This window comes from Poecilia reticulata, chromosome 14, assembly GCF_904066995.2.
Source record: "Poecilia reticulata chromosome 14, P_reticulata-male-v2, whole genome shotgun sequence".
NCBI classification, from domain to species: domain Eukaryota; kingdom Metazoa; phylum Chordata; class Actinopteri; order Cyprinodontiformes; family Poeciliidae; genus Poecilia; species Poecilia reticulata.
This window is the reverse complement of record NC_088843.1, coordinates 25,265,969-25,338,057: the sequence shown is the minus strand read 5'-3', so window position 1 is coordinate 25,338,057 and position 72,089 is coordinate 25,265,969. Positions and strand designations below refer to the sequence as shown.

Genomic DNA, 72,089 nt, shown 5'->3' with positions numbered 1-72,089 from the left:
GCAGTTGTCATTTTGGGTTATGAATGGGACAGTGATCTGTGTGATGAATCCTGCTGTAAACGTCTCCAGATCTTCTAAGCTGTCTTCCTTTATCTTTGTAATGCAATTTCTTCTCTAACGTTTTTTTTAGAGACATTAGTGAACCTTGGAGCCCTTCACTGCCTCAGCAGTGCTGCTGTGGGTATTTAGCTTATGCCACAAATCACAATAGTAGCAGAAATGTATTTATTTATTGTTGGAATGTGCTCAACGTCTGGCTAGCTTAGTGGTGAAAGTACCATTATTATTCAACAGGCTCCTTCACTGTCCAGTTTTACAACCCAGCTGAGACTTGATTTTACTTAACTTTTATTGATATTGATTTGATGTGTTTAACTGTGTCGTTGTATTGCATTTTGAATTGAGCTTCTTTCATTCATTATTATATGCTTAACTTTGTGGCTTTATTTTTATGCTTTCTTTTATCTTATTTATCACATATGTGCAGAACTTTGTTTCAGCTGTGGCTGGTGTTAAAACAAGTTATAAATACATTTTTGTTTTTCAGACCAACCAGATGTGGCAGCACATTCTGGATGATCGGAGTTTTTACTGCACAGTCTAGAAACCCAGTTAGGAGGGAATTGCACTAATAAACAAGAGCAGTAAAAGCAAAGGAGGTGGATTAGCTGTACTTCCCAGTAACTAATGGTGTCATCCAGAAAATGAAATATTGTCTTTTCTGTCTGGAAACAGAGCTGCATAACAGTCATAAGACTGTCAAACATCAACACTGTGTCAAGAATCCAGAAGCTTCTTGAGATTTGGTGCAAGACTGACTGCTACCAGAGGCCCATCCAGCCCACAGCATTATCATCCATAATGACGCTTCGAACAATATGACATTTAGTTTCCCTTTGGGTTAAAACTTTGTTTTGGATTGAACCGATTCAATAGTAATAGGTAAATAAAACTATAGTTGCTCAGAAAATGACCAGCGATGTTTGATTTCTTCTTTGCATTTAGAGATATTATTATTGTCACCCCCTTCTGGCCTGACATGGTTATTTCAGCTATTTAAAAATAAAATCAATCCTCTAATCAGTTCTTAAAAAAAACCGCAACAAAATAAAAAAAAATCATTTTGGTAAGCAAAAAGTGTAAATCAAAATTGCAGAAGTGTAGCCCTTGCTTAGTCTAATATCCACAGTGAAAAATAATATTGGAGCAGAAAGTCCTTCCCTCCAATTAGTAGAGCTTGAAAAGAATTAGGCTCTGCCGTGTTCAACCATCTCTCATGACTTCCAGGATCAGTGCCATGTTCAGGGTGGCATCAGTTGTAAGTAAATATGAGGTCATGAAAATGAATGACAGGCCTCTTCCCTTATAACAATTAGATGGTCTGATAGGCGAGCAGAGTAGGAGTGAGCTGCAGCCACCGCTCTGTCTGATGAGATTAGTCACCAGGACCTCTCCTCTCAAACTAATTTGAAAAATGCATCTTCATCTGACCAGCCCCATCCTTTCTTATCTGCTGCTTTATGGCTGGACCTGCAGAAGGAGGAAACCAAGTGGCTGACTGGTCACTCTAAGTCAAAAAGAAACTGTAATGCCACAATTTGTTCTGTATATTTTTTAAAACATAGGGGTAAATGGGGCTTTTTCAGTATTTTTTGTTACCTAGAAAGTGCTAATTAATCAGTGTACTTCTCTTTCCAGTGATGAACTGCTGCTCTTGGGTTTTATCCACCTACATTAGGTCCAAAAAACAATAGAAAAAATAAATAAGTCAGTTTGGATAAAAGCATCAACATAATTCTGTCACTTTTGCACAACTTTTTCCAAAGTCTTTCTGTTTCTTCTTGACTATGCGCCTTTAGCTTCTGGTGCCACATATATTTGCAGTCAAACATCATCTCCCTTCATGCCGATAACTTATAAAATATTTTTCCGACCTCAAAAACAATACAAGGTTATCTTTACAATCTTCTGTTCAATTTCCATTTATCTTTTGTAGGGTGAGGCAGTGACCTCTTGACCTTGGAGATTTGCATGGACAGATATTTTAGAGTGTGTTTATGCCTTGCTGCGTGATTGTTGCAGATGGTGTGTCTTTTGCACTTTTGCAGCCACATATTGCCATTTTGTTCAAACCTATTTTCATTTTGATAAATGATAGCAACATATGACTATATTTACTTTCAAATATAATCATCAAATCATTTGATTTAATTGCATATAATTTTCTGATTATTTTATAGCTATGTTTCCTCAAAAATGATACTTGAGTATTTCTTTAAACAAATGGTAGTTACTAATCGACCAGCTGGTCTCCATCCACCTCTTATTACCGTTATGAGACAACCAAACCTTCAAAAGTATAAACTAGCTTGTCTTAAACATATTTCGTCCTCTTTGTGCCTTTACAATTGCTGTTTTTTGTCCAGTTTGATGTCCAAATCAAGTGAAACTTCTTAAGAGATTAACTCAACAAGTTGAGGAGGAATTTGTCATTTCTTTCTCTTTTTGTAACAGAAAGGTGTAAAACTGCCAGGAAACCAGACCCACCAAACCGTTTTTACATATTCAAACCACAGAAACCCACATATCTTCAGTTCCATGGACATTTATTGATGCCAAATGTTTGGGCTCTATTACCTGTAGTTTTCAGAGTTGCATCATTAAAAATAATCTTTGGTCGTCAAAATACTAAAATTAATTGCATTAGGTTTTGACTTGCGCTTTTCCCCAAGTGATATTAAACTATTCCTATGAAGGTAGAAACTTTAAAAATACTTATATTTTTTATTTTTACTGAAAACACACTAACACACAGCAGCAGCAGCAGCAGGAGTGTTTAACAGATGCTGAATTAGCGGGTTGCGTCTCTCTGCTTCTGGCAGGCTAATAACTGTTAGTTTGAGAAGCAGAGATCCTCCATGATCAGGGTGACAGGGTGGATGATTTTTTTGTAGCCTCTGCTGCCAAAATTAATTATTAACCAAACAGACAGACAGACAGACAGACAGACAGACAGACAGACAGACAGACAGACAGACAGACAGACAGACAGACAGACAGACAGGTAGATAGAATGACTTTGTGCCACAGCAGCAAATAACCATCCATTCATCCATTTTTTGTACACCCTCTTCCCTCAATGGGGTCAGGAGGGTTGCTGGTGCCTATCTCCAGCTAACGTTCCTGGCGAGAAGCGGGGTCACCCTGGACAGGTTCCCAGTCTGTCGCAACAAAATTGCAAATAGCAAACAACTCACAACAATAAACAAAAGATTTGGGTGAAACAGAAACAAAACTGAAGTTACTATCTTTGGACCCAAAGAGGAACAGTCCAGAGTCAGCATGCAGTTTCAGTTATTACAGTTAGAAACTAGAGATCAGGCCTAAAATCTTTGTGTAGTCATGGACTCTGAACATTCAGAAACACATATAGGCAATTACAAAGTCAGCCTTCTAACTCACGAGGAACAGTTATATGTTTAAAAGACAAATGTGACAAGATCTGGAGAAATTCATCCATTTGTTTATCTTTAGTCGCACTGATTACTGCAGCAGTGTCTTCACAGGTCTGCCTAAAATGTCAGGCGGCTGCAGCTGATCCAGGCAGCTGCTTGCATTCTCACTAACAAAGTAGAGCACATAATCCCAGCTCCAGAGCTGTTCCACTGGCTCCTGTAGCTCAAAGAATATACTTAAAATATTTTTGCTCCACAAATCAGTAACAAACTTCCAGAAAGTACCAGAACAGCTGAAACACTGAGTTCCTCTAAATCAAGGCTAAAAACCTGCCTGTTTGGAGTTGTCTTTGGTTAGTTCTAAATGGAACTAACCAAAGACAACTTTGGTTGTATCGACAATATACATCTTGTTGAGTATCTTGTCGATACTCAACAAGATGAGTATCGATGATTTTGACGATGACATGGACAAAATGTAAGGCTTATTGCTTGTTTCATAACTGGTGACTGCATAACGTTTTTATGATGAAAAGCACTTTGAACTGCCTTCATGCTGAAATGTGCTACACAAATAAACTTGGACTTGAAATGTTTTGATAACTTTTGATCGTCTCAGATAACTCAAGCACCAACAACTGAAGCAGCTTTCTCTCTTCTTATGTGTATTTGCAGATATGTCTGATGTCCCTTGAGATTTGGGAGCCCCTTGCCCTGGCATCCGGCCCCAGTGCCACACTGCTGGCTCCCCAGGATGGAACACACTCATTCCCTGAGAAATGAGCAGGACTCAGTACTCTCACTTGATCAGATACGGGCCATCCGGGCCAACAATGACTATGTGGACAGACCAGTGGCATTGGAACCGGCATCCCAATCTGGATTCTACTACGCCCATGAGGACCGTATAGTATACAGCCATCACCCCCAGCCTTCTTCTTTCTCCTCTGCTCTGTCCCGCAGTCAAAGTCAGCAGCAGCATGCTCATCTGGCACACCTGAGCCGCTCCAGCACCATAAGCTCCTCAATTTCTCGGACCAGTGCCACATCCGATCAGCGGCTTCTGGCAGGTTTGACGCCATCTCACTCTGGATTCAGTTCAGTCATCCACTCTCAGCCTAAAGGGGAGCTTAAGTCCGACACTTCCTTCGGTAAAGGCCTGACAGACGAGGAAGCTGAACATTTGTTCATCTGTGAACGATGTGGCCGCTGCAAGTGTCAAGAATGCTGCAGCCCCCGCCGCCTGCCTTCATGCTGGGCCTGCGAGCAACGTTGTCTTTGCTCTGCCGAGAGCGCTGTGGAGTATGGTACATGCTTGTGTTGTGTGAAAGGCCTGTTCTATCACTGTTCTGCCCAAGATGACGAGGATAACTGCGCTGATCAACCATGCTCCTGCTCTGCAGCCCACGCCTGTGCTCGCTGGAGCACCATGGCGCTGCTGGCGCTCTGTCTGCCCTGCCTCTGCTGCTACCCCCCTGCCAGGATGTGTCTTGCACTATGCCAGTGCATGCATGACCGAGCAACACGGCCTGGCTGCAGGTGCAGCAACACCAACACAGTGTGCCGCAAAATTTCTGCCTCCAACCCTAACGCCGGTCACCCACCGCTACGAAGCAAAGACCTGGAAAAGTCGCTATGACACGTCTAGAGTTGGGGGAGAATATCAAACCAAAAAAATGGTGACATTGTGGTCCACCTGTCTATAAATACCAACCTAACAAACCCAACGTCAAGTGTTGTTCTCCTAAAATACTTTGAATTTAGATCTCCAACTCAGGGGGGACCAAAGACCTACTGTGCCTGTTCATGTTGGAGACTTAATGCCTGAAAACAAGAGCTCTACCTTTAACCCAGACTCTCAGACAAGAACAACTTCTCTTTGCCTTCTGTCTTGTTATCTCAGCGTGATAAAATCTATTTATTTATTGTTAAACCTCCTTCCTCCCCACCCTTTGCAGAAGGTTTGAGTGGAGCACAGAGAGGAGTGACTGACCCGTGGCGGTGTGTACAATCCTCGCCAACAGGAGTTCCGTTCTCCAGAAACAGAATTTCAGAGCAAGTACTGAAACTAATCCTGAAGTGATGTTCTGAGCACTTATTGCAATCTAAGGACAAAAAGGGAACAAATTAAATCTTTTTGCTACATTGATTGCTTGAGTAGGGCTAAGCAAAGCATAAAGGCCATAAAGTGACTGTCTTCACAATCTGAAACCAAAAAATGGGACCATCCACTGTACTGACAAAGTGAATTTAAATGCTATTAAGCTCATTTGTAAAAGAAAAGCACTGTGAGGTGGATGGACAATGTTTTCCACCCAGAACTGAACTGGGAATTATTAAACCAGAGAGGATGCATCCATTGTGTCAAGGCAGCGTGCGAATGTGTTTGTGTGTCTCCTCCTACTGTACAACCTGTGTGTGTGCATGTGTGTGTGTGTGTGTGTATGTGTGTGTTGTTTTGTCAGCAGAAGAAGCCTCCCTTGTCTTTATTTTTAGCTGTGCTGCTTTAGTCAAGCTCCATGAGTCTGGTCAGGTTTCCTCTTGAAGTCAGTCTGTCGCCAGCCTCACCCCACTGACCGACCTCCATCTTCCTTCTCCACTCCTCCTTTTCTTATCTATTCACTCATCCACCAATCAGGTAATACCTTGGTTTAGGAGGGTTAGATTTGCTAATAAGCAAAATTACCACGAGAAGAGCTTGCTTTTTGATCGTTTGAAGTTTTCGGTCATAATGACATCTGACGAAGGCTCAACCCAGACAGATGGAAGAGAACTAAGACAATCCAACTAGAAAGTAGACATGAGGCATTTATATTGTATCTCCCTCCTGCCTCATCTGTCTTCCCTCTAAAGCTCAGACGGCTAAAAGCCTCCAGTTCCAGGCCCACAGAGAGTTGATCAAACAGGCAATTAGCTTCCTGTTAGCTCTTAATGGGCCATAGAAGACCGGAGTGTGGGAGGGAGGGAGGAGAGCGGACAGGATGCAGGAGGAGTTGTGGTGTTTGGCAGATGGAGAGAGGGATGCTAAGAGGGGGAAAAAGAGGTGGTTGATGTTGCAATGAGGTCATCCTTTTTTTTATTTCAGCACTTCAGGCTTCAATGCAAGAGAAGTGCAACAGACATTCTCAAAAAGGGAGCATCTAAGGTGAATGAATACAACAGTCACACAAGTATGGGTGTGTATTTGTGTGAAGGGTGGGGCATATGTTTTCCAGTGTGTGTGTGTGTGTGCATGTGTATGTAGGTTTAAGAATGAATATGTTTTAGCTTGTCTGTGCAAGAATAAGCACAGACGTACACACTGACCTGATATGTTAAATATTACTTTGCTATATTTTTATATGTAACTGTGGACCTTCAGCTGTATGATTATTTTTACTCAGTGTTATTTTCAGACAGCGATATTGTTTTCCATTAAAGTGAGAAATTTCCTGTATTCCTACACAATTTTCTGAAACTTTTAGGGCAACTCTCACAAGCATGATGGGTTTTAGAAACAATACTAACACCCAGCTGACATGTGCAGTTAGCAACAAATGGGTTTTGCCTTGTGCACTTGGTCCCACAGTGAGCCACATCAGAAAAACCTTATGAAGGTCTGTGTCTTGAACAACTATTTTCATTGTGCACTGAGGTGTTTCATTATTTTTTTTTGCTCATTTTGTAAATTTGTCTTAGGACAAAGGATGAAAATGAGCTATTATGCCAAGAATTATGGTAATGTTGACTAAGGTGCACTGTCCGAAATGTCATGCAGCCCTGTTACCTGAGCAGATAGACTGACCAGCTAGCATAGGACTGTTGTGTTAGTTAATAAAGACAAAAATGGTCAAAAGAGATATTATTCTGCACGATAAGCACTTGAAAACTTCTGAGTATAATAAAAATAACAAGAAACACATATTCCAGCACTGTAATGTTATTTTAGCAGCATTTGTTATTATCTCTGTTATGAAGTGTTACTGTCCAGGGTTTGCCTGAGAGTTGCCCTAGATTTTTCCATACATCACTGATCCTACACTGAAAGTTGAGTTTTGACTTATAAATGTTTTCCTCCTTTTTTTTAAGTCACAATGTTGCAACTTTTTCTGCATTTACTATTGTCTGCGCCATAATTACTGCAAATAGTCCAAATAACATAATCAGATGCTCAGTAATCAAATCCCTAAGTGTTACGTCCACATCAATGAAGATACATATGAGGACCCATTTTTATATTATAGACACATAAAACCATGCTTTCTGAAAACATAAAAGAAGTTCCTCATTGGAGCCATTTTTGATACTTTGCTGGTATATGCATGCAACTGTGAATGACTATGCTTCAAAAGCAGCAGAACAGCTTTGGTGCCTGATTTAAAAACACTGGCGTGTTGGGGTTAACATTTTTAAAGTAATGTTTTTCAATTGCATCTTCATTGTTGTGGACTCAGGTGGATTCTGCACAAAATCTCTGCTTCAGTGGCTGAATGCCTGCAGTCAAACCTTGGTGCTTGTGAAGACCATGTGAGGAACAACTGTTTCATTCTGGATTCGCTTTAGCTTGAACTCTTTAGCTGTTTGGTTTGTTGTGTACAGAAACACACAGAGAGGGGATCTGTGGAGAAGAAGCCAAACTCAGTTCCAGACAAACTTAGTTTAAATTAATAGTTTTTAAGTGTTCATATTTTACTGACACATCCTGTCAAACTAATGTTAATGTTCTGAATCATGAACTGAGTTTATGACTCTCCTAAATTTATTCCTGTTGCTTTCCTGCATCTTTCCATCTTTTTCCCCATTTTCTTTTTTCACTTCTACCCTTTTCCTTCTTCTCCCTCTATTCTTCTTTTTTTGACCATTTTCCTTCTTCATCCTCCATTTCCTTCCTTCCTTTCTCTCTTTACTCCCTCTTTTCAGTTTGCTTTTTCTTCCTCATCCTTCTGTCCCTCTTTCTGTCCCGTTTACATTGTAAAAAAAACAAAATCATCTCCAAATTTACCATATAAATACAGTAAAATTCTGGCAACCACAGCTGCTGATATTTTGCCATAAATTAGATATGTTTCTTTTTTACAGTGCACTCTTTTATTCTTGCTCCTCTTTTCATTACTTCCAATTCCTTGCTTCCTCACGCCTTAAATGCCTTCCTGTTTTTGCTTCTTGCAAGTATTAAATTTAAATCCTGACCTCATTAGATATATTTTCTGTTAAATCATAAGAAACACTTTCAATTTGCAATAAAGAAAAAAAAGACAAAACATTGACTAAGGACTAATTTCAGTTGAAAGAATTTTGATTAGCATGCATTGATGCTCTTCATCCTCCACAAATCCCCTGACCAGATGATTCTGTATGAATTCAATCCTATGCATCGTCAGGAATCTGTCTGCTGCTAAATGTTTGAAGGCTCCCACAGTAACCACTCCACCACTTCTCCTTAGGTCGTAGCAAGCATCGTTCCTGGTGTTAATTGGCATCTTGTAAGTTGTTAAAGAATCTAGGGAGAGTATATAGAACAAATATATATATAGAAATCTATCTAAAATAAATTTATATATACATATATATATATATATATATATATATATATATATATACAATATGCATTTCACAGTTGGTTTCACTGCTGTTTTTGCTTCATCTATATATTTATTTGAATGGTTGCAACGATTGTGCTAACATTAACCATGTTGTATTTATTTTACAGCACTCAGTGAAAGCAAAGAGCACCAATGTTGTTGTTTGAGTTTCTTTGTTCCTCTCAGTGTGGTGTGGCTGCTGCTGCCCTCCTGGCAAAAGATGAACCAATAAAACAACAGTTTTCAAACAAAAGCTGAGTTCATATGGTCTGATTTTATCATGCAGCTGTTCCATGTTACCAGTAATCAAGACGACAGTTTTACTCTAACAATGAGGCCAGACTTACTTCCATTCATCCTGTCTCATCTACTGTTGAGATCAACCATCTCCTGAACTTTCTGCAGGATTGCACTTGCAGGCAAGGCAAGGTTGACTGAGAACTGCAAGGAAAGACCCTAGCACACTGCAAAAACACAAAAAGTATTTTTCGTCTAGTTTCTATTGAAATAAAGCAAAACTAACTTACAAGTAACTTTTCAGGAAAATTTAGGAGTTTAACCCTTGCATGTTGAAATGGGGTCCAACCGACCCCACACACGTAAAACCTGTATCATTTTCCATAGACCTCTACGCTTGCCTCAGTCCTCGCACGCACAAGGGTAATTCATTAATATTGATAAAAAAGTACTGGCTCCACTGGCAGATGATTTCACTTATAACATGAGAATGTGTCTTGTTACAAGGGAAATCATTTGCCAGTGGAACTGTTACCTTTTATTAAGGAATTATTCACATAACACAAACTCCTGTATGTTGTGTTTGTTTTACCTAAATTAAGCCACTATAATTGTCATTAGCTGCTTCTCAAACGTCAGTCGGTGGCGGCAGACAGACGCTCACAATGAGCCAGCTTCTGCTGAAGGTTTCTTCCTCTTTAAATGACAGTTTCTTTTCTCACTGTTTCTATGTTCTTGCTCAGTGTGAGGGATTGCTTCAGAGTTAGTGGCTGCTGTTTCCATATTCGTATTTGGAGAAGTGCTGCAAGTAAATGAATCGGTGGAATCGACGGGGGATGTCATCATTTTGGAGTTAAATGTTAATCTGTGTTCTTTCAAATTTTAAAAAACTTTGAGATCAGGTTATTTTGAAATGTCGCTCTCTTAATTTGATAGGAAGTGTTCCAGTATCTGCCTGCTATCCGATAAGTCTCAAACCTACTAATAAAAATAAAGCTGAAAACAGATTTGAGTGCATTGAACCAATAAAAGTGTATTGTAATTGCCAAGTAATTACATAAAATATGAATTCCAAACATAATAACCTCTTATGAACTTCTTAATCACATAAGATCTGTCATTTCCAGTAGGCCTTTCTGTTCACCTTTAGAGCTCCACCCCTAAAAGTCCAAAGACAGGGGCATTTTTATTAAAATCAGAAAAATATAATTAAACACAATTACGTTGCAAAATCAGTTTTAAAGTTAGGTGGGTCATTAATACAATTTTCATTATTAATGTATCAGTTTTACAATTTAAAGAGAAATGTTTGATGAGGTGTCATATTACACAAAGTAACAAGACAAAAAATGACAGCAACCACGGCGTCAACAAGACAGTCCAATTTACTTTTTTGTTGCCTTGTTGCATACAAAACAAAATGCGGAGCAGGGGAAAGGATGAGGAGTACCAAATCAAAAATAGAGTACCAAAATTTTAATTGACGTATTTTGACACTTTAAATGCCTACAGTAAGTGTTGCGTTGCGTTCCAGCATCCATGTTGGCCTCCGATAACCCTTCATTCACAATCTGCGTTCCGACATCATTTGATTTACAAATGGATCACTACTGGTGTCCATTAGTGGGTCTGATTTCCCTAAAGCTTCATTTGCTATGAAGATCCTGAACATGACCCATTCTGACCTCATGTCCCTAACCTGCAATCAAGTTAAACATCTCCTGAAACAGGGTGTGGATTCAGTGTGCTTGTGTTTTTGCTGGTGTTGTTGTGAACGTTAATATCATCTGCAGTTAAAATCCAAGGGAGGAGTCAAACAACAGTTTGCTCCCCCATCCTGGTGCTCCACTCCCCTCAATGTACTCTGATTGGCCCATAAATAAGTAATCACGGCTGGCTCAGACTAATGGCTTCCTAAAGAAGTGAATATAAATGGATGGGAGTTACAGAAACACAAAAAGAGTCCTAGAAGAAATATAATTGAATGGGAGCACACCAGAGTGTGTTGTGTTTTTTATGCAAATTTGTTCCCTTTTTATTACCTAAAATCAAAATGCTTCTCAGCAGACTAAACGCATCTTTTCCTCTGCACCCGTCCCCAGCAACCTCAAAGAAACCTTGACGACACTCGACATATGGCCCTGCACATGCACCTATACGTGAAATAGAAGTTAACACACACACTCTGCCGACCATCTCTGTGTGTGAGCAATGAAAGTGTCATAAAGAACATCAATAATGCACGCTCGCCACAAGCTTTTACCAATAAACCCCATTTACCAGCTCACAATTCTGTGGTGCCATGTCTGGGGTGACATTCGGTCACAAACACAGAGATGAAGATCATGGCCTGTCGGGACTTGATCTGCACTTTGTCCTCAAATCAAATGGTGAAACAATATTTACAATTTTCCCTCCATCCCAATATTTTTCAGCACATATTCAAAGACAAGTTTAGGAAGATGTATAAAGCCTGTTGATCCGTCTCCATTACTTTCAAAGTTTCTATTACAGAATAGAAAAAATAGCATAAAAATCCACAGCTGCATAATCATTTCTAAACCTACGCCATAAATCACTTTTCTCATCCTCTGAGTATTATGGCTAAGAAAGTAAATATAAAGAGAACCTTTGAGGTCATTTCTGAAGACAGAAGACATCAGACTCTTCTGTAAATTACCAGATTTCCACGCCCTGCCATACCCACACACACTTGTGGTTATTAGTTATGGGCTTTTATTTTTATTTTGCTGGAGGTTAATGGGAGTCAAAGAAACCTGAAACAAAAATCACCTGCCCATCAAGAGTCCATGCAGTTGTTAATCACTGAGTCTCACAGGCAAGTGAAAGGATCGAGTAAAAGACGGATAAAGGAAGGACAGGGAGCCGCTGCATAAGGAATCCGGCTTTGTTCAAAGACACTTTAAAAATTATAACTTTTAATCTGACAATGATGACATGACTCCAGGAATGTCACGCTCACATCTGTTACCCAAGAAGAAGAAAATATGAACTCTGAAGAAGCTGCAGGAAATGCACTAAAGTTGTTTCAGACTTAAGTACAAAACTTGTGTGATGAAAGTGTTTGCCCATATTTTCTCCAGCTATTGCTTAGTGTCTTTATTGCATCTTAGTATATTAGCAGAAAGAGTAAGAAAATTTGCATTTGTGCATGAATTTGTTTTATTGTAATGATTCTTGACAATAAATGTCATACTATTTGAAAGTCTCTTTATTTCCCTTGAAATGGACGCACATTTATAAGATAAACATTTCTGTGTTCAGCTGTAGTGAGCAGCACAAATGAGAAACTTACCAAGCTCTTTTCCAATTCCAAACATTTTATTCTATTGACTCTTGCTTGACATTATTTTTTTTTAGAATTAATCTGAAGCAAAATCTGTACAGCTACTGCACATATTTTATTATCACTAATTGTACATAGTCTGTCTTTTTAATGCTCAAATACACATGCACATTATGTACATGTTTTTATTTAATCAACTCAGTTGCACATTCCTCCCTCAGAAATTACAACTGAGATGCCGTGGATAATTTAGAATCAGTTTTAGAAGCGGACAGTGGGATGACTGGAGCTCAAAAAGAAAAACCCTTGGAATAAGGCAGGGTGCCCAGATGGAGGAGGGTGGGAACTGTCAGGTCAACAGGTCAGGAGAGAGGTTTAACTCTCTTCCTGTTTCTTCTTCTGGGATGACAAACATCTCTCTAGCCTTGGAAATCACATCCATCATCACACTCATTCCTCCCAAATTGTTTTTCCAGCAACTCAAATTTCAGATATTTCAAAATTCAAGGCAGAGAGGAAGCACAAAGATTTGATTTAAATGCTTTGACCTTATCAGATCTGTTTTCAAATTTGATTTTCTAATGACTGATTCTAGGTACTTTTATGAAACATGAAATAATACAAACAGGCTTTACTCTCGGGTCTCTTGGCTTCATAGATTATGGTCTAAGGCAAAAACTTTAGTGCCAAGTGAATCAAGTCTGTTCTATTTATCAAAGGGGCAGTATTATGTATTATGTATTTTCCAGTCAAATAGTATCATTTTATAGCAAAATCATGCTACTATTTTACTTTCAGTCCGTATAAAAATGTTGTATAAATCAAATATAACTTAGAAGAAATGTTACTTCATTTGTTGACGCCTTGAAATTGGGTCGCCGTCTCTCTAAAATCTCCTGCTGTTTCTGAAACTCTGCAGTGATGAAGTCATCACAACAGCACTCTTATTAACCCTTAAATACAGTTTTTCCCAGAAATTTACTGAGAAGTAGCTCATACAATGAGCTCACCAGGTCCACCAGGTGTTTGCTAATTGCTGATGGCTAGTCTGAAGGAGTTTTGTGGGGGAGTCATGTGGGAGGGCTGCTTTGTGAGACGGAAGCTCAGAAGCTTGGAAACCACAGCTCCAAGAAACAGCATGCTGATCATATCAGTGTAACAACAAACCAAAAGCATTTGGATGCGACTGTGTCATGTCATCAACTTGACATTTACTGCAGCCTGTCTGTGACGGTCCGACCAGTAAAACAAAACGACAAAGGCATATATAAAAATATATTTTCTATTTATTTTTTCCAAAGGACATCTTAAAAAGATTCAACAAGAAATCTAAAAAAATATAACAAAATGGGCCCAAAAGAAATCAACTAAGGCAACATAACTCAAGATAACAAACCAAAGACTGACCTACAAACGAGGAGGGGTACGGAATGAGACAAAGACAAATAATGTATAAACATAAATGACTAATTTAAACCAAAACATTTTAACTTTATCACAACTATAAAAACCAAAATAACCTAATACCAAAAAGGTTTTAGCAATTATGCTGTTAGTGGAGAGAGGCAGATTGTTTCACATCAAGTCCCCTGCTTCCATCAGCCTGATGGATTGTTCCACTTCCTGGTTTTCTTTTCAGCCAACCCCCTTCTGCCAGCCAGTCCTTAAACTCAGCAAAACAAAATATTAATGATCTTAAATAAACATAAGGTGTTTACTAAATGTGTGCACCCAAATTAGTAAACAACCTAATGCAATAACCACCACCAAAGAAAAAGTGAAATTCTACATATATTATACGAAAACATTTAAATAAATACTTACACTGAGGAAAAGATGGAGGAACCTCCACACTGTCCCAAACAATAAACAACATAAGACATGGGTAAACAAGTGCCTGAAGTCACAGTCATGGTTGGTGCCGCTCTGTCATTATGTGCACTTCTGTATATAATGAAGGCGCTACAAAAACACACTTTTCAAAGTTTCACTGCCTCCTACAGACCTGGCATGTGCACTACATTGTTTCTAGTGCCTTTAGCGTTTCCATTCCACTGTTGTGTAAATGCTTTTTTTTCTTTTTCTATACATGACGGAAAACATTTTTGGAAACATTGTTGTTTAAACGGAACCAAAGTGGACACAACTGTACAATATTTTATGTTGACTAGTCACATAAAATTCTAACTGAAATACAATTTGTGATTGAAATGAGACAAAATGCTGCGACAGACTGGCGACCTGTCCAGGGTGACCCCGCCTCTCGCCCAGAATGTTAGCTGGAGATGGGCACCAGCAGCCCCCCGCCCTCCCCAACCCACTAGGGACAAGGGTGTATAGAAAATGGATGGATGGATGTTTGAAACAAAATGTGAGAAAGTTCAAAGGTGCAAAAATACTTTTACAAAGCATCCTTGTTTAGGCTAAAATATAATAATAGAAATTATTACAAAATAAAATTTCTTTATTTGCATTTAGGTATAAAAAGTAAAATATATATATATGCATATATTTTTCTTGAAGTGTATAACCTCTTTGACTCTAATGCAGGCTGTGACCAGCACCAATCTGAGCATCGCTGCTGTGAAGGTTTGCATCCTGTGGACAACGCAGAGAGGAAGTGATTGAATAATTCAACATATTTCCTGGACAGTAATGGCCCATGGTGCTGATGATGGTGTGGTATTGAGCAATGGGGTTAAGTGCTCTGAGCGCTCAGCCAACCATGCAACAAGCCAACCAATCATCTGTCTGTCCACCCGTCATGGTTGGGTTTGTTGCTGGATTATTTAAATACACGGACATCAAATTATCCTGGAAAATGCAGCAGCTGAAGCTGCAGAAACTCTGCCACAACAGTTGAGAGAAGAAATAGAAAATCTCCACAGTGAAAATCTTTTCCGGGACAAAGCGGGGAATTCACAGCCCTATCAGAGTTATATTCAGACGTCAAGCTCAGGAAGCAGGAGGAAAAAAAGGGGGTGGTTGTTAAGATATTAGAGAGACTTGTGGGACAAACCAGAGCTGCAACTTTCCCACAGTCTGAGCTGGACAACGCTGGACGAGGGCCCTGACAGCTGGCCCCGCAGGGGACTCTGGGTAGACAACCCACTGACTCCACAGGAAGGAGAGGTCACAGTGCAAACACACACACAAGCACCATATCAGCTCAACACACACAGGCCTGTCTAAAAATACCAAGACCTTCTTGTCTACATCTATTCTGCTGGTCAGTTTTAAACAAAGTACTGTGCAGAAGTCTTGGGTCCAATCAGGCAGATCCTTCAGAAGATGTTATAAAGGGGTCTTGATCAATACTTCCTCCATCTTTCTGAAGGTTTTTGGAAGTTTTTTCTTCTTTTTTTTTGAAGTTAGTTTTTCTTTAGCTCAGATGTCCAGCTGGTGACCTCAGTTTACAGACAAAGACAGCTCCTGTTGAACTCATCTACATGCACATAAAAATCTGCTCTGAGCACCTATACGTCCCAGCTGGGAGCGACTAGAGGTCAGCTTCTTTCAGTGTACCAAACACATCTCTGCTTGATCAGAATTGATACATAACTGATATTTTGGATCGATCCACCAACCACTAACACAAACACAGTGGATGCAATTATCTACAAACCACAGAAGATGCTGTAGCAGCTAAATGTGCCATTTACAATCACTGTAAACTCACAAAACATACATAGTTCCAGCTCCTCAACATGAGTTCACTTCGGTTTTGGATGTAAAATAAGATCCAAAATCCAAAAACCTGCTACAAAACACAAAGTAATCTTAAGATACAGATATTTACCATAAACAAACTAATGAAGCTCAAATTCAGTTGATCAAGTAGAAATATGAAAGGAAAATGTCTAAATCCATCCATCCATAGCACTACGAATCTGAGCTTGAAAAAGTTCAGATTCATGTGTCTATGATTAAAATATATATGACATAACACCAGTAAAATACACTTTATGTAGCCATTATATCTGTTCAATTGTACGTCATGTTTTCTCTCCGGTCCAGGTTGGCAGGAAGCCTGTAAGTTAGCCATGAGGCTGAGGGAAGTGACGCCACGTCTGCTTTCATCATCCTCTATCTCCCTCTACTGGACTCAATTATAAACGCATTCTTGGAGTCCGGTACAAGTAATTTTGCTGACAGATTTCAGAAAGAAACACATTTAGCACAATGTTAACTGAAATAACAATTTGTGTCAGTGAAGATCTATTGAGTAAAAATACAGGAATTCCACTGACAGATAAAACACTGCTAGTCAAATTTAATATAGATTCTTTTGTTTAAATAGTTACCAAAATGCAGCATGACCCTTCTGTACATAATGACTAATAACATTAATGACACGATATTAGAGTTACTAGCTGGATGCACAGAAACATCTTTCATTCACCTCAGTCATTCACTTTTTTTCTGTTCCCCCCAAAAATTGTCATCAGTTTGGAATAAAAAGCATAAATATAAAAAAATTAACTTGAACATTCCGGTTATAGGATCATAGCTATTTTCAGCCTCTTCAGAAACAAAATGTCCTTAAAATTATAAACATCGGACACATATTTTTCTAAATGTAACTTTAAAAATCCCTTTAGAAATTTGGCCAAACTTTATGAAAAAAAAAAAGAAACTGCAGCCTTGTGTGAAAAAGTAGATTCCAAAATAACAAATAAATTAAGCTTAGAGTGAATCAATGACTATTTATTGAAATTGTGTGATTTTTTTTAACATACTAGGTTAAAATATGGACATTTTTCCATTTAATTGTCAAATATTATTTCAAAAATATTTGATTAGATATTCTACTACATATAGTGAGTAGTAGAGAAAAACTTCTCCCTATATGAGTAGTTTTTCCACCAAATACTGTTTTACTCTTCAGCACCTTTTGTGATGATCACCTCGGGGAGCCGAGGAACAAACTAAATAGACATAAACATGATCATAAATTAGTAAAGCTGCCATATTCTTTGTGACCACATAGTGGCAGTATTGAGCCACCATAGAAACTTTGCAGAAGCGGCTCAACACGCTCCCAATGATGCAAAAAGAGTGAGGGGCGTCCTGGACGCAACATAAACAAGGTGCTTAACAAATGTTACTTACTGTTCGCCACATTGTTGATCACATTGTCCACATTGTCCATCTATGATATAAATCTGTCATAATTTATTTGTCATGCTTAGTTCAAATGATGCATCATTTACACAGAAATGCCATGTTATACACCATCTGTCCGTTCCTGATGGAGCTCTAAAATATGAAGCATGCAGCTCACTGAATAAAAAGGAGCCAAGAAAGAAGATTGTTAAAAAAATAAAATAAAATAAAAAATCAATAGCCATTACAGAGAACTTAATAAAGGAAACTTAATGGAAAATTTAATGCAAGGAAAAACTGTTAATAGAAAGGTGCAGAGCAGCAAATATAATTACAGACTTTAGATAATTGTGAGACATTTTTTTGGGTTGATGAGACATAAACGGTGCCTTTTGTCCTGCCATATTTAGCTCTATGTTGACAGAATGAAAATTGGTACAACCATGGCCACTGTGACACATGAAGGGGAATCAGTTTTGTTTTGAACTTCTGGAGTGCAACATGCCGGTCCGCATTAGAAGGCACAACCTCAGCTGCAGCGCATTACTCCTGTGAAAAGAAAATTATTTAGAAAAATGAGCTATGGCACTCAAAAGTTGCTAAATATTCCTATTGTCAGAGATCTGACAATAAACTTGTTGAACATCTATGGAAATATCTGACACTCCATCTTTTCAACCTGAAACAGATTTAGCAACTTGCTCAGGAAGAGAGGGCCAGGCTGTTCCTAAACACATCCTCCAGTGATTGCTTGTTGCCACGGTTTGCTGCAGTAGGAGCTAGCACTAGGGAGGCCCTGATATGAAAATTTAGGTCAATATCCATCCATTTTCTAACACCCTTGCCCCTTAGTGGGGTTGGGAGGGTTGCTGCTGCCTATCTCCAGCTAACATTCTGGGCAAGATGCGGGGTCACCCTGAACAGGTCACCAGTCTGTCGCAGGGCAACACAGAGACAGACAGGACAAACAACCATGCACACACACTCTCACACCTAGGGACAATTTAGACCAATTAACCTGACAGTCGTGTTTTTGGACTGTGAGGAAGCCAGAGTACCCAGAGAGAACCCACACATGCACAGGGACAACATGCAAACTCCATACAGAAACTGGGAATCAAACCCAGAACCTTCTTGCTGCAAGGCAACAGCTCTACCAACTGCACCACTGTGCAGTCCTTAGGTCAATATCAATATCCAATATTAAAATTGCTATTAGCTTGAAAAGAGGTTTTAAATCTGAATGGAATTTTATCTTGGTAAAAATAAAGGTTAAATTAAAAAACACAAAATATCCGATAACCGATATTTAACAATATTCTTTTGACAACTTTGACTTCACCACGCTGTTGACTTCATCACTGCTTCATTTAAGTTACCCACAATCCTGTGCTACATGACTGTCACTGTGACATGACCAAACAAATATCAAATAACCAATCCTCTCCAGTCTCACTTTACAAACAAACGGCAAGAAGATGTAAAAAATATTGGTTGTTAAAAATCAGACCAGTGTAATTTATCAGACCAAAACAATAAGTAAAAAAAAAGACTAATATCAGTCAATACTGAAGTTAGTGCCATTATATTGAGAATCCCTTGCGAGCACAGAAAAATATTAAGATAATGGTACAATATTTTTTCTATCCATGTATTTTGATTAATGATATAAAATATTCAGCAGAATCACAGCCTGTTAGCTTGTTGTCAGTTTTCAGTTACTTCAGTGTTTTATTTTATTTTCAGGAACAATGCTGATAATCTCATCTGTTTTTGAACATCTTTTCATAATTTTTGACATATTTGAGGCTTTTTTTTTTCTAGGATTCAAAATATGATTTAAAATACACTTCAACAAAAAATTGTTGGACCTTCTGGTATTTCCTGCTGTGTTATTTCCACTTAAGCACCAAAACCCACCCTTGAGGTTTGGATCACCGCTTCATCTAAACAAGTGATACTAAATTGCATGAAATTATGAATATATGTGTGTTTTACTCTACATCTGTGCAGCCAGAACCCAACTTTCACTGAGGTCAAAGTGTTATTCCTGACTGTGAAGAAGCACTTTTTAAACTTCTGTAGGAAAACAACACAGAGACAGCTCTCAGCACCTTAAAGAAAAATAAATCGCTTTCAGCTCTGCTGCAGACACTTCCCCGCTGTCTGGACCTGTTGAGCTGACTACGGTGTTCAAATACGGGTAAACAAACTACAACCCTTGAACCCAAAGTGAGGCATGTCATTGAGAAGCTTTCACACTCACACTTAAGTGAAGCGTGAACGCACCGCAGCAGCAGCATGGAGCTGATCAATAAGTAGCACTGAGGGAGGTTAGTTGTCACTCCTGCAGTGTCTGACTGCTGCAGAGCGCCTGCAGGACCAGAACTGACTGACTGACTGACTGACTGACTGACTGATTGTGTTCGGAGCTGGTTTTCTGATGATCTGGTAGTTCACTTTCAGCTGCGATACACTAAATGATTCTCCAGCTTTTTTTTTTTTTTTGGAACATTATTTCCTGGAGATACAGGACAAAAGTGGAGGTCACCTTCTTCCAGTGACTGATCTAAGAAAGGGCAATTGTTGAGTCGGTGCAGAGATTATAATGTTTGAAATAAGAAATAAAGTGGAAAATCAAGAGCTGTTTCAGTCTCTGAGACTTTATTTAAGTGAGATAACTCCTCCCACATTGCCCACATTCTCCAATCCTTCGTTACTTTTTAACGTGTCAAAAGAGGCGTCAGCTTGTAGAATCAGCTTAAACTAAAAGCGAAATACCCACAGATGCATCACTGCTGACTTGTTTTTCTTCTCCTAACAAGTGAATTTTGTGCAGATTTGAGTGTAATTTCTTATTTATGTGACTTTTATGTTGTTTAGTTCTTTGTTGTTGTTTTTCACGAATGTTTCTGGTCACTTGTTGAATTTTGCATTACAGTGAACCCCCAGTATTGACAAGGGTTAGGGCCGACACAGAACATAAACATGACACCTTCTTTGTGTTTGTGTTAATTTGTTTGTCTAAATTATTTTGCTGCACAAACGTTTGACGCCAATTTCGTTTAATCTGAAGTAGGTGAAAGTGGCAACTTCCCTCAGGTCCTCTAAATACACTTTTAACTGTTTATTTTAAAAAGTCAAACACAAAATATATCATAACATAAATTAATACGCAGAATGGAAGCCATTTTAGCCCTACTGCAACACTTATCTAGTATTCGTTATATCTGCTGTTTGGGGTTCAGCCAATCAACACCAAGGAAAATCAACCGATCCCCTGGACTGGCTACTTTGCAAACGCCAGACGTTAGCATGTCATGTAGCATTGTGCCAAAGTGTTTCAACTAAAATAAACTTCGAACAACCTGAAATAGGAGAAATCATTCCAGCTTTTTAGCTTAATGTTTATTTAACCAATTAATCTCTATAAAATCAATTACATCAAAAGACAATCATATATAGAGTTCCACCTGGTAGTAAAGAAATTGAAATGTATTCATCATGTTTTTCAATGTTGTAAAATATTTGTAAATTAGAATATTTGGGGATTTCTTTGTATATTATGTCACCAATGTGTAAAGTTGGAACCAAACACCTTATCTCTGCCTTAAGCCTCATGTTTATTCCAGCAGCTAAAGACCATTCTAACATAAATGTTATGCTTTAATTCTTAAAAAGCAGCTTGTAACTGTTTTTACATTTTTTTTCAAAGATTAAAAAAAAGTGTCCTTTCGAAAACTTAAGACTTATTGCTGCTTAACTATAGTCCTGTAAGCCACTCAGTGATACTTACTTTTCACACACACTGCCATTTCATTTTGGCTCAAACTTTATTTAATAAATCACCACAGCATGAAAGCCGTGCGCTCTCTGTATGAATTAACTGATTCTCTGCTTTTGCAACAGAAAAGGAGCTTCTACTGTCAAGCTGAAGGGAAAACAACAGGAAATCGGAACGAGAAGCAAAATGCAACTCTAGTGGGTTGAGATGTCACACCAAGCTGACAACCGAGACATGAAGCTGGAGTACACACAGTTCTCAGCCAAACTAGAGAACCAATGAGATGGAGAAAGAAGTCAAAGTGATAAGCCGAGCCAGCAGACTGTCAGGAGTTGATGCAGGAGAAGCAGCTCAAAGAAAAACACTCACAGGAGGAATGACTGGAACAGAGAGCAGCAGCCGGATCCTGATGGAAGGAGAGAGGGCCGCCACGCGCTCCCAGGGAGGCGAGAAGCGCCTCTGATGGTGCGGAGTTGAGGTGAGGCGTCTCCCTGCAGGAAGCTTCTGATCCGCCGTGGAGGTGGAGTGTTAACGCAAACTTCAGTTCAGCCGGAGAGGGTCTGCAGCCAGATCTGAGCCCCCTGGTGCAGCTTCAAAGGCTGCTCCAGCAGCCAGATTCCACTGAAATCCTTCCAAAATGGCTCCATTTGAAAGAACGTTACATTCAGCTGAAGAATGCAAGGAAAAATATCGCTCATGTTTTTCACAGCGTACATTTTATATACTTCTTGTACTGTGCTGCTCAGAGGAAGTAATTTTTGTTATTAATTACACAACCACACTGCAAAAACACAAAATCTCATTGAGTATTTTGATCTAGTTTTGAAACAAATATCTTAGTAATTTTGGAATAAGACAAAACTAACTTAGAAGTAACTCTTCAACTAGATATAAGGGTTTGTTTTGAGCCAATAATCCCTTAATACTGATGAAAAAGTCTTAGTTCTTCTCAGATTATTTCACAAAAATATGGCAAAAAAAATGTGTTGTTATAAGTGAAATAATCAGCCAGTGGAACTAGCAAAGTTTTTACAGTGTTGAGGACCAAGTTATATTTTGTTGATCAGGGTCATTTGGGTAGTTTCTGTCATTTAGATTTAAAAATGGAATACCAATGAGTTAGAGAAAACATTTTGTCGTGTTCATGTTCCATAGGAAAAATCTCTCAGGGTATGTAAACTTATGAGCCCAGCTGTGTAAAGGTCCAAATGAGGATGAACAGAATCCAGAAGCCATAAAATGGTTGCACAGAAAGGACATGATCTGCTTGGCTTCTTTAAAAACTTCCTGGCATTTTTCCAGTAAAAACGAAAGGAAACTGATGACATTTGGAGACGTGATAAATCCGACTGACTACGACGGACCCTGCAAGCGTTACATCAGAGCTGCAAGGCTGCAGAGACCCTTCTGAGACCCTTCTGAGCTGCTTAGCTTTCCACATTTCACAGACACTCATCCTGCGGGACATCCTGACCAACTTAGACTCCAGAACTGAGAAAAGAGCCAAGACATTGTTTATTAGTTCATCTGAAATGTACAAACTTATGAACTATTTAGTCAGTTTTTGTTAGGATTTCTCTTTTCTTTTTGTGATAGCTTGTAGTTCTTGAAAACATATTTTTATTTGTCCAGGAGTAAGTAGCTGCATGACTATTTGCCATATAGTTGCACAATTTGACGTTTCATATGTAAATTCTCTTAAAGGGAACAAATCAATAAAAAAAAAACCTCTCATTTTTCAATAAAAACTTTCGGTGCTAGGATGAGGTTGTTTTTATAGACAAATCAAAATTGGTTTATTTTGTAAAACTGCAGTGAAAACACTTTTTACATCACAAGAGTCACACGATTAACCATCAGATGTTGTCAGTGACGCAAACCACGAAGAAGAAGATGACAGGAAGTGGTAGGAGAATGATGGCGTGGCATGATTTTTTATAACTTACCACATGAACACACTTATTTAAATAATTTTAATTGCATTTAATTGCTAATGGAAACACTGCAAATGCAAAACAGTTTTTTAGCGTAACACTGACAAAGTTTAGTTAATGAGTGACATTTCTGAAGCTTGAAATTGAGCAAAAATGAGAACGTGTGGATAAATCTTTTCCACGGAGATGGGAAAAATACCATACAACATCATTAAAGCCCAAAATGAGAGGTTTGTGTGATAAAGAGGTGCCTGAAACTCAATTACTGAAGGATTTATTCATTCAGCAACAGGGGGAGGCGAGAAGAGGGCTTGAAGGAAACGTGTGGGGAGATTTCAGCATCGAGCGATTCCAAGGCCTGAGAAAAATTTGAGAAAACAAAAGTCAAATTTGAAAAAGAGAAGCTTTTCATTTAGTTTTTTTCATCACCAGTCCTTAAAACAAATGTTTTTTTTTCTACAGAGAGATGAAGAGATGAAGGGGAGGATGGGAGGGAGGATGGGGGGTGGGGGAGTGGTTGATTTTTCTCTCTTCTCTGCTATTTTCCTTTTCTCTTTTTTCAACAGATGTAAAAATGATTGAAATCCCAGCAGGCCTCATTACCACGGCTCTCCGGAGAACCGGCGCCGGGGCTTAAGGTCTTCAAGTAACGATTGAAACATGATTTGTATTAAAGCCAACAATCTTCCTCGCCAGAGCATCAAATTAGCGAGATCCTCTGGTGAAGAAAGGAAGAGATATCACCAATGTGTAATTGTCTCTGATGCCTTGGGCCCTGGATAACGCTGCAAGCTGAGACGCTCTCATGGAAAACCTACAGACAGCCCTGTTGTAGTTTACAACTGACATTCCTGTATCCATACCACTGAATTACACCATTAAAGAACAGCTTGAGAGACCAGATGGTTTCCTCTGCATTGTTTTCATCTTTTCAGGGTCTGTCATAGTTTAAGACACCCACTGAAGCTGATGAAGAAAGGTTGTTTTCTGCGGAACAGCTCAGCGAACACGCTGGAAGTCTTTGATGCCCGGGATCAGAATTCCCTCAGGAGGCCGCAGAGTGGCGTCTGTGTTTGAATAATCAAGGCTTTGTTTTTCCTGTTTGTTAATGGGCAGGATTTAGCCTTACAAATCCCAGCCCTTTGCCTCTGAGTGTGTTGGTTCAGATACAACCTTGCGCCTTCGGTTGTTGGAAGCCTCCAATTCAGACGTTCAGGTGAGCCTTGAAGAGTTACTCATCCAGCTATAATGGCGGGTTTTATTTTCTGACATCCTCTCAGTACTGGTTTCCTACAGAACTGGAAACACACCTGCACTCCGTTAGTCTGCACCATTAGAAAATAGGTCAAACCAAGCAACAGAAAAAACATTGAAATGTGTCTACTGGCTCAGTAATGTTAGCTTTAAACTGTAATATAATATACCACAAAAATACTCTGGCTAGAATGTAAGTTACAACAGGAAGTTTAAATCATTATGGACAGCTGTAAGGAGATAAAATAAATTAGAAATATGTTGTTAATAAATACAGTCTTTACCACTTTGTCACACGAATGTAGAATCTGTTTCGAGACAAAACATTAATGTCTTTTTATTCACAAAATCAAACTGTTAATAAAGTCAGGTAATATGTGCTGTTTATGACTTTTTTTTTCTCTGTTTTGATCGTTTTCTGCCTGATTTGCAGAATATTTTCTCAAATTTAAGATGGAAAAACATTTGTTTACTTTCACTTGCAAATCTGTGTATTTTGAAATCCCCCAATTAGCTCAAGTTTCTATGAAAATGGAGTACATGTCATTGTATACACCAACACAGAAATTTATATTCAGATACTCAAGGATCTTCTAATCGATACACATCAATACTATAGCAGCTTTGCCCTCAAAGATATCAATCAAACTTCTGAAACTTGAAGGTGTAAACTTGTCAAGCTCGGTTTTGGGTTTATAGATATTTATCTACAGAGGGAAATTTATAACTCAGGAGATTCTCTATTCCAATACGGCAGCGGTGGTGCCTGCCGAGCTTGGAAGCAATCCAATGTTTATGAAAAATAGGAGCAACAGGGGAACAGGTGGAAGAAAAAAAGTTTTGTGCAGAAGGGTGCAGAAGGTGGGAAAGCATTGAAAGGTGATAGAACGATAAAGGAAGAAGAAAGCTGATGCAATAACCTTGAGGTAGAATCTACTGAGAAAAGCCTATAGAAGTCTGACCCTCGCTGAGGGAAAACTTTCTCACACTCCCTGCTTCAGATCCTCAGCGTCCTCGGGATTCCTCTTCGTTACGTAAAAAAAATCTCTAACGCTTCATCTCCTCTGGTCGTCCCAATCTGTCACCGTTTTACTGGTCATTTATAAACTGGTTTCCGCTTCACTTCCAGCTCTACCCTCTACCTAACTTTTTCATGTCCTCCCTTAAAAACAGCTCACTTTTCCCCTTTGCTTTTCCTCCTCATTTCCCCCCTGGGTCTGACCTGAGGTCAGCCGACGATTCCGTCGAGAAACAATGAGTAAGGAAAGAAAAGAAAAGCAGCCCTCTTCGTCACTCGTTCCTCGTGCGTCCTCAACTTCCTCCTCCCTCTTCTGTGTTTGTCTGTATGAATGAAAACCTTTGAAGGGGGAGAAAAGGAGCCGTTATCGATTGGGCCCTGTGAAAGATTCAGCCTGAGCAGCCGGACCCCCGCTGCATTGTGAGCACACCTCCCACCTCTATCACTCCGGCAAATCGATAGCTCCCAGCTCAGAGTGGGAATCCGACTGAATTTGGTGTAAAGGGCTCGAGGAGGAAGAGGTGAAGAAGGGAAGAGGAAGCAGAGGAGGAGGAGAGGGTGAGGATGGTTTCAGTGATGAGCAGAATGATAAGAGGCTGACTGACAGACTCAAGTTTTCTAAGGTTTAATGATGGCAAGATGATTTTTCATGAAAACTTTTTAGACACATTTGATCTAATCTTCCTATCAAACAGAATGAGCGGTACAGCAGAGGAAATAACAAATATCTTACAGTTAGATACCTGCGACAAACACAGACAAACATATCAAGAAAAACTGTTATTTAAACAAACCCCACAAACTTCTAACATTATTTTTCAGTAAGTAACCAGGAGTGCCAATGTAATTGGTAGTCTTGATGACTATGGTGGCAGTTCTCTTCCGATTAGCAACAAGCTCCTCATATGTAACCCAGAGCTGATCCTTCACCTCTGATATGACCATCATCACTCCATGACGTAAGATCGACCCAAAATAAGTTAGCTATTTCTTTCTTTTCCAAATAATCACAGCAGCTTCTCAGCATCTTCCAGCTGACAGTCTCGTTCTCCCTTCCAGCCTCTGTCTCTTTCTTTGGAAAACTCTTTGGCCCGGCTCACGGTGATGAAAAGGTTTTGATCAGTGGCATCTGGAAGAGACTGACGGATTGATTAAAGACAGTTATCACATTTATTAAATCAGAAGGGTCTCCAAATGTATTCACTAACTGTATGGTGCAGTTTGTAGTGAAAATATCCTACACTGGAAATAAGACAAAACTAACTCACAGGTAACATTTTAGAATGATATAGGAGCTTGTTCTAGGTCAATAATTCTATAATATCGATGAAAAAGTATTAGTTTCTACTGGCAGATTATTTTATTTTTAACACGGGAAATATGTCCTGTTATAATTTAAACAATCTGCCATTAGCACTGGTACTTTTTAAAATTAGTATTAAGTAATTATTTGCTTGAAACACATCCTTATGTCTTGCTGAAATAATACTTTTAATTTTGCCTTATTTCAAGTGTACTAAGATGTTTGCTTTGGAAAGTAGACCAAAAACACTTGTGTGGTTTTACAGTGTTTCCTTTTGAAAAATCTTTTATTGTGCATACCCATAGACGCTTCAAGACATCTTTTCACATCATTCTGTTTAATTTAAAGACAGACAACATCCAGCCTCACTTTTAGAGCCTAATTATTGCAATGAAACAGTAATAATCTTTGTTGTCCTTTGCAGAAAGATGTGTCAAAGCACCAGACTCTCAGGGGTGGGATCATGTGTGTGTTTGTGTGTGTGTGTTGATGATGCCTTGATCAAGCCTCAATCTAGGGAATAAAAGCCACACACACGTACACACACGCATACACACACGTCCCACTTTGGCCTGATCTATGCAAACAGCATTTCTGCATGGCAAACAGCTTTCTCCCCTCCCGTGAGAAATGAGAAGACGGAGAGAAAAGACTGACAGAAAGAGAAGAGAGCCAAATAATGAGGAGAAGAGAAAGGAAGAAGAAGGGTGTCATCTGGTCCAGCTGTTACTTTGGCCTCAATCAGGCAGAAACGTGTTAGCAAACGAAATGTTTCCACCACATGGACGAGGCTGTGTGGGTTCAGTAAAAGTAGGCGCAGAACTTGTTAACTGATAGATATTTGATTTGGGGTTCAAATCCTCGTTGCAGTGGAATGATTTTGCACCAGGAATAAGTAAGTTACACAAACGCGTTCCACAGAAATGTCATAGTAAGAGCATCTTCTCCCAACTGTTCCACTGTTACTTATGAAATCTCGTCAGACAAATGGATTACTGCAAAGTTATTGACTCTGTTTGCTGAACATTTCCCAGTTATTGGTGCTAATTTACTGACCAACCATAACTGGATTGCAACTATATGATTGTCTTGGGTGAACTGGATGATTTGAATTTAATTCAGACTGATGTGGATTCCAAAAAATGGGACTGGTTAGTGTTGTAAAGTGCCTACAGATGATGTTTGCTGTGGATCAACTTAAATTAAGTATGAATTAAGCTTAAAAACAAAAGATGGGAGTCAATCTGAGAAATAAAATAATAGAAATGACAGGTGTGGAGATGAATTTATTGAAAAGAGCAACAATGGAAACCAAAAAAGCTAACAGAGAAGAGGAGATTGCAGGGAAGGGAAAGAATGTTAAAATAGGGAATGCAAAAGGAGAAGAAAAGTGATGGGGACAGAAATAAAGAAATTTAATTTTCAGCTAGCGAGCGATCCAGGACCAGGGTTAAAATTCTTTCAGATCAGGTACACATAATAGGCTTCGTTAATATTCATAGTTTCCTCAGGTACAGCGAAGGTTAAATTTTACTTACTTTTCAACTCTCATTACTAATACATGATGGCAATAAGAATATTCAAAGCGGACGGGTGACCAAAGGTTGATGAGAACCTTACCTTTCCTCTGACATTTAAACACATTACCATTTCAGGGCCCCTTCCTCTCAATCGTGCCCACTAGAATAAATTGCCAGCTAATCACAAGTCATCCAGCACATCCTGTCTGAATGGTGATATTCCAGGAAAAGTCCACCCCTCCATTAAAACCTGACTCTCATTACGAGCAAAAAGACTGGTGGTGTATGTCCAGGTGAAAATGCCCACCAAACCTTTATATTGAGCATGCATGTGATGAAAGTGGAAATGAGTTTTCTTATAAATATAGAGCAGACAAACAAACTGATCTAGGAGTATTTTCTATGTTAAAGAAAAAGCAAAGAGTTAATGGCATCAGCAGCTTCTTTAGAGGCTTCATGGAGGAGAGAAACACAGCTAAACAGATGAGATCAGATGGGATTGTGAAATTTATGGAATATAAATAACAGAGTACAAATAGTTACAGCAATCTGCCAAATTTCTTTGTGGGAGAAAACTAGGGACAATTGTATCTTCTATGGAAATAGAACATGGAGTTCTCTGCAGCAGTAGGCTAGCCTTTAAGAAAGTGTCACAGCTAAATCTTTACTCCCGTTAAGCATATATAACGGGAGTAAAGATGAGAAAACAACGTTAAAAGCAGCAATAACTGAAGATATGACATCATTTGAGGCTGGAGAAACTACCAGAGTCAGGAAAGTGGTCAGCATGTCCGATCCAATCCATTTTATTTAGATGTCAAGTCAGTCAGTCGAACAATAGTGACAGATGAATCAAGACAAGAATAACAATTAACTCAAAGCATTAAAAGCAAAATAAGATGTACTAAAAAGACAACAGAAATTATAAAATAAAAAACTACAAACCAACTCACAGCAGCACAACTTCAATGAGTCTCTTGACTGGATTCATCAGGATCGATGGATAAACACAGCGGAGTATCATCGGCATAGCTACAGAAATTCATCCTATGCACCTTGGTAATTTTGCCAACCACTGGCAACCACAGACTGTTAGGCTTACTGAGGTCCCAGCGAGAATGAATTTATCACTAGTCAAGATGATTCAGGCCGTACCACTTTACCACTGTAACGTGTTTTGACCAAATCTTGTCATATTGGTTTGATTATTTTTGGTCTAAATCTGAATAAAAATGGTCAATTTTAAATACATTCTGAGGGAGGAAAACCACTGTTTGGTTTTTATCAGGTAAAGCATTCTGAATTTCTTTGTTGCTGAATTAAACTTTATGATGATAATTGATAATGAAGGACAACAGAAAACACAGCAACAGAGCAGAGAACGTAATCAGAATCAGCTCTATTGGCCAAGATTGTGTGCACAAACAAGGAGTTGGCTTCAGTTCCTGGGTCCAGGATGTGTGGGGTCTGCTGAGATGTTTGTGATACAAGTCTGCCCTGATGACTTGTATTGTCATCTGACTGCACATCTGACTGCTTGTTGCAGTTTGGACCAGTTTTGAAAAAAAAAAAAAAGTTTCACGTTCTGATATGACACAGAGATTACTAAAGCTAAATGGGAGGGAAATAATTTGACCTGATAGATTGTTGATAGAAATATGAAACATGATGACTTTATTACTAATAATACATTTTATTGTAAGTTATTATTGCTACAAACTACAGAGTCAAAATCTCAAAATGGGATCAAAAGGACTGTGGTATTCAGGTACGACTGTGTCAGAGTGAGGGACAGCTACACGTCCAGGTGGTGCTGTGACATGACGGTGCTTTAGGTGAACAAACAGGGACAAAGCTCCCTCCATCAGGACTGATCAGCGTCAGAGCTGAAGTGTCTGTCGCCCCGAGGCAAACGGGATGACAGGAGAGGAGGCAGGCTGCGGCAGAACGACCCTCCACCTGAACACTGACCCGTTTACAGCGGCAAAGAATTCAACAAAGTTTTCCTTTCGAGCTATAACACGTTTTCAAACGTAGATTTCTAGATTTTCCCAACAGTTTTACAAAATTGCAGATTTTTGAGAGAAAAATGTGCACGGAGTTAGGATTTTGTCCACGTTCCTCAAATGATTGTCATGTCGGTTTTAAGGTTGCGAACCCACATGCAAGAACACAGTCAGACAGAGCGAGTCAGAAACAATAATGTTTATTGAAGGATCAGGGAGCTGGTGGCGAAGCCGAATCGGCGGACCGGTTCTTCTACTGCCAACGGGAAAAAGCAGGGTTAGCGAGAACTCAGCGGAGTTTCTCCAGGAAATGACTGAGGTCAGCTTACTTGGCGTGGAGGTATTAGGGGCGAAGCGGAGCGCGAGCCGAGTGTCCGTTGACGAGCGATGCTTAGCTCTGATGTCGGGCACGGCCTGGAGCCTGATCCGTCCAGGCGGTCCTCCGGGAAGTTCGGGCGTGGGCCTCCTGGCCCGTAGCGTCCCGAAGGGGAAATCCCGGGGAGGGATCGACGAGGGGAGATCACGCACACACACACAGGGAGTGGCGTCTGACCGGGAACACCGGCAGCGTCGGGAAATCACACAGGAGGGAGGTGATCCACAGCGGGGAGACAGACTTACACGAATGCGGGGGGCAGCTGGTTTCCGGGAAACAACTAGAAGACGGCGGGAGAATCTGGCGAGGGAGACAACAAGGGTTAGACGAGAGTAATCACAGAAGGCCTCTTTCTGGAACGCTGGTTACCGTGGTAGGCAAACACTCAGGCGGTGAGACGGAGTGTAGCTGCTGCTTATATCGCAGGTCCACGCCCTCTAAACCAGCTGCAGGTGTGTGTCCGGGTTGAACCAGGACACTTCTCAGGGGTGGAGCATGGGTGACATCTGCTGGATGTCTTGAGAAGTGGTGGTTCCAGGGACAGGTGGAAATAAAACTAACTAAAGGAAAACAAACTAAGAAACTAGGAAAAGGGGAGGACAAACAGACCCTGACAATGATCACATAGCAAGTTGCTGTTTGGTTCCCAAATCTGCAGCTTGGAACAACTTATTTCACCTATACTTCAAAATCAATAGTATCTAACATCCACACATTATTCAAACCCCTTCCTTTTATTGGAGATTTTGTTTATGTTTGCCGGTTGGCTCACATTAACTTCCCTCTTTTCCTGTTTTTACGCAGAGCTGCAGTCTGTGTCTGGGACTTTTGAGTGACAGGCGAAGGCATTTGAAGATGTGTGACGGCGCATGTTTTACTGCATGTCGTGTGATTCTCCAGCGTCGACTTCAAGGCTTTCTTTGAAGACATCAAAGTGAAACAGTGGCGGGTTTAAATCGTCCCTCTAGACAGAGTTTAGGGAGGTCATTACCCGTCCTTCAGTTCATGGCATGACACACCTCTACTGCACCGGTGTTCTCCACACTTACAACACAGAGAAACGTATCCAGGACTTAATAAATCCAGCCTTTTCTTAGATTTTAACATGAATTCCTGAGTAAAGAACTATACATATTTTTTATTTAATTTCATTAATTTGTACTAGTTTTTTATGTAAGACTAGAGAAAAAAAATGCATTCGTACACCAGCAAACTAAAAAGAAGACATTTGCATTTCATTTTGCTTCAACGATTTTCCCCACAAGTTATTCCTAACAAAAGCAGAGACAGAAAATCAACCACCCTTGGCGATAAGGAGACTCAAAGGTAGAAGGCTTTGTTCAACAAGCCAGGATTTCTCTGCTGATAACTTCACTTTGAAGCTGAGTTTTCATACTTGAACCACACTTTACCCTGCAGGTTGTGTACGAAGTGAAGAGTTGGATGAAGCGGAAACAATGAAGGGAATGTCAGTGAAGATTTGGTCAAAACCAGTGGAGCCCGGATGCTCCTGAGTGGAGTTTGTATGTTTTTGTTTTGCTTTATTGGGATTTTTCCAGGTTTCGTCCTGCAGCCTGTTTCAGGAATAAGAACGTGTGTCAGTGATTGGCTGGTATGTCTTTATGCTTGACTTGCATACAGAACTTTTTTTTCATTCAACTTTTACCCTACCGATTCTGAAAACTTTTTTCCAAGGAAAACCTGTCCAAGTGTCCTACCTCCATCCTTTCCTCTTTTTGTGTCTTCCTTTGTTTCCTCTATTTTCTTCCTTACCTCCATCCTCCTTCCTGCTGTCATTCTCTCATTTCTTCCTTGTGTTCTTCATTCAGTCATTTTGTTGTCAATCCTTTCTTTTCCTGTTTCCTTCTGTAGCTTCTATTTTCCTTGTCATACTTTCAGTCCTTTTTGCATCATTCCTATTATGTTTCCTTATATTCTTCCTTGTGCCCTTTCCTTCTTTGCCTTCTTGAATCCTACCTTGTGTCTCCCCCTCCTTTCTTGTGTCCTATTTCCTGTCCTTTTTGTCCTTTCTTTCATTGCTTCCATGTTTGCATTCTTGTTCTCCCCTCTTCCTTCCTTTCTTCCTTCCTTTCTTCCTTGCTTACTTTCTTTCTTCACTTTCCTGTATCCTTCCCTGTGTCTTACCTCCTCCTTTCCTTTTTGCGTCCTTACTTTCACCTGGTTTACCTCGTTCATTTCCTTCCATCTGTCCTCCCCTCATTTATTATTTGTCCCTTCCTTTTGTTCCTTTCTTCCTTGCAGTTTTTTTTTGCAGGTTCCGTGTTTAAACCACAAGAACTGAAATCTTGCCATCAAATTGTGGAATCTTTAAAGAAAATGACGCAGGAACATCAGGCTTATTTTGTTATATTCAAAATAAAAGTATTTTTACAAAAATAAAAACAATTTGATTTACTTTAATTCTACAAAAGCTAAAAAATCTCTCAAAAGAAACTTTTATTCATCAGTTCTGCCGCTGACCTTTCTGCAGTCTACGACAGTTTGTCATTGGAGGATGAAGACTAGTTTATTAAGATATAACAATTTGAAGCTAATCTGATCCACTTGGACAAAAAAGTGGATGGCTCCATAAACTTTTCCTGCATTCATTTGTCCCTGATTCCTTTTGCATGAATCCCTGCATGCCAGTTTGTCACTTAAACGAAACCTCACAGACTGACAGGCCAATATCTGAGTCTTTAAAACGAAACTACTAACAAATTAATTTTTCATCCTTTCTTATCAGTGACTGATGGGCTGCCGGGTCCTTCCCAAACCCTTCTGTGTCCCTGTGGGCAACTCCTGCAGCCCGGGAACCAAGATTTTTTTTTTATTTTTTATCCTAAACGGCGGTAAATGGCTCGCCGCACAAATAATGCATAAACAGCTGTTTTGCCCAAGTAAGTTATCCTCTTAAAAGATTCAGAACCCCCTCTCTCTCTTTCAGCCGTCCCACAGTCTCCTGCTCTCTCTCTGCCCATCCCTCACTCAGTTAATTCATCAATTTCTTATGATAGCAACAGTTCTGCTCGGCACGGGTGTTAAGTACCAATTAGTGGGGCGGGTTCCCCTTGGCCCGTTCCGCCACACCTCTCCTCCTCCTCTTACAGCGTTCCTCTTCCACGCTCGCCTCTCCCTCCGCCCGTCCTCTGTCCGGTTCCCTGTCATCCTTTTTCATGTTTATTTCCCAACGCCGCCACGTCCGCTCCACCAACGGGCGTCCTTCCGTGTCCATCAAATGTTCTCTTTCGTCTCAGAAGTCCAAATCGGAGAGATTTTTATTAACTTTTTAGTACTTTAAATTATTCATTCGAGATAATCGCTGATCAAAAGGCAGAAAACATACATCAATCAGCAGAAACTTCCAGTGGGTGTCCGTATTTGGTTAGCAAAGTTGCCTGTTTTTGATGCAGTTGTACAACACGACCCCTTTAATGGTGAAACCAGGTGCTTTGGGTGCAAAGAATCGAAAACTTTGAAGTTGAGTTTGAGATAGAGGCAATGGAATGATTGGGAGACTAATGGTGCATGTTTTTGTCCTGAATGCAGCTCTGACATTATATTTAGACAGGAGCAGCAGGAGCAGGCCACCATCTTGGTTTCTGAAGTGCTGCCACTTGGCCGTGCAGTCGTCTTCAGGGCTGTTAAAGAGGTGGGGAGGCCAAGAGTGGCCGGAAGCTGTTGTGTCTCGTCTCTCTCTCTGGGGTCGCTCAGATGTCACTGCCAAACATCACAGTTGCTCAAACGAAAACAATCTGGCCAATGTGAACAGCAAGATCCAAGTTTCTTTATTCTCTGCCAACTGATGGCAGGAGATGGATGGTCTTATTCAGTTCAATTTTTTAACAAAGTCCTTAAATGTCATTATCAGGCAGGAAGCTTACCCTAAAGTTACTCTGCTTAATAGTTTTTACATTTTTAAAATTGGTTAACTCCAAAAGTGTACCAGTATTCCCTTCTGCCACTATTCAACAGGACTCAATCTTTAGTTTGGTTTTCTTTTGTGTTTTGATCATTTCAAAACAGCAACATTCAACTTCATTCACCTGGAATAAACTTCCAGAAAACTGCAGAACAGCTGAAACACTGAAACACTGAGTTCCTTTAAATCAGAGCTAAAATCCCACCTGTTTAGAGTTGCTTTCAACCCAAATTCACTGGACCAACACGGGTCGATGATATTAGCGATGGCGTTTGACAAAATAAAATGTTTATTATTGTTTTCATAACTTGATTGGTGAACTGATCATCTCCATGTGGTTTATTTATGTTCAGTAGGTTTTGTCAGATTCATTTATTTCTCCGTGTTCATTATTGTTTGTTGCCATATAACCTAATTCATTCGTGCTCAGTTCTGTAGTTTGTTCTTGTGTTCTGCTCCAAAGAATCATGTCCTGAACTGCAAACTGTACAGATTGGAGTGTAATCACAAATCTGACATTCTTAAGAGTAATATTTGAATACATGCCATTGACACATGGTTGAATTTAATGCCTTAGCATCAGCCATGTAGCCATAGGGTTAATGGTGCCCACCACTGCTGCTGAATAATGTTGACTTCAGAATTCCCTTTTTTCAACATGTTCACCCTTGACCTCTCATGACCTTGAACCTTGCTCAGTTATACAGATTTCTATCAAATTTTGACAGAAACACCACTGGGTATCAAATATTCTTCCCTCTAGGTTTGTGATTTCATTTATTGGTTACAAATTGTGCTGCAACTTGGATTAAAGGGACCTGAGGCCCAAAGATCAGGAGAGCTCCACTCCTGATCAAAGTGGTTTGTTGGTTAAGAGTGAAAAAGGTTTCTTAGATTTTCAAAAAAAGTTTTATCAGCATTTAAAAGTAGACTTATTTGAGAAACAGTTACGATTTACAAGTTTACTTTGTGAAAATGCAAAGAATTGTATCCACTGTTTGATTGTTGAGTCACCATAGTTACAGTCCAATGCTGAGTTTGTGTTTGGATTTGTTTGTTAAAAAAAGAGAACCATTATCTCTGACTGTTTTCAAGCTCATCCAGTCAAACTCAACCGTCTCTCCCAGGTTCCAGCAAATCTGTCTTGACTCCTGTTAGTTGTGGTGACGTTCTCAAATGGGGCCCTTAATCAAATTCTGCTGTGTGAAAATATCCTAAATAGCTTTTTGAAATAATATGAGTAACCTTTCCAGTTTTTCCTTATATTTCATATATGACATGTAGGCATATCTTAAGGATTCTTAACTTCCTTATATAGTTTTCTATTTTACACGCTTCATTTTAAATTTATGTCAACCATTTATGATACCCTGAACTGTGTTTCATTTTCAAGCATTATTACAGAAACTTCCGCCCAGTTTCCCTCGGTTGGCTTTGCTCTTCCTCGTTCTATTTTCTCCAGCTGACATGGAGTTAAAAGAGATCTCTTCTCCAATCAAATTACGCCTGTTTTCTTCCTTTTGAGCCTGCCAGTCGGAGCCCAGGGAGAACCCAACCAAGAATATAAAAACCCCTCTTTGAAAGTGTCCCCAGATTCTGGAGGCCTTTCAAGTGCACCATCTAGATTCATTTATTTCTTCTTTCATGTTAGAAATTTGGTTTCATCATGGCAATTAGCCCTTTCGTGTCCCGACCAATTATTCCATTAAATTAACGACTCTTCCAAGATAATACGGACGGTAATTGATTTTTTTTTTCTTGGTCTTTCGTTTTTAGCCTATTTTTTTTCTCCAGCTCTGGTGTGTGGCTGCACCTCATTTAAAGGCCTTTTCTAACATATTGCCCTCATTAGCGGTTCAGAGTGAAGTGTATGCACTAGTCCGTAGCTTCATCGGCTTACACACTCACACACAGACACACAAAGCAAATCACAATCCTAGCTGTGTAAAGTAATTTGTCAAACATTGCCTTTAATGAAATACGAGAAGGGATCTGTGACACAAAGGAGCGTTTCTTTACCCCTTTGTTGCTTCCTCTAAACCTTACCACCACCATCGCTTGTACTACCACCCAAGGGTACTATTTAAAAAAAAGAAAGAAAAAGAAAGAAAGACAGAAAGGCCCCACTTGCAGAGAAAATAGAACAGAAAAAGACTAACGTGCTAAGGAGGAGAAGAAGCAGAATGGGTGGTTGGCTGAAAAGGCAAGGAGTTGGGTGCTCGTGGAGGTGGTGGAGGGGTTAAATGAATCATTCATTAGGAGCACAGAAAGAGAGAGAGAGCAAAGGGAGAAAAAGGGAGAGGGAGAGCGATGGAGAAAAAGTGCAGCAGGAAGCAGAAGAGGAGGAAGAGGCTGTTCAAGGGGGAACGCCGTTGATTTTTCTGGCCCCGTCCGCAGAAGCAGGAGGTCGGTCGTTGGGGAGCCCAGGGGATCCAGGCCCGTCTCCTGCAGAGACCCCCCCCCCTTCACTCTCTCCTCCTCATACCCCCGGGCTGATAGGGTCGGCCTCCAGATCTCTCTAATGAAGCCCCCGGCCTCCTCAACACAGGCTGCAGAAAAAAATGTCAATGCTGCGAAAAAATGTCATGTTTTGAACGAGAGAGTTTCACCTGAGGCAATAAAATGCTCTGCTTTAATACTAAAAAAACACAACATTTTTAGCAGTTTCTATGTATGTGATACCTGATCACTTTGGTCATCTTTATTGTAAAGCAGAAACTAACTAGCAGTTTATAAAGTCTGCAACTTGAAATGAAAAATCTCAGCTCTCACAAATTTGCATTAACAGGCTTTTTTTTCCTGAAAGCTGACACAGTTTTTATGTTCATTCATTTTAGTAGATTTGTTTCTTTCTAGTGCCTCACCAGACTTAAAAAAATAATAAAACATCTTTGCTGTTGTGAGGTTTTCGTTTTAAGCTCTTCAGCATAAAACATTCTTCTAGCCTTGCAGAGACAGCTGCTCATTTGAGACTGAACAACAACAAAAATTGGCAAATGAAATAAATAAACTGAGGTTAAATTAAACTTTCCTGATCTTCATTACAGATTTATTGGCAATTTTGCGTCTTTTTCAAAATTACCAACTGCAGATAAATTTTGGGAAATATTTGTGGCGATATGCATGCCATGATGTTTCATAGTAACAGATAAAGATTTTATTGTCTTTTAATTTAGTGCTGCTTTTGTTTCTTTTGACAATAGATTTGACAGCTATCTCATAATTATTTGATTTGAACTTTTCGATTAGAAAAACATGTTTTCTTCAAATACTCTGCTCATGTGGTGTTCCACAAGGCTTAGTCCAAATACCTTCTTTATTTGAATTCTACTCTTTTGCTGCAATCATTCGGTGTTCCCAGTTTAAAATTGTTAGATCTTAAATAACAACAGATTAAGAGTTGCAACTGCATCAATTAATCCAGCATCTTTAATCTAAAAAGCAACTTGTCAACTCTCATCAGTCTGTGAACGTCTATTAAGGAACAGCCTGACATCAAGATAAAAAGATGAAATGACTCAGTTTGATTCAGTTGATTTATATAGCGTCAATTCACAACAAATGGTGTCTCAAAGCAAAAGTTTCCATTTAAGGAAACCCAGCAAATTGCATCAAGTCATTGACTTTCAGCAGTGATGAAATCAGTCACGGATTTTTCCTAATTCTTGTGTATGATCTACATCCTTCCATGCAGTAAGACAAAAATCTGCTCCGTTTCCTGCTGAAACCTTTTCATAGGAGGAATACACTCACACACACACACACGCACACACGCACCCACCCACACACACACACACACACACACGCACACACCCCCACACACACACACACACACACACACACACACACACACACACACACACACGCACACGCACACACACCCACACACACACACACACACACACTCCCGTCTTCTCCCGGAGTCTTTGATAGGTGCAGCTCCAAACAGCTGGTCTCCATCCAGGAGCCTCACATCACCACCAGGCTCATGTTAATTGAATTTCCTCAATACCAGCAGTGCTGCTATTAATCCCATTAAGAAGAATATTAATCAGGATATAATTAGATCACTGAACATGATGGGAATCGGTCGAGCCAAACAAACACAACTGTTATCAGGCTTAAAAATATGCTCATTTACAGAGCAAACCTATTGAAAATTAATTTATATATAACATGTATTTAAGAGGTTTAGCTTGATTCAACCTTTTCAATATTGTTAGGCCATATGCAGTCTTTAGTCATCAATAACAGCAGAAACATCTTCATTTCAGTCACTATCCAGAGAGATGAGAATAGGAACATAGATTGAGAATGTTTTTGAAAGAAGCTTTAGCTAAATTTGTTCCACCCAACCTGGAGTTCAACACAGATGTTATACACCACAGATTCAAATACAAATACGGTTTTCAGAAAGGTTTTCAGGATACAGATATTTCAAACGATTTTTGCATCCTCACTTTTATCTAAAACCACTGTCTGTATGTTTATTAGGTAAAATATTTTGTTTGGCTATAACACAAATAGTTTTGACACAACTGTTATCATAGTCGTGAGTATACTCATTGTGGTGTCAAAACATATTTAATTCTGTAAAACTGTGTTACTAATGTGTATTGTCCTTTACAGACACAGACTGAACACAGTTTACAAGTCTAAAAGTAAATTAGCTCCACTCATCTGCTTCTTTCTTCTCCTAAGAGCTGTAAACCATTAATTCCATCTAAACATTTTTTTCCTGTTTCTTGTGCTGCAGATGATCAAACCTGCAGCACATCAACATAAATAAAATCTATTTGCTCAGCCCATACCACTCTGCAGTTTTGTGCTGCAGGCTGCTGTCTATTAATGGATCATGGTCATGATATAATCCACTGACTGACTTAATATGCTATTGCATCAACTTTCGCTGTAGTTAACAAGGGATGGAGATTCACATCTGCAGGCAAAACTCTTCAGTCTCTCATCATTTTTTCACTCCCTTTACTGACTTTTCTCCTTATTGTAATTCCACAAATGTAGAGATATCCCCCAGACAGAGAGGCTGAGAAACCTTCTCATGGTGATTTTTTTTCTTTTAAAGCAATTTCCTTGTAGGTTTTTCAGCTCTCCTTCCTTCTCACTTTTCTGTTAAATCCCTTCAGGGAGATAGTCGAGCACTGTGGCAGCTAATTAGATTAGCAGCTAAATTAAAACTTGATTATTCCCTGGATATCCTCTGGAAATATATTTACACAGTGGCATTTAACTTTTAAAACCAAATGCTTTTCTTGAACTCTTAGCCCGCCTTACCGCAGTATCTCAGGGCTGAGTCTGCAGGGAGTGAATGTGCAGACGTACGTGTGTGTCTGTGCGTGCACGACGGCGTGCGTCTGAGTTTGCGCGGACGCTCACTGGCTTGCATACCAAAGCTAATTAAGTTCAATTAAACACTCGTTAAGTCGTTCAGAGGAGGCTAATTATGTCTGCGGCTCATAATTACATCTGCCGGGGCCTCGTTACAGGAGAACTGACTGGTTGAGGCAACCAGTGAGGTGATGTATGAAGTCATTATAACTCAAGAATTGACACTTTATTCAAATGTTAAACTTTGATTTTTGAACTTTTGTTTAGAAAGCTTAAACAAACAGCTTTCTGTTTGAATTTGACAAAGAACAAATTATCAGAAAACTGACTTAATGTGCATGATGTTGCACTAATTTCTTTATTTTTTTTCCCTTCAAAACAAATATACCTGTTTGTAACCAGCAAAGTGGGGAGGCTGGGTCAATCCTATGAATAATAGTTTTCAGAGTTTGTTTAGATTGTGGCTAAATAGAACACTGTACTATTCTGAACACTGTACTATTCTGAACACTGTACTATTCTGAACACTGTACTATTCCTCCAGAATAGTAAAGTGTTCTATTCTGAAGGAATAGCTGCATTTGCTAAACCAGTCACAGCAGCATCAGTCTGATTACAAAAAATAAGGGTAAGGTAAATAAGGGTTTTTCCAACAATTATTGAGAAGGGTGTACAGCAGAGCCCCCACTAAGTGTGGTTCAGTATTTGAGAACCTTTCTGTAACTGTATTTCCAAGATATTCACTGGGAAATTGATTTATTCATGTATTTTTTTTGTTGAGCTTGTATAAAATAAGCAGTTATGAGAGACGGTCTTGAGTATATATGGATTTTAGTTATTTGGACGCAATGATTTTGTCATGCAACTTTTAGTAAAATGAAAATAAAATCAGATTCTTTTTTTTTTTTTTTCAAAAATGACACTCCAACATTTTTACGCTTTGGGGGACACCAGTAAAATTTATGTTAAAAACAAACAGCTTGGTTGAATGAAAATAACTCAAAATCTATGATTTTCCCCGAAATTAGATTTTGATTACACAATGATATGAATAACCTGGTTTAGTCTGATGCCATTATTTGAAGCAATTTTGTCAATATTTATAAAAGAAACATAATAAAAGTAACAAAAATCCTGTGCAGTTAAAAATTATGTTTTTTAACTGAAAAACTTGCGATTACATCATCATCATTTCCCAGTGGCTCCAAATATGTGATAAATTAACATTTGCAAACCCTTTTTTTTTTTATTAGCCAAGGACATCATATTGAAACTTTTGATCAAACTTCATCCGTATTGATCGGATTGTTCAGTTTCACCCTCCGTTCTGCTTTGCTCTGTGTTTAAAACTGATGTGTGGGTGTACAGTAGAGTGCTCTGAGTGGACACCGGGCAAGCCGGGGGCAGAAAAACAAGGGGCTTCTCCATTCATAATTCACAAGGTGAAAGAGTACTGTAAGAGTGCTGGTAGGTGGTGAGGGGGGTGGATGCGAGGGAAAGGGGAGCGGAGATCCATTAATGGAGAATTCTCGCCTGATCGTAGTTTTTATGTGGTTTTCTTCATGTTTTTCCACTATAACTTCACTTTAACACGTCTGGGTTGAAACATAATAACAGAAAAACGGAGAAGAAGCCGAAAACTAATTTCTGTTAATTGCTGTAAAGATAGATGTCCAACAAATGAACTGAAATGGAAGTCTTCCCAGTCAGTACAATGCGAGAGAGAAAGAGAGAGAGAGAGAGACAGAGAGAGAGAGACAGACAGAGAGAGAGAGAGAGAGAGAGAGAGAGAGAGAGAGAGAGAAAGATGGTACAGTTCAGTGAAGTGACTGTTTTGTGTTTTTTCTCTACAAATGTGATCGAGGCTCTGACATCTCTGTGGGGAATTGGGGACACCAGGATGCTTGTATTCTCTTCAGCATCAACCTGCGCCGGCATCAGGGACATGTGAGAGTCGAGTTGGACCTTTTGCTCCGCTTAACTGCATCCATCCATCATCCATCATCCAGAACGGCTGGAGAGTATCTCAGGATAAGGTGATGCTAAAAGGGCCGTTTGTTTTTGGGATTCTGTTTGGAGTCCTCAAATGAACTAAACGTAGTAAATTCATAATGCAAAATCCACAAGAGCTTCCTGTTTTGAGGTGAGACAAGAGCTAAAGCTGTCCAATAATTTATTAGTGATGGCAGGAAAAACAGCCACTACAGAGAAAAGAGATGCATTTCAAATTTAGCTTAAAGATGCATACGTTCATATTTCATAATTACTACAATCTAAACACAGACTTGACCTCAGCTGCTGATGTGGATATGTTTTATAATGTCACGGGAAAGATCACTGCTTCCTACTTTGAAGAAAAAAAAAATAGAAATACACCAGAACTGGGTCCAGGATTACATCATACGAGCAAAAATCTAACACAACGCCAATGGTAGCAATCGGAAGTTCAAAATGTTTGTTTGTTGTTTTGTTTTCTTTTAAATCATGTAAAGCACTTTGAATTGCCCTGTTACTGAAATGTGTTATACAAATAAAACTGCCTTGCCTAAAGCTTTAATTCAGCACAAGAAAGATCTCAAGATATTTAGCAAGATTAAATGGTCAATTTCTCATTCAGTTAAATACAATACAGCTCAGACTCAGTTCAGTTTATATAATGCAATCCAGTCACACAGACAGATTTTGTGTTTTTTGACCCCAGAAAGTCTGGGGTCAAAAAATTGTAGCATTTGTTATATCTTCAGGAATCCAGACCCTTTGAAAAACCTGTTCCCCACCTTGCCTGTAGGGGTGCTGCACCAATATCTGCTGAAGGAAATAATACAAATACCTCTGAAGAAGACGCTGAGAGCAACTTCTGCTAAATGTAAATCGAGGGGCGTCAGAGTTCAGCGGATGAAGGATTTTTCTTTTGTGATTGAGCCATTTCTCTTGATTTCTCCTGCTAGCTCTAGAATCTAGAGTCCACTTCCTGCTTTAGGAACGCTCTTCAATCTGTTCACATATGCATTCGTACCAAACCAGATTTCTTCAATCGAACTGAGCCCTAGGGTTTTACAAGGAAAAAATGTGCAGACTGAAAATGTGTTTTTTTCAGTCTGCATCAGAATTCAGTCATGCATTAGTACATCCCCAAACGAACCAGACTTTCTAGGCAAATGGATCCCATTAAAGTCCTTCAATTGCTCCATGGAACTGTAACTGAGCTAAGACAAAAGACTAAATGGCAGCAACACCTCCATCAGTGGCACAAACATAGAAAGAGACACAACTAAGCTTGGAAGCTATGGGCCAGGTGCACCTTCTATGCAAAGAAAACAAAGAGAGAGTTGTGGGAACTAACTGAGCATAAATCCAGAGATAGCTAAGGGCACACACACATACACACACACATAGCTGTCCTATGTGCGGCCCTCAGTCTGTCTGTCAGACTGAGTCTCGGCCCTCTCATTGATTCCCGCTCACTGACGTTCCCACCGGTCTTGTCCTTTAAAGCGCGCCCTGTTAGGACGTTCGCAGGCGCGTGTAACTCCACGCGTGTTCCCGACTTACTTCCACAAATTATCCACATGGCTGGACTCGGAGCACTAACGCTCAGCCATGATTTCTGTTACTCAGGCAGCTCTGTGGGGAGAGACGAGAGGGACGGAGACAACTCAGCGCTCTGCTCAGAGGGTAGAGTTCAAGAGAGTCACGGCAGAATGAGTGTGTGCATCTGTGAACGTGTGTGTTCATTATTTAGCTTCCCAGTAATCTTTTCCTACCCGGTCGTTTGCCTTCAATCTCTTCTTTACCTCCTCAGCTCATCACAAAGTGCTCCTCTACAGAGGCTATAAAGTATTCACACCCTTTGGATGTTTTGTCTTTTCATTACTTCTGTAAAGCAATCAACAAAACTAGGCTTTTTTAACTTAACACCTAAAAAAACAGCCCTTTAATGTCAAAGTGAAAACTGATTTCAACAAAATAACAATAACTTAATAAAAATATTTAAGATGAAATATTTATTTGCGTAAATATTCAACCACTGAAAAGTGACAAATTCAACTGAGGTCCAGCCAATTGGTGCCAACTGTCTCACAATGAACTGAATGGAGATCAGCGGAGTGCAGTGTGTGTACAGTAGTATAAAGACACATGTCTGGAAGGTACATTTAATGGTTTATCAGTATCCATGGCGACCAGTACAGCATGAAAACTGCAGCGTCCAGATGTGCAAACCTGGCAGAGACCTAGAGATACATGTACTAGATGCTAACCTAAAGGGGGTGAATATCTATGCAATCACTTATTTTGCTGTTTATGTTACAGATTGTATCTGTTTTTTATCTGTTTTTATCTTAATTAAGTGAAGCACTTTGAAATGCCTTGCTGCTGAAATGTGCTATACAAATAAAATTTGATTGATTGATTATTTATTTAAATTAAAATCTGTAACATAAACAACAGTGTTCAGTTTGACATTAAATACGTTTTTTTGTAATTTTTCTTTGTTAAAAAAAGCCACAGTTCGTTAATCATGACTGATTTGTAAAAGCAATAAAAGACTAAAACATTGAAGGAGGTGAATACTTTTTACAGGCACTGAATAAAAGAAAAAGAAAAGTTTCAATTGTTTTCATATTTATCTATTAGCTTGACAAGTGACTAAAATGTTAGTCTCTTCTTCAACTAATTAATATCAAGACATAAAGTGTCATTAGTAATATTTCAATCATTGGAACAAAAATTGCACTCACTACAGACTTAGAAAGCTCCCGTTCTTCTTCTCCACCTCTTGGCTTCCACCTGACTCGCTTCCTGCTCTTCTTCTCCACCTCCAACCCCAAGAGGATGTTTCATGCTGGCCATGCTCGTTTCTTTTCTTTTTTTTTCCTTTTCTTTTTTTACGTGCCATTGGCTTCGCCGTGTTACAGTTCTGTCTGCAGTCTCCTGCATCATTTAACAGAATCCTCCCAAAGCGGGACAGGAGACAGGTAGAAGAAGAAGAAAACAAGGCGGGGAGGGATGAGGTGAGGAGGGGCCGAGTGAGGCCACAGGGATGGAGACAATAACAAAAGAAGACAAAACGAAAGACAAGAGGTGGAGAGCGGGGCAAAGGGAAAAAAAATAACATCACCTTAGTTTGGGGAAAATAATCTGCCACTGCGATCAAACATTTTCTCACACTGCCTTTGCTGGAGTACAACTTCAATAAATTGGCAAAAATACTGGATAGTAATGAACATATCAAAAAATTTGAAAAATATTTTATATATTTATGTACATGTTTATTCCCTACATTATTTCATATACAGTGTAACATAGAGGAATACAAACATGTGAAATTATTTTGTTTTTGAAATATGCTGAGTAGAACCGTCACGACATTACATTTTTCTGGATGATAAATTGCCTCCGCACTAATTGCAATAAATGATATTATTGTTGTTTTGAGATAATTTTCAATTAATAAAATAATAATGGAATGAAAGTTCGCCCAATCAAAGATCAATAAACTTTGATTTTGTAAAGAACACTTAACATTGGAACTGGAGGATATTTTCAATAGCCAAAAAATGAAACTGAGGGATAAAATGGAAATAAAAACCACACACAAACAAAACTATAAATAAAATGAATTCTAAAGTCTCTGTAAACAAAAGTGCCCTTCATAAAACATTAAATGAACATCAGATGAGATTTTTGAGCTCATTTTAATTTATCAGTAATTATTTCATTTATTTCCTATTGTAACTGTCTTAATGCACAGAGCCGCCTGCAATGTGTTGTGTTGATTTCCCTGCAGCCGCAAACTAAAACTGAGAAGAGACACATTAGTCTTTCCTGCTGGCGGAAATCATATGACTATTTAAATCTTTATTTTATAAGGTTGTTATGACCTGAAAAGTTATACTGAAATCCTTAATGCCATAAAAGGTATTTGATATTACAGCTTCCTTGTTTGAGTGTGCTTTAGTTTGATGGCCAGCTCCACATTTGTTGTGCTTTTGTGGATGTGACGTGATTTTCTGGCGGAAAACATTCTTTCTTGCTGATAAGATTGATAAACCTCAGGGTTATTAGAGCTCCCACTTTCAAATCCTAATCTTTTATTTTACCAGTGATGACTGTTTTTGATGTCTGGGTGTGTTTCCTGTCCTTCTCATGTTCACCAGTAGCTCATGTGAATCATTTACCAGATAGCATAGCTCTCTGTGTTAAAATCACATTTAAAAACATTTCTCTGTGGAGAAGCTGCCCTTTCTCTCTACATATGTCCCCACAATATTATGATTCATCCTCTCTGCTCCTCATCGCCTAAATGTTTCAGCAAACGACACAAGTGCAAGAGTTACTAATTCATCCAGCTTTTAGACTTTTGGGTGGCGGTTGTTGCTCTTGGTAGAGCTCAGTGGGATGTTTCCTGGTTGTGATGACAGCCCAGGAGGAAAAAGTCTTTTTTATATATGTGAATATGATCTTCCACACACCTTCTCTGCTGTGAGGAGGGTAAGTTATCCCTACAGCTGCCCTTGAATCATTCATCCTGCTCAGTCTGCAGGATGGATGCTTCACGCGATTGAAACGTAAAGCTGGACAGAAGTGAAAAGGAATTCACTCTACAGATTTATGTTATTACAAAGAAGCATTGCATTGTGATGTTGATGTAAAGTGACACATTTTTAATAATGAAAAAAAAAAACTAAAAAATTGTGTCATGCATTTGTATTCCTTTACTCTGGTACCCCTAAATATGTGGCTCTTTAGAAGTTTCTCTGTTGCTCCTAATAGCTTTAGTCAAAAATAGTAAAGGACTGACCAAGGCTACAAAAGGTAAAGGAAAGGAATAATATTTCAAAGGAAATATTAGTTCTAGTAGCTTTTTCTAGATATTTTCATGAAATATATATATATATATATATATATATATATATATATATATATATATATATATATATATATATATATATATATATATATATATATATATATATATATATATATATATATATATATATATTTGTGTGTGTGTGTGTATAGCATTTCCACAAGAATAACAGTAATAATATATTTATGAATAGGTTTTAAGATTCTTAAAAATCTTTTTTAAAAAAGTAAATAAAATAGAGTCGGCTCTAAACAAGTTTTATTTAACTTTATTGAAGGCAGAAATGGCTCCTTGCCCTGCAAAGGTTCCTGACCCCTGACCTAAACATACTCGTACAGCCAGAGATACAATGTGATGGTTTAGATCATATTTATGGGTTACAATGGTCTAGTGAAAGTATAGGCCTGAATCCAATTGAGAATCTGGGGAAAGACTTAAAAACTGTTCTTCACAGATCATCTTTTCCCAATTTGACTGAGGCTAGGCTATTTTAGTTTCATTTCAGCTTCTGTGTTGGTCTAAAACATTAAAATCATAATAAATCATAATAAAAAGTGCAACGATAACATTGAAGCTCGTGGGTGAAGTTCAATTTACTAATCTTATAATTAATCCTATCATCACTCTTCCCACTGTAAGTACCTCTGGTTTTCAATTCATGTGTCAGATCTGTGTTTTCTGGGTTTTGTGTGCTGCTTTTGGCCATTAACTAGCTTTTATTATCATTTTCCATCATATTTCTCACCCTGACTTTATGTTTTTTCCTCATAGACTAATTAGACGCATTATTTGACTCAGTTCAGAGAAAAATGTCCAATATTCATGTTGTTTGGAGACAGAAGGCTGGAGTCAGGAGAGCAAAGTTAGATACACAACAGAAGTGCTGCCGTCAATACAGAAATAATCTCACTGGTTGATTAAAAAAAGCAGAAAAGGCTGAATCTACTCATCCACTGTGAAAGCAAAGGCAGAAATGATTCCAGTCAATAAATTATTCACAGCTAATTTTAATTTTCTGTGCTGCAATTTCCACTCATGTTAATGTTCTTTCCTATCGAAGAAATGCTAACGGTGTTAACTCGCTCTGCAAGAACAAAACACGTGTATCGGCTATCAAAAGTTAAACTATAAGGTGATGATAAAACCAAAGCAGGAAATAAATAAGAAGGTGATTCAGTCAAGAACAAAAACACAGTTTATGTGAGATTAGCAGCGATGCAGAAGGGTTGCACCACACCTGGCAAAGGGTCAGCAAAGCACTCTGCACCCATAACCAGGTTAATGGGTAGGTGGAGTGTGAGAGGTAGGAGGGGAGTGTCAGATGGAGCTGATGGGACAAGTGGTGGAGATGGAGAAAAGGGAGGAGGGGGATGTTTTTGAGAAAATCTTAAGAGTAAAGTAAAGAAAGAGGGAGAAAATATGAGATTTATTTATTTATTTTTTCTGGCTCGCTGTCATCTCCTCCTCCACCGCTTGTTTTAATCCGACTAAATAGGATAACCTGCTCTTCATAAAAAATGAATGCCACTTCATTTGGCGGGACCTGCCGACAGAAGCCCCCTCCCCCAAGAGGCCACGGCCAGCCGAGTTCGGGGGCTTCGTGACTACCAAACCAAATCACCGGCCATAATTAATTACCTCCTGCATCCACACACACGTTGCGTACACACACAACGCTGCCAGCTCATTCCAAGGCATCTCCACGCCAAACTCCACACTCAAGAATCTTAGAGGAGTGACCGCAAATATGGTAAATAGTTGAGATTGAGAAGACCCAGAGAAAGGTAAGAAGAGGAAAAAGAGGGTGATGTGGGGCGAAGAAAGCCAGTGCTTGGTAGGCAAAATGAGCGGCTTTTTAGCCAATCACGCGGGGGAGTTTGTCAAGCAGGAGATTGCAGTCTAAAATATTAATGTGTCCCTCCTGCTTCCCCCCAACCCCCACGTCTCCTCCCAAGACTGAGCGAGCCAGCTCTTGGAAGGGACACTCGGCCGTCAATATTTCATGAGCCAGGGCCCGGCCCAGACGCAGGCAGGCACAGCTGGGCCGCCCGCCCCTTTAACGCTACATGCATCAGCCATCCCTGCCTTTAATGTAGCCAGCGCTAGTGGAGGGGAAAGCTAGGGTGAGAGAGGTGGGAGGTTAAGGAGTGGGGGGCGGGGGCAGAAGGATGAGAGGTTGGTGTAGTCAGAACATTTGGTGCAGGAATTGGGGGAAATGAAGAGAGTGCTGTCATGGAAGAGTGACTTCTTCCTTGTTTAAAGAGAGACAAGAGGGACATCTTACTGCAAAAACACAAAATTGATTGGATCTTTGGTTTGGATGATGTAGTTTGTTTTTGAGTTTTGTCGTTATTTATGTTAGTCTCTTATCTATATTAGTTCTTCCTTGTTTCTAATTTTACTTTAGTTCCTACTTAGTAGTTCTAGTTACATTTATTTCTTACGTCTAGTCCTTTCTTAGTTACTATAGTTTTATTATGTTTCTTTGTCTAGTTATTTGGTTAGATTCATTCCCTCGCCCCGTGTCACTTCCTCTTCCTCTCTCTCCTCAGTCTGCCTTTTGTTCTGTGCCCACACCTGGAATCCATTCAGTCTTCCTGTAAGTAAGCACCTCTCTCCTCTCAGTCCTCGCTGGCTCTTCCTGTTAAACCCCGTTACTGCCCCATGTGTACTCCCTGTACCTCCTTGCTTGTTTCTCTGTGGATTCTGGTTTTTGTTCTGCCCTGGCTCCCTGTGGTTTTTGTAAGTTTGCATTTTCACCATTTTCATTAAATCTTCAAATTCACTTGATGCCTCAACATCCATGCATATGGATCCACTACAACCTCCACACAACATGACAACAATCTTACAAATTATTTTTGGTCTAGTTTCTAGTGAAAATATCTTAGTCACTTGAAAAAATGCAATATTAACTTACAAGTAAGATAGTTTTAGGTAAATAATTCCTTAATATTGACCATAAAATGTATCACCTCCATTGTTCTTTCCATTATAAGACATTGTTCCCATGTAATAAGTGAAATAATCTGTCAGTGAAACTAGTACTTTTTATTATTATTGACTTAAAACAGGCTCCTATATCTTGCTGAAAAGTTATTTGTAAGCTAATTTTGTCTCATTTCAAGTGTACACTTGAAATGTACAAATATATTAGTAGTAAGATATTTGCTCGAGAAACTTCACCAAAAATGCTTATCGTGTTTTTGCATCTCTTAAGAACACCTTCAGTTCAGCTTCTCCTAATTTTGTTGATCATTATTCAGTTAAAAACAAAATAATATGCTGTTTCTCAGATAATAACTCCAGTCAGGGAGGCCTATGACCTTGCATGTGAAGGGAAAACTGAGTTGAAGGAAAACTTGGAGGTTAGCGGTATGTCTTAGGCTAGTACTGTCTGAACATTAGATGGAAGAATTTGAGAAAATAAAGAAAGTGGTGTCATGGGGGAATGACAAAAGGGACATTTACTGCAAAAGCACAAAATCTTACCAAGTATTTTGTCCTGTTTCTAGTGCAAATATCTTGGTACGCTTGAAATAAGACAAAACTAACTTACAAGTAACTTTTTAGCAATATATAGGAGTTTGTTTCAGGTCAATCATTAAGGAATGATTGACCTGAAACAATCATTGACCTGAAACCTGAGCTCTCAGTGTATCAGAATTCTGAGAGAAAAAGTCAGAATTCCGTTTTAGTGGCTTTGAAAATAATGGGAAGGGAAAATAAAGTGATTCCCTTACTAAGGGCCAAACTGACCAACACACAGGCACATGCAGAGGGTGGAGCTGGGTGTGCTTGAGCACCTGCCCTTTTTGTTCCTTGCCCCCAAGTGCCCTTTTGGTCAATGTTTATTATTTTTTTATTTTATTTTATTTTTTTATTATTATTTTGTAAGCCTTCTTGTGACACATAACATGTACTAAAATTATATATATATATATGTATATATATATATATATATATATATATATATATATATATATATATATATATATATATATATATATATATAATTATTATTTTTTTATAACATAATAAGCCGGTCACCTTGTTACCTTTGACCTTTTGCCCGTGACGCATGACGCAGTTGCCTCTCGCGCAGACATTAGGCTGTTGGTGTGCTATAAGCTAGCTGCTAGCTAACAACTTTGCTAGCAAAGCAAGATAACAAAAAAGCTTCTCCCCTGTTATCTTTAATGATATCAGTCATTCTTCATTATCGCTTATGCAATAAGGGCACATCGCCCGTCCAAAACCGATCACCTCCTTAATGGATATATGTCCGATCTTCTGATTTCCTTTGCTGCATAATGTACATTACATTTATTCTAGCGTTAGGTAAATGTATCTTGAAGGAAAATAGCACTTAAATAAAAGTCCAACAAGGATATTCATTTAGAATTAAAAATAACTCACCCTGAATTACCATGATAGATATAATGAATGTAATAAAAGTGTGTCATTAATGAAGGGGAAAAACTCAACCCAGACTTTAAGTAAGTTTAGGGTCTGGTTCACAGAGTATGAAGTTACAATTTTTTTCCCAATTATTCAATGGAAAAAAAAAAACTAACCTCAGTTAAGTAAAATAAAATTGTAATCAAAACTTTTGAAATTGTAATGATTTCTTTTTTAAAAAACAAATTGTTTTGTTTAAAAAACTTTTTAATTAAATAACTAATTTTTGTCTTATGAACATAAAAAGTTATTTGCCAAACATAAACTTTTATTTTCACACATCAGAAATATTTTGTTGTGATTTTGGGTCACAAGCAAAACTTTGAGTCAAACAAAAACTTAGAATATTAAGAAAATATTTCTGACAAGGGCAAATAAGTTTGTTTTGCAAAAAAAAAAAAATCACTTCATGAGACAAATGTGTGATTTAAATGTTTAAAAAAGTTTTTTAAGCAAAACTCAGTAGGCTTTTCTCATGGTGACATGCATTAACAATACAATTTTTACTTTTTTTTTTTTTCTGCAGTTCCACCTTAAAGTTTGATGCAGCTCTGCTTTCCTGAATGGACCATCTTCATCTCCACTGCAGCAAACAAGCAGTTCTTTTTTTATAGTTTACAGTCCACTAAAAAGTTGCATTGTGCCCTTGTTTATATTTTTAATAGTGTAATTATGTAAAGACAAAATATGTCTGGTGGTCCAGCTCTGATTTAGATATTGCGGGTTTGAATATTGCAATACTTTCCTATAACAAAATGCAGAAAGAGATTAATAAAATATCTACATATGCATAGTGTTATGCTCTATATGGAGATGTTCGTAAGCTTTGATTGTACATGTCACAATTTTGTAATGTATCATTGTTTATTAAACTTTGAAAGCTCAGAGGCTTTAATATTCTGTCCTGTAATACGGTTGGATGGGCCCTTTTTTTTTTGAGCACCTGCCCCTTTAGTGGTCACTGCACTGGCCTGAGACTCATGGTCCACAAAGACATAAAACACAATAACACATAAAAAATAAAGACCAAATTTTAGATTGTCATGCTGCTCTAAATTGGCATTGCTGGAGGATATTTGACATCTATTTTATTACTATTGTTTTTTTTTAATTTTCCAAATATTTGCCCAGTCGTAATTTTTGTCATATCTATCTATCCTCAGCATAGTTCTATTGTGCGTATTTTGGATTTATAAGCTGAGCACAGGGCGCCTGGGGCTGTACGCACTGTGTGGACCTTGAGATTTTCCTAAAATACAAAAGTATAATTTTGAAATTTTTAATTATCTAATCCTCTTTACTATTAACTTTTAGGAGAAAAAAAGATCTATTGTGTCAAAACATCTTGTACGTAGCGAGTCTGTGTGAGTCCGTGGAGGTGGGAACAAAGCCTAAATCTTATTGGTGAGTTTACTTTAGTAAATTTGGCTGCTTGGCGCTTATATTGTTAGTTAAAAATGAATGAGCGGAGTCTGAATTCTCCCGTAGTTCTAAGAGCGTCGTTTGGATCCTGCCAGAGCTTTTGGTTCTGGCGGGTCGCCGGTTTATGAGCTATCGATAGATAGATAGATAGATACACACACACGCACATATCTATATATATGCATATACATATTTATTTATATATATATTTACATTATATAATTTATATATAAACTATATATTTATATATAGAAATATATATTTATTCTTTTATTTATATATTCTTTTATTTCTTATTATGTCTGATATCTATCTATCTATCTATCTATCTATCTATCTATCTATCTATCTATCTATCTATCTATCTATCTATCTATCTATCTATCTATCTATCTATCTATCTATCTATCTATCTATCTATCTATCTATCTATCTATCTATCTATCTATCTATCTATCTATCTATCTATCTATCTATCTATCTATCTATCTATCTATCTATCTATCTATCTATCTATCTATCTATCTATCTATCTATCTATCTATCTATCTATCTATCTATCTATCTATCTATCTATCTATCTATCTTTTAGATGTGTCTCTGCTCAAACACACCTGGATCAAATAAACTGCTCATTTCCAGCCTATTGCAGAGAGGAATTAATGCTGGTGAAGAAATTCAAACATTTTGGAGCAGAGGTGATTCTAAAAGTTGCAGGATGGTAGCCCTTAAGGACTGGAGTTGGTGACCCCTGGCCTACTGGATCATTTCAGTGGAGATTTCAGACTGTGGCAGGAAGCCGGAGTGCCCGGAGAGAAACCTGCAAACAGGAAACCTGTCAAATCTTTTTACATTTTGTCCCATAAATTTAAATCAGACACGTTTGGTCCCAGTCAGATTCCTCCAACCTCAAAATGATTACTAATTAGATCTTCTAGGGTTCTTTTCTTCTTCCAATGTTAATATTTGTAGCTCCTCTCCAAAGGGCCCTTTGTCTTCTTCCAGAGGAGGGGCTGGAGAAACTAACCTCTGGTGTCTGATCATCCCTTCTCGTACATGTAAATGAAACCGTTGTTGAGCATGTCTTCACTGCAGTCGCTGTCTGCAGTGAAGACATGCTCGTTGTCTGCCTTCACGGTTCGTTCTCCCTTCATTAAGTAACAGTAAATGTCTGTCTGCTTTAGATCCCCACAGATAACGGAGGACAGGTGGTACGTCTCCGTCCCACATTCTGCAGGCACATTGATGGTCTGAGTGGCTTTTGTTTGGTATTCCCTGGTAAACCTATGCAGAAAAAACACCAGGACCTTGTTATCGGCCAGGCAGTGTTTCTTCTGCCAGGGTGACCCGCAGCCTGAACAACGGCGTTTGCAAGCCAAATCCAACCAGTATTCAAGCAGTATAGATATACTGGTTGAAAATAACACTGGTGGAAGGGCAATCATGGCGCCGTCGTTCAGGAGCCTGAGGGAAGTGGCTCCACAGTTAGAGCAAGAGTCGTTGTCATACAACTCTCTATCTGTGTCGCCGCCAAACGAATCCAGCCAGACCAGCACAGACTCCAGCAAACGTTTGACGTCGAAATCCTTTCCCACGCCTGATGGCATCTCCTTCTCCCTCAGCTCCATCAGAACTGGGGAAAGGTCTTCCTGACTAAAATGTTTGCCGGGCTGACGGACAGCTGAGAGGAGGAGACTCCCACAGCAGGGGATGGACGATGCCTCCAGAAAAACCCTTTCCTGAGCGAGACACCGCTTGGTGACGCTCAAGTTTAGGATGCTCTGGAATGCAGCGTTCACCCAGCTGTTCTGGAGCTCATTGGAGAACTTGAAGAAGTTCTCCTCCGCTTGTCCTGGTCCTGCAGATGTCGTCCCTACATCTGTCAGATCTGAGCCAACGCTATCTACTGAATTAACGTTAGGGGAACAGGAAACCTCGACAGCAACAGAGATATTTACATTTAGAGGAGGTTTTCCGGACAAACAAGCAACTCTGTTGTGTTCTGAAATACAACGTTCCCCGTCCGGGGAACGTTGTATTTCAAAGGATCCTGAGAAAATGGCCTTCAGAGGACTCTCCTGGAAGGCTGGGACCAGCGAAACCAAAGCTTTGGCTGTCACTTCAACCACAGCTTTGGCTGCGAGATCAGCCGCAGACCAATCTTCCCCAGCCGGGTCAGATTTTTCTGCGACTGCCGTCTCACCCTCACGTTGTACCATCGTTTCTGAACAAACCTCCCCAGCCGGGTCGGTTTGTCCAGAGACAGTACCATCGTCCTCTGTACTGTCTTGTTCAGAGGACGAGATGGAGTCCAAGGTCCCAACATCCAGCGCCTTTTCAGAACAAACCTCCCCAGCCGGGTCGGTTTGTTCTTTAGAACTGGATGGAAATCCTTTCCAAAACAGATCGTCCTCTTCATCCTGATCGTTTTCTTTGTTGCAGTCCTTACCTGGAAAAAAACGATCGCACACTTTTTTCATCCCAGTCGTCACGGCATATCCGATGCCCCAACCGACCGGGAATATCAGGGGAACAAGCGCCGTTGCAAAACTGAACATTGTTGCTTTACACAAATATGAAACTCCAAGAAATGTCTGGATTCTGACTGATGCTTAGAGATTCCAGTATTCAAGCATTAGAACTTATTTGATCTACTGTGATGTACATAATGTCTATGACCTCATCAGTGAGCTCACTGGACTTCTGGTGCAACGCCTTGCTTCTGATCGTTGCTATGGAAATGATCAGCTCAGCTCTGCATGACTCAAGCTGACATAAATATTTAAATAAAACATAATTTTTATTTATTTAACATGAAGAGATTAATAGATTTGTATATGATTTAATTTTTGCTTTTGTGGTTTTCCATACCTGCTGTGTTATTAATGTTCTGAAGCCTTTTAGCCACTATTATTTTTAATTACTATTAATTCATTAGGATTATTCACGTATTAATCATTGCACAGTGCTTGGAAATGTCTGTGACTTATTAGATTTATTTTTATAAATTTTCGCAGACAATTTAATGCTGTGACAATTTTATGAAACATAGGAAACAAAAGGATCCTCAATAAAACATCATTTTATTGAGATCTAAAACCTAGAAGTTCTTGGCTTGCGTCATTCAGGAGTCTTGGGGATAAAAGGGCTTCATGATTGTATTTCAATGGCAGATTTCAAGAACAACTCGGGCAAGGGTTTGGGTCAGGCTGTGCTATTCAGGGATGTAGAGGTGTGCAGGAATCTCCATGACATATATATATATATATATATATATATATATATATATATATATGGGGTTTACTGTTTACTTCGGGACAAATTGTGACAAACTCACTGAATTGATTGACAGGTGCCATCATATCAATTGAACAAGAGCGCGCGCCTAACATTACAAGTGCGTAACAGAGGTCACGAAACACCCCATGGCCCCACACCTCAAAAATGAAACCGGTGCCGCTGCCTGCATCACCTACTGGACATTCACTGACTTTATTTCCAGGATTTGGTTTCTGGTCAAGATAAGATAGTTAATTTCTTGTTTAGCAAGATGAACCAAAAAGAAATATTTAGAAAAAATGGCCTGCAATCTGCACTGAAATGTTATATTGAATGTATCAGATTATTGTGAAGTTGTTAAACATTTTAAACAAGGTTTTTACAGAAGATCTTTCCAACAGCTGATCGAGAGGTTTTTCTAGTGATTATTTAAATTCAGATTGTTAAAAATGTTTGAAACATCCGTCTTGTTGAGGGCTTTAAAGAGAGATTTCTTAGTTGATGAGTTAAATTAAATGAATGTAGCAACTTCTTATATTTACTCAATTTGTCTTCTATTCTATTAGATGTTTGTCTAAAGTAGCGGTTCTCAACGTGGGCGGTACCGCCCCCCAGGGGGCGTTCGGAGGACGGCAGGGGGCGCTGGCGGACATTTTTACAAAAGGGGGGGGGGCTGGGATGCCTTTGGGGGGCGTTTGGTCAAAGGTAAACTTTACACCTTAAATCCACAACAATACCAGTTTAGACTTTGAGCAACTTGGTAAGACTGTATTGTGTAACATTAAATCATGCTTGGCTGCAAATGTATCGATGGCAGCTCTTCTTCTTTTTAGTGTTTGTAGCTTCATGGCGCAGCTCCGCTCCGCATCAGTTCAGCGTTTCACCGGCTGATGACGCTGCTGTGATTCACTTTGTCTGGTATTTATGTAGGATACATATGTTTTGGCAGAAACACTCAGCACTTTTAAATTTCAATAATCAGAATACCAAAATTGTTTCCGTTGTTTAAAAAGGTTTATGTCATTCTGCCTTTCCCCCATCGATGTTTCCCGACCACCCTGCACCTTAGGGAGTTTTTTAAAAAAAAGAAAAACGCCGAGCACATTGCGCAAAACTCTGAAACATGAGAAGCGGACAAAACGGAGCGAAGAACTAAATGTGAATTATGGCATAAAAACAGAGAATCCGACGCTGAACAGTGAAAAATCAACACATGATGTGAAACATGACGATTAGGCGGCGCAGCAGGTGTGAATAAATATTACTGATGATCAATAAACAATAAAATAAATCTAGCAACAGGAACGAAACTAAAGTGGACATAGCAATAAACCAGGAGAGGATAATACTAATCAAATTAAACTAAATGGAAATGAATGAAGAACAAAATGCAAGAATAAACTAAGAAACTAAAGTAAATACAGAGGAATAAACTGGTATGGCAAGACCTTTTGAGCAATAATTAATACAGAGACTGTATGCAGTGGTGGAGCCAGAGGAGGGGGGGGTCATTAATGAAGGGGGAAAAAACTCAACCCAGACTTTAAGTAAGTTTAGGGTCTGGTTCACAGAGGATGAAGTTAATTTTTTTTCCAAATTATTCAATGGGGAGAAAAAAACTAACCTCAGTAAAGTAAAATAAAATTGTAATCAAAACTTTTGGAATTGTAATGATTTCTTTTTTAAAAAACAAATTGGTTCGTTTAAAAAACTTTTTAATTAAATAACTAATTTTTGTCTTATGAACATAAAAAGTTATTTGCCAAACATAAACTTTTATTTGCACACATCAGAAATCTTTTGTTGTGATTTTGGGTCCTGCCCATGACTCATGTGAGAATCACAAGCAAAACTTTGAGTCACAAACAAAACCTTAGAATATTGACATGCACAAATAAGTTTGTTTTGCAAAAAAAAAATAAAAATCACTTCATGAGACGAATGTGATTTAAATGTTTAAACAAGTTTTTTAAGCAAAACTCAGTAGGCTTTTCTCATGGTGACATTCAACAATACAATTCAATATTTGCTTTTGTTTTTTTCTGCAGTTATACGTTAAAGTTTGATGCAGCTCTGCTTTCCTGAATGGACCATCTTCAACTCCACTGCAGCAAACAGGCAGCTGTCTTTTATAGATTACAGTCCAGTAAAAGGTTGCATTGTGCCCTTGTTTATATTTTTAATAGTGTAATTATGTAAAGACAAAATATGTCTGGTTGTCTTGCTCTGATTTACATATCTTGCTAAATTGCGGGTTTGAATATTGCAATACTTTCCTATAACAAAATAAACCTGCAGAAAGAAATTGCTAATAAAATATCTTACGTAGGCATAGTTGTATGCTCTATGTGGAGATTCTTAGCTTTGATTGTATATCTCACAATTTTGTAATTTATCATTGTTTATTAAACTCTGAAAGCTGAGTGGCTTTGTTAATATTCTGTCCTAGAATGCGGTTGGATGTTCCTTTTTTTTGAGCACCTGCCCCTTTAGTGGTCTCTGCACGGCCCTGCCAACAGACACTGAGATGATAAAACAGTGTACGCCATTTTTACTCTTTATTTTCCGTCTTTGCATGAAAGTGTGTATGTGACTGGGAGACACTGCAGCCCTTCTGAGTCCTGGTCTCCTGACCTGTAACCCCCCCTGCCCCCCAGCCCTCCTCTGGCTCTCCTCAGACCTCTCAGTGTGTCCTGATGCCTCAATAATTGATGCGGATGGATAGGCTCATCCTGCCATGGGAACAACTCTGTCACCTGTCCACACTCAAGCCTCCTCCCTCCACACACTCATAAACTCCTCGTGACACGTCCACACACATGCAGCCTTATTGATTTTGTTAACTGAGCCAATGCTGTGGAGACTCAGCTGAAGGAGACATAAACACATCCCTTCACATTTTTGATTCTGTCTCTCACCAAGACCTTCTTTACCTATTTTTCTGTTACATCTTTTTTGCTGCACATGAAAAAGTAAAAGCTTCTTCATCATTTTATTCAGTTATAACTTGATTATTTTGGAGGAAAACATCACAAAAGAAATATGCTCGAAGTAGATGTTTACAGCTGAATGTCTAATCATGATATTTTGCTGTTCTATTGTGATAACGATAAAAGTGACAATAAAATGATTCAATTACATCTTTTTATAGGTAACTCTTTGATTGTGAAAGGGTGTCACAGTAATGGTAACCCCACAAACACAAATATTGCTCTTGAAAAACATTCCAATTTGTACTACATTTATTTAAGACACCAGTCACATGAAGAGGTGTGATTTGTATCACTATGCACATGGCAACTGTATTTTAAAATGTATTGGTATTTATTGATGCTTTTATTGAATAAACAGTCAGTAAAACTAACAATTCTCCACAAGAAAAGTTTTTTTTTTTCGAACATCATCAATTGAAACTTACAAATTCTTATAATAATAAATGTATCACAATAAATGATATAATAAATGCCCACCCCAATTTACAACCACTCATCAGGTGAATGAATATCACATTAAATTTCCGTTCAACATTTCCAATGTCAGAACAACACACAAGTTTAAATCCTTCAATTTAAACTTGTGCATTAAAATACAGCACTAACAGCCCAAAATAAGATATGGCTGAAGCTTTGCACCTTCAACACAGAATTATAAAATCTTGCCCACTGAGACCCGGACATGAACACATAAAGCTTTTAGATTTAAGTACACTTCTGCTGATGTAGCATCCATCTGTCCAAACACCCACACATGACCAATCGGATAGATGGATAAACCGAGTTACCACTTCTCTCCCACATCCTCTCTGCTCTTTCTGCCCCAGGTGTCCTCCCCTCTGGTCTTTGCCATCTTTTGTCCGCTAAGTACCAGTTTACAATATTAATGAGGCCTGGAGGTCCAACAGGCAGCAGGACACACAGTTTGAAGGGCTCCTTGTACAGTAAACGTGTCAGAGTGGTTTTGTGTAAAGCCAGCACACAAGGGAGGTTCAGATGTGCTGCTGACTTCCATGGTTTATAAGCAGAGCAGGTTTTATAAAGGCTTTGTTGTTGTGCTTTGGTTTAAGATCTTTGAATTCTATTTATTTAAATACATATTTAAATTGCTGTGTTGGAAATTAGTCACAATTTCAGGAGCGAAGCAGATACTTTGACAAGATGCTATTAAATCAAACATCAAAATTTCTGTCTAGCATCTAAGCAGCACGATGCAGATTCAAGTTTATCTTACTATCAAAGAGTTAAAGTTGAAGTTGCCCTAAAGGTAGGTCTTAATGCTGTCAATCAAGCTCCCTGTGGAAACAAAACCCCTCCTCCAGACAATTTTTTAACAATACCACCAAAGTGGGCAGAACCAAGAGACACTGAGGGGCCCGGCCAAGTGTGAGCTGCAGTCAGGACAAAGGAAGCACTTTTTCCAACTTACCAACTTTATTGCTATATTTAGTGACTTTTCAAACCTCTCTAATACCCTTTTTTTTTCCAAAAAGAGTGACTAGGGAAAAACCTATCAACTTTTTTCTGTGTTGTTTGAGTCTTTTATCGTGACAACATGTGAAAGCACCATTTATCCTTCACCCCATTACCCTGCTCTGACCTGAGAGTTTGCTTCTGTGAGCCGATCCCACTTCCTACGCACTACAGTGAGTCTTACAGTCATCCTGCGCCAAACCAGGTGATGCTGTTTTGTTGTCTTAAAACCGACAAAAGCTCATTTTCATTTTGCTCACCTCCCATCATATGATCAGACATTTCATTGGACCTCCCTGTCTACAGCAGCTGAAGCACTCTTTTTCTTTAAGAAGATGATTGCAAGTTCAAGTTTCTTTATTCCAAACTGAAACCATGGCATGTTAAGAGAATGAAAACGTTACATTCTGGACATGTTTCTCAACAGCCTCTGATGGTAAAGTTTTGGCTCAGGTGTTGCGCAGATCGTCCCATTGATTGTACATCCAGTAATCTGTGGAGAAGTGCAGCGATGAGTGACTGACAGTTTTCTCCAGTGCACGTGTTGGATATGGGAACAGATATTTAAGGACACATCAAGTGTGAAATTGAAATGTTTTCCATTTAGCTTGTGTGCGTCTGACCTTACTCCAAGAACGATTGCATTCGAACAGCCTTGTCAAAATTCAAATATACCTTTTAATACCTGAATATTCTAATGACATGAGGCCTTTCGTCCTCTGTGCGGTTAGTCGGATGAGACGATCTTATTTTGGTCAAGAAAAGTTGGTCTTCAACATGAGGCTGTGGAGCCACAACTGGCTCTTTGGACCTTCCACTATGGCTTATTGACTAAAAATGAAAAAGACCAAAAATAAAGTTGGTAATTTAAATTGAACCAACTGATTCTTCTTAAATAAAGAGAGAATTAATGTTGGCTTTAGCAGTTTTTTATTTTTTAGGAAATAATTGCATTGCATTTACACAAGAGAATGACATTAAAAGTACAAGTAATCTCAAAATACCTTTCAAGAGAATACATAAATCCTCTTTCTGAAAAGTTGTTATTATTTTCTTTATTTTCAAGCTTTAAAGTAGAAATAAAATAGGGATTTATTGGGAAGTTGAGATTCTTAGACCTTATGCTGATTGACATACTGCCTGGAGCTTGTAAAGCAACCAATCCTGGACCACCAATTATTTTTTCTTGTCACTGATTGACTGTAACACCCAGAGAGCAGAAATAAGAAAAATGGAAGATATTAGCTTCTACGTCATGCTAAGGTGGTTTCCATTGTTCATATTATATTCTGCTATGTTTGGTGTTTGAACTATTAAAATAGGCAGTAACAGGCATTTAGAGGGGTCTGAAGGATTTGCATGTTTCTACACTGTACTGAAATTAAATATTAGGGTCTTGTTGGGTGATTTACAAAATCTATTCTCTCTCCAGTAAATACTGTTTTGCTTATTAAAACCTTGATGTATTGACCTGTTATAAAAAAAATGCAGCAGCTTAACAGATTTTGCAGTCTGGACATTTGTTGTCGCATTTGAAAGGCAACAACTCAACTTCTCATAAACTATTCAGCACATTACTGCAGCTAGTGAAGTCATCTGCTGATTCTGAAACAAGTCTCCTTTGAGTAACAATCCTCTTTTCACCAAATGATGTCATTTACCAACTGTTTCCCCATGATTCAGCTGAGTGTTGCAATGGCTGCTGTAATGGACAGGATGTGAAGTCAAGTGGAAGGACCAAGAACTGTTGTAAAAAACAAAAATGTGAAAGTTACTTTTTTATATCTTTGAAAAATTTTTTTCTTTCTCAACCTCAAAATAGTATTTTTTATTTTTACCAGTATGTTTTTCCTGTTGTGCCATATAATCATTCTTAACTTCCAAGATCAATGACTTCTGGCCAATTTCTCTATTGCCATATATCCCTTATTAGCCTTGGTTTATGTATGCAGATAACTGCCACACTTCAAATATTATGTTCCTGTAATCGATAACAAGCTTCCAGAAAACTGTAAAACAGCTCAAATGTAGATACCCAAAACATTTGGCCAAAGACATGTGGTTTCGAATGCAATTCTACCAAATACTAAGCAAAGGTTTAAACTTGTGATTTAAAGAAAGCTTAAGATAATTCTTTAGAAAATAACTCATTCTGGCATTCAGCAAATAGAAATGATCACAGTAATCTCGAGTGACAAAAAACAGAAAAAGTTTGATCCAATCTAATACCAGACAGTCAGAAAATAAAGGTTATGTGTTGTTTTATAGAGTATCTATATGTGATTTAAACTGTACGTTTACTATCCTGGTTGGTCTGATACCTCTAGTGGCCACTTTTGTCATAGCAACAGTAATAACAATAATTTTTTGACAGTTGTCTTGCGTGTTGAAACACCCTGTTGGTCTGAGCATGTTGAGTCAGATCACTTATTACTTCCCACTTGGGTATTTGCTAGATTTTTACGCTCTCAAGCAAACGTTGTAAATTTAACATGGCTGTGACTGCTATGGGATCTACCCCCCCAGCCCCTCACAAGGCCTAATCGTTTGCTGGAGGGAATTTCAGACAGAGAGAGAAAGAGAGAGAGAGAGAGAGAGAGGGAATCGTATCAAATATTTACTGTCAGGTTCTACCTAACAGTGACATAAACTGCATAAATTTAACATGGCCGCCAGTGGAGACAAAAGGCGGGTTTGGTAGAAGCGCACTTCCTGAAGCGTCGCGTCGGGGCAGACGGAGGCTGGGTTGGGATATGAAGCACTTGCATACAAAAGTGAGGAGAGGGACACGGAGCTGATGTTTGACCTTTGCTGCTTCACTTTTAGCAGGAAGTCACGCCGAGGTTACACGGGTGAGCTGAAAGTGTGCGCCTGCTCACTTGCAGCCAACTTTGTGTGTAAATAAATGCAAATCCATGCATGCATTCACTTTTCTGCTATGTGTGTGTACTCATATGGCATCCTAGCATCCGTGCATGTTTAGGCCTTAAATTACGAGTGCTGTTTGTTGAGAGGTCCAGTGGAGCGCACAGTGACAGATGATGTGAATTATTGATTGCAGACTTCTCAGTGGAGTGTGTTGGGCCTTGTGCTCTTTCTCTCTCTTCTCTTTGTCTTTCTTGCAACACTTTTCTTTCTTTCCTTCTTTAGATCTAATCTTTTTTTCTTGAACTTCATCTCTCCATCTGAGGCGCCCTCCATTTTTCCTCCATCCTTTTAGAAAATCTACACTTTGGGCTCATTCAGCCATCGATATTTGTACACAGAAAACCTTAGGCAAATTCAAATTTGCTTCTGTTTATTTAAGGAGAGTGATTTTTTTGCACTATTGGTATGAATAAATGAAAAAAAAATCTACATTTTGAAGGAAGACATTATTTTTAACAATAGGAGTGAAAGCAATGCCAGACGTGAGGACAAAACTGTTATCATCTCCACTGTAGAACCTAAAATGATACCTGATTTATTGCTGTTCATGTACAATCTGTGGCGTGTCACCAGCTGCGTTTCCATTAAAAAATGACTCAAATTATTAATAGAACCACGTCGCCAAAATCAAAAAAACATATTTATCACTAAAAAGATGTTTTTCCGGTGTATTGAAATTTGTGTATTTTGCTAATCTGTGATGAAAACACAGTCATGTGATCAACAACCACATGTTGCTATGATGCAGCATGGTTTTAATGATTTATCACATGAATAAACTCATTCAGATGTGATTTTAATTGTGTTTCTTATTTAATGGAAGCAGTGGAATCACAAGACTGTGGTTCTTTTTGTCATTAGTGAAACATCATCAAGGGTTTACACACATTTGTAACGTAAACAGAGCCACTGACGACACTGTTTGACCTGCAGGACCTGGTTTAGTTTGGTTTCCAATCAAATTATTTTCATGCGGGTATTAACCTGTGAGATTTGCATTAAATGTTGTAGCAGCATCTGAATCTTATTTGTAATCAATTAAACGAACTGGGAAAGACAGTGGAAACACACTGTGTAATTTGGAAATAAGAATTTCTCCCTGATTTTGTTTTGCATGAAGGCACATTTCTCCTCGATACTCTTTGCAGGGGGAAAGACAGGAAAACACACTGTTCAAGCAAGGCAGATGTGTGTTCATCTTAAAGCATAACTAGACTCTAAATCAAGTTTTATGAGATAAACTGCATAAATTGAGCCTTAAAGGTGCTATGTATGACATTCTTCTGCAAACTTGTTCTTTTCTTCAATATTTTCCCTTAAACTGTCTCGGTGCTGCCTTTTTTGGTTTCAGTGGTGGCTACTGTAGTCAAATGTTTCTGTTGGATACAACAGTACAATTTGGTGGAGGTTGTGTAATGCTGTGAGCCATTTTCCAGTGGCCCAAGTAACCATGTTAGAATGCATGGAGTTAAGAATTCTGAACAAGACTTTCACATGGATAATGACCCAAAACATGTGGTTCAAACAAATAAATGCTTCAGCAGACACAAAATCAACCTTTTTTATGTCCTCTGACATAAATCCTAGCAGGATTAGCTCAAAGTAAGAAAAATATGAAGTTGTTTTTTCTGTTTTTAAGAGATTAGACTACTGTATGAATCTATTTTACCCTTTTCTCCCATTTTTACATGAGGTGCCAGTAAACATGGGCGTAACATTAACAGAGATGTAGAAACTATGGGAGAAAGACAGGAGAGGCAGAAATATTTTATCCTAAAATAGTAAACAGGCCAGTCACCTCTCACATAGATACACAACACAGTCAGAAAGTCAGAGCTTTACTTTTGACCTGTCATAAAAAATACAAAAAATAAAAACACTCTTCTTTCCCGCTTTAGCTGCCACCTCAGGCTGAATCACGCACCTCTCACCCTGAAAGGCTTCAGATGCCCTCTGAGTGCCACAACGTGTTCATTTCCCTTCCTGCAAATGGCCTCCACGTACTCACACACTTGGCTCAGTCCTGTCTAGACCAGCTGAAGCGCCGTGTGTGTGTGCGTGTGTGTGTATGTGTATGTGTGCATGGCTACTGTGTGCATTTCTAGAGGTGACAACACAAACTACTGGAACTCTGAGTGAAAGGACAGAGGAGAAAAAAAATTACCTCACTGCAGAAATGTTACATTTCATTAATATTTCACTGGCCCACGTCTCGCCACGGACATCTCACAAAGACCGAGTCGCTTCTATTCACTTCACAATTTACTGGACTCCTTACCGTCCGTCTAATGTCATGACCTGTCTGCTAAGGTCATTTCTGTCCTTATCAAACATCCATCTTCCTCAAAATATGTTTACACAACATTATCTTTTCATCATTATATGATCCAAATCGATATCAGTATCGGTTCAATACTAGTATTGTAAGATTGATAATTAAGTTTCAAATTCTTTCTTGTAATTATATTTTATTTTTGTGCTTTAGTTTTCCAAATCTATCTAAAAATTTTTTTTTTTTATTTACTTCAGATTTTGGAATTTGTTTTAGGGAAAAACTGGACACAATCTTATTGTTATTCTATTTTTCTGTTTGTCATGTTAATATATTGTTAAAAATATTTTGTAAATACCTTTAACCTTTGTCCAGATTTTGACCTACAGAATTTAACTAAATCATTTAAAGAAAAGAAAAAAACAAACACTTGAAGGGCAGAATTTGATGATATATCAAACTTAATAATGAAAAGTATTGTCATATCATATCGGTATCAGTATTCATATTGGTGATATTGTCCCTGTGTTTACTTGGTATTGATAGGAAAGAAAAATATACACTACAATCGTCTTAATAAATAACTTCTTGATCTGAAAATTTAAGAAGAAAAAAATATTTCAGTTTTAATCAGATTTTTGATCCTGGTGAAATGTTTCCATCAAACAGAGAGCATAACAACACACACTACAGGCATCAGATTAAAGCAGTGCTACTGTCCACACACCCACATGAAATCCTCAGTCACCTGCTTCACATGTTGGCAGGTTTTTCATAAATGTTATTCAGGTGTGTTGGAGCAGGGATGCATCCCATAGGATCTTTACACACCACCTCAAGCATGTTGAATAAAAGCATACAAACAGTTACAAAAATAGCAACTACAAACATACCCTATCATCATAGTCCAGCACACACAACCACAGATAAACTCAAACAGACAGAAAAGCAGCAAGGTGTTTATTGATTTAGGCATGAACATCGATCACATGCACAATTAATTGTTCTTTGAGGCGGAACAGCTCCGATCATCATCCAACTTCAAGCAGAGATCAATAGAGTAAGGACAAGAGCATGGAGGGTGAAATGGGCCAAAAAGAGACTTAAAGATTTATTTTTCCACATAAGAGGCAAACAAAGTGAGGCTGATCAATTAATATACAGAATAATTTACATTTGGAAATGGTTGTTGGGATCTATAATGTAGGAATGAAAACGAGTACATGGACAGGGAACTTTCATAGATGGATGGGGATACGAACTTGTCAATCTTCCTAATGGGACAACGATCCTAAACATATACTGCTGGAGCTGCAATGGGACACTTTAGATCAGGGGTGTCCAGAACGTGGCCTGGGGGCCAAAGTGGCCCTTGAAATGATTTTGTTTGACTCCTGACCACAATTCAAGAATGGTAGAGAAAAAAAATGTCGAGCAAAGAATAATAAACAACTGAACCAAAACATTTGGAAATTGTCTATTTTTCTCTTAATGAAACAACAGTCAAAAGTCTTTCTATGGTTTGTATCTTTATTGATATACAGATTTAATACATTTTTTTGTTTGTTGTTGAGCAGGTAAAACTAATATATATATATATATATATATATATATATATATATATATATATATATATATATATATATATATATATATATATATATATATCAGAAATCATAAACAAATTTTTATTTAATGAATTTTTAAAGTTTTGAAAGTTTGGATACCACTGGTTCAGATTAAAGCATAGTCATGTGCCTAGTCAAAGGCCAGATATCCATCCAAATGACAATCTGTAACAAAACTGGAAAACGGATGTACACAGACACTCACCAGATCTGAACCTTTGGTGTTTTGCAGATGAAGTGGCAGAGCTTTCAGTGTCTAGATCAACAAAGTTAAAGCAGAGTTACCCCAAAAGTCTTACAACTTTTACTACAATGACAGCTGCTTCTCTAAAATACTGACTCAGGAGAGTTGAATATAAATGCATTATTTTCTTTTTAGATTTTATAGCTAAGTGCCAAATTCTCTGTGATCTGTCAAGAAAGAGTTTGGTGAAGGTAAGGGATGAATGACACCCCCCTGCCTTGATCTGTGACACAAAATCCCACTGAAATACTTTGAAATGTTTAGCTATATAATGCAAACATTTTCAAGAGGTAAACACATTCCCTAAAAAACAAAAGTCCATCAAGATTTCAGACTAAGAAAGCGAGTCAAAAACTATACTCTTGATCAATTCCACAGGATGAAAATACTAATTCTGCCAGCTCAACTGAACTTGAAATCTACCTGCTCGGCTTCCACTTTGGCGGTTTTCTGTATTGGGCAGGTAAGAAATAAAAATATATAGAGGAGCAAATGAAAAGAAAACCTCACACAGCAATAGACTTAAAAGGGCAGGGCCTCCGGGGCAGTAGAGATTGGTGTAGCACATAGGCTGAAAAGACAGGCTTATTGAGTGTAATTCAGATATGGCCAGAAGTCAGAATTCAGATCTATTCCAGCAACACCACTGAGCTGAAAGCACAGTGGCTGATGGCAAAGTCAAACATCTTAGGCCGATGCTTATTTTCAACTCTTGACTTGAATGGTTGTGTGCACTTTGAGATCCACAGGGAAAAGAGAAATCACGTGACAGAAACACAAACAATGAAGATAGACGGAAAAGTAGCAACCTCAGACTCCCCGTCTTGGCAAAAACACACAAAAAAACAAAGTAAATCTCCAATGACGTTCTGTGAAATTCAAATTCCACCCCCAGTCGATCCCACCGGCGAGGGAGTGATGGAGCAGAGGCTGGTTGGATTATTGGACAAGGTGGGGGATGATTATAGGAAAACAGGGCTGCGTTGATCTGCATGACGAGTGACGCCAAGCTTCTGTCAGCTGGCACAGACTTGGCACGAGACGGAACTGAAGTCAACAAACCGTATATGAAACGAAAGAGAGATTTGGAGAGTCAGATATCGAAAAAAGGACGAAGGAGGAGGAAGAGGAGAAGGAGGAAGAAGACATGACTGAGGATGACAGCAAGTTGGAAGATTTGAGATGAAGACAGTGATGCGAGAGAGCAATGTCATAATCATCTTTTTGACTTATTTCCCTTTCACAACAAATCTCTCTCCTCTTTTCCATCTCTTCCCTCCTCCCCATTTGTTAGCCCCCCTCTCTCCATCTCCATCTCTCTCTCTCTCTCTCTCCAACAGGCTTCCAGCTTCAGAGGCAAAGCTCCATCTGATCAATAATGGATGCTGCTGTCTCCTACACTGCTGGAGAAGGGCCGGTACATTAGGTAATGCAGGGGCTACATTTAACTGGATGGGCTTGTTAATGCGTCCCGCTGGGGAAACACCCCCCCAACGCAGCCCCCCACCCCTCCTTCTCCCTCTATTGCAACACACACATGCACACGCTTCATCCATCCACTCATCATGCCTGCCACCTCACTGCCATGCAATGCAACTTTTTATTCAGAGGGAGGAGCTGGAGGAATAGTTGTGGACCACAGATGGTCCGGTTCAGCTGAGGAAGGCCTGTAGACGACAGGTGGGGTGAAGTGGCACCAAACATGTTCTGTTTTGGGTGTCTCCTTAAAGCTGCAGTATGTACCTTTAAAAAAATATATCTGTTTCAATATTTGATAAAACTCTCTTTGAATCGTGACAGTATGGTATGAGACAGATTATCTGACAACAAATTAAGCTCCTCCACTTCTTCTCAGTGCTACTATTGTGGTCTGCAGATTTGCACGTCAAAAACAACCAATCAGAGGCCAGAGGAGAGTTTTACCACTGTTAATCATGCTCATGTACCTGCTGCTCTATGTGCTAATGGCAGAAAAACAACTAAGATAAACAGATGCTCAGGTTATGCTAAGTAGCCACTCCAACATGACACTTCTAAACAACATATGTGTGCATTAACTCCTGTAGAGCTTGTCTAAAACATACAGTTGGTCACCTAATATTGCTTTTATGTAGTTGATTTTACTGTAAAAATGGTCACAGGATGCTAGGTAGTTAGCAACAAACAGACAACGATGCTAACCAAACTCATCATTTTGCCATTACCCTTTTGAAAATAAACCCAAATTGGTAAACAAATAAACTTTTGTACTCTTCTAAGTCTCCTCCAGTGTAAGAGGAAATGTTTAAGATTAGTGGTATAAATTGTGCAGTGTGAATTTAGCAATGTCTACAATTTGATCAAATAAACAAATACATCAGAAGGGAGGTGAGTTACTTCCAGAGACAAATTAGCACAACTTGAATAAGTGGTTATCCAGGCAAAAACAAGTTGGGAAAACAACCTCAGTCGCTCCGTTGAATACTTTCAGCTCCTTGAACATTCACAGAGCAATTGTAAAGTTGATTAGGGCATTTAGATATCTTTCTCTTGTCTCTTCCTTCATGCAGTTGTTGATTGATGCCACAACCATCCAAATTAGGAGTATTTGTTTGGTGGACAGAGGCATGACACTAAATAAGTAACGAAACTTTCTGAGCAAAAAACCAAAAAGGATCAATATGTTCAGGCCAGTTAACAGAAGAACAAGCCAGAAGTTGCTCATAATAGGCCAACTTGGCAACTGAGGCTCCGCGGTTAATCAAACAGTGGACCAGTGGGTAGGATTTTAATGAGCCGCACCGGCATCCAGCAAACCAGAGCAACAATGTAAGCTCTAAAAAGCATCACTGGATTGGAATGAAGAGAGCAAATGTCTTTTCAAAGCAGAGGTTGGGCTACACTTCATCTGTCAAAATACCATCATAATTTTTTGTTTACCTGTCAATTTTTTAAATGATAATAATGACATATTCAATTACATTTACATTTCTTTTGGTTGAACTAACATTCAATCCAAACCAGCTAAACAAAGAATCCACACCAGGCAGATTAGTAGGTGTAGCTTCTTCTCTGCAATGACAGAAACCACTGACTGTGGCTGCAACATAAACAATGAAATGGAACAATTGCACTTAAATCATAAACAATTAATCGACTCTGGTCTGATCACCCACTGTGGCTCGTATGGACCAAGGGGTCAGATGTATCCGGTGCTTTGTATGGCTTGGAAGCAGCTGCTCCACCATGGAACCATTCCATGAAGCTCTCTGCACACCGTTGAGCTAATCTGAAGACCACATGAAGTTTGGAAGTCTGTAGTGACCGACTCTGGAGAAAGTTGGCGACGTCTTTGCACTAGGCGCTTCAGCATACCCCGACCCTCTTTGTCAGCTTATGTGGCCTACCACTTCATGACTGAGTTGCTGTCATTCCGAAACACTTTCTTTTTCTTATAATACAGCTGACAGTTGTCTGTGGAATATTTAGGAGTTCCACTCTGGAATTCACTGAGATCCTGAGAACGAAGGTTTGTAAAAACAGTCTGGATGCATGGGTGCTTCGTTTTTTACGCCTGTGGTCATTGAAGTGATTGGAACATCTGATTCTGATCATTTGAATGTGTGAGCAAATACTTTTGACAATATGGTGTATTTTTTAAATTAGGATGAAAGATTATTGTATTAAACTAGATGGCAGAAATCAAGCATACTGTTTGCAAACTGTCTTTGGTAGATCTTCAACATAAAGGTGAATATTAAGTCTAAACTCCATAAAAGTGGTAAAAATGGACATAGTGTTTAGTAAGCAATTTAATCCCTTCTAGAAGTACCAGTTCTTGAGATGAACTCGGGATGAATAAGATAAAGACCACTTTAAGAGATATTTTCATAAAATCTTGCTAGATTCAATTTACATTTAAATCTATTCTAGGTCTGATTTATTATACTTGAGGTCTTAGAGCTGCTCCACATCTCCTTGTCTCTTTCCTCTATGTAAGAGGCCCCCACTGGCCCCTCTCGGCCCTGCATAGCCCTAGATGAAACCCATGATTGGTCCTCTGTGGGAATTTTAAAGGACCTTCAATTAGTCGTCCAGGGAAGTGTCTGTTCCTCCCCACTTTAAATGCAGGTCTCGGCTGGGGTCTTGAACCTGAGCTCCATTCCACTTTCCCTAAAGTGGCTGCTTGAATCGTCCTACCAGGTGACACACATCATATGCAAAAGAGAGGAGGAGGAAGGACAAGCACAGGAAAATAATGACTATTGTGGATGTTTTGACTATTTGTTTTGTTACACCATGAAACAAAAACATTTGTTAAATTAAACCAATGGTTTTGATCACATATGTTGTATTTTTAAAACATGGAAGTTTTTAGAATTATGGAGACTCTGAGACAGCATCAAGTTC

The 72,089-nt window shown here is 38.9% G+C and overlaps 1 protein-coding gene and 1 long non-coding RNA gene across 4 annotated transcripts in view; one reads left to right on the top strand and one right to left on the bottom strand.

Annotated features, from left to right (window-relative positions):
* The window catches only part of LOC103476269 (protein sprouty homolog 3), an 18,874-nt gene extending 9,605 nt beyond the window's left edge, over window positions 1-9,269 (top strand). For both annotated transcript variants that reach the window (XM_008428482.3, XM_081615745.1), the window contains exon 2: window positions 4,131-9,269. In XM_008428482.3, coding sequence (XP_008426704.1) covers window positions 4,210-5,094 — 885 coding nt within the window. In that variant the 5' untranslated portion in view covers window positions 4,131-4,209 and the 3' untranslated portion in view covers window positions 5,095-9,269. The remainder of the gene's footprint in view (window positions 1-4,130) is intronic.
* Window positions 9,270-36,733: 27,464 nt separating this feature from the next.
* LOC145554930 (uncharacterized) lies at window positions 36,734-46,838 on the bottom strand. Of its 2 annotated transcripts, XR_014090990.1 has the most exons (3): window positions 44,869-46,838; window positions 43,894-44,005; window positions 36,734-43,753 (listed from the first exon to the last, which is right to left on the bottom strand). It is a non-coding gene; the product is annotated as an uncharacterized LOC145554930 (long non-coding RNA). The 2 variants fall into 2 exon arrangements; XR_014090989.1 differs by having other exon boundaries at window positions 36,734-44,005.
* Window positions 46,839-72,089: the final 25,251 nt, after the last annotated feature.